Here is a 72,089-nt window from a genome sequence, read left to right as displayed (position 1 = left end):
TATAGCTTTTTAGATGGGTACTCTAGCTATAATCAAATCACAATTGCACTGGAGGACCAAGCTAAAACTACTTTTATAACCAAATTTGGAGTGTTCGTATTTTGTGTTATGGCTTTTGGCTTAACCAATGCCCCTGCTACCTTCCAAAGATTAACACTGCTTTTAGAGAATATTTGAGGGAGTTTTGCGGAGCTTTCTTAGACGACCTTTGTGTTTATTCCTCTTGGAAGGAACACCTATCATGTTTATGAAAAGTGTTTGAGAAGTGCAAATTATATCGCCTCCCCTTAAACCCTTTCAAATGCCAATTTTGGGTTAAACATGGAGTCATTCTAAGGCATGTAGTGTCCAAAAATGGGATTTCCATAGATGGGAGAAAAATTAAGGCCATTTCTAATTTTCCACCACCTACAAACTATAAGGGGCTTCAAAGATTCATGGGCCATGTTGGTTATTACCGGCGGTTTATTTTAAACTTTGCCAAGATAGCTCGTCCATTGTACAAACTTCTTATTGAGTTTCACTAGACCGCAGAGTGTGACCATGCTTATGAGTCATTGAAAAATACCTTGACTAGTGCTCTCATTCTACGAGTGCCCAATTGGAATGTAATTTTCCATGTGCATATTGATGCATCAAACCTCGCTATTGGGTGTGTTCTAGCTCAACCAGGAGAACATAAATTGGACTACCCCCTTAGCTTTGCAAGTCATCAATTGAATGATGCTGAGAGAAACTACACTACTACAGACCGCGAAGGTTTAGCTATGATTTACGCAGTAAAGAAATTTTGCTACTACCTTCTTGCAAACAAGTTTGTTTTCTATGTTGATCATTAAGCATTGTTGTATCTAGTAAATAAACTTTGTTCCACGGGAAGAATTACACGATGGTTTGTTAATTCTACTTGAGTTTGATTTTACCGTTTTGGTGAGACCCGATAAAAGACATGTTATGGTAGATCATTTGTCTTGCATACCCAATGGTGAAGCCCCTACTGGAATTGATAATGAATTGCTCAACACTTTCCTGTTCCTAGAGACCATGCCTGAATGGAGTGAGAAGATTGTGAACTTTTTAGTTAACGATTTTTCACCCAAGGAGCTTCGTAAGGATATAGCTCAAAAATTGTTAAAAGAATGTGAACCTTATTCTCTAATTGCAGGAACTCTCTACAAGCTAGGGAAGGACAACATTCTTAGTTGTTTTGCTTGTGAGGATGAGTATTTATACATACTACAATAAGCCCACATGGGTATAGCCGGAGGACATTTCTCAAGGGAACTAACTGCTAGAAAGGTGTTGCAATCAGGCTATTGGTGGCCTACCTTATTCAAGGATGCATCACTTTAAAGGGTGTGATGAATTCCAATGTTAGAGATCACACAACGAAAGGATAAGATACCCTTACATACTATTTAAGTGACTCAACCAAAGTGGACGGAAGTCAGGGCAACACGCAAGACTGATGCAAGGTCAACCGCCAAGTTTCTTTAGTTGAGAACATTATTACAAGATTTGGTTGTTCCTTTGAAATTGTGAGTGACAATGGAGTGATAAAGGAACTCACTACCAACTTCATGATAGCCCACCATAAGTCTACACCTTATTATGCACAAGCAAATGGCCAATCTGAGAGCACTAACAAGACCTCAATTTCTATCTTGACCAAAACAATGGAATCTCATCGTACAAATTGGGATTTGAAGCTGACATCAGCTCTATGGGCTTATCGTACTTCTTACAAAGTGGCTATTAATTGTACATCATTCAAAATGGTGTATGGCCAAGAAGTAGTTATGCCATGGGAGTTTGTAATTCCTAGTCTACGTGTAGCTTTACAAGAAGGTTGGGACGGTAACCCTTTAGTTGAACATTTATATATCCTTGAGAGGTTAGACGAAAAAAGGCAAATGGCTGTGCAAAATACACTTGTGGAGAAAGATAGGAGAAAGAAATGGTTTGACCGTCATTTAAAGAACAAGGATATCAAGGTTGGGGATAAAGTCCTTATGTATGAAGTGCATAACGAGAAGAAAAAGTTGAAATATGCGGGAAAAGGACCATATAGAGTATGCGAAATCACCCCAGAAGGTACCATTCGTGTGAAAACTCTTGATAAAGTAGAAACCATTGGATTCCTCAATGGGAGAAAATTTAAAGGATACTATGTCTCTGATGCTAAAAAACAGAAGCCTTGTAAGAAACACCCCACTAGCTCCAAAAAGTGGAAGAAATCGCCCAAGACTACTATGAAGAAAATGATCAAATCTAGGTGCCAAAACGTAAATTGTGTTCTTACTTGTTACCTGACCGATGTGAGTCAAATCCTGTAGCGATAAAGCCGATTGAAGATCGTGGGAAGGGAAAGATCATAGAACACTATATACCTGATCCAGAGCTAGTTTGGGTACCCAAGCAAGAAAGGCTTGTTTCACTCAACTCAAAAATAGAAAAAACAAATGAAGCTTCTTACTCTTCATGTAGTTCATATACGAAAATAGAAGCTTCGACACAACCTTCACCTACCATTGTACATATCCAAACAAACAAGAAAGAATTTGCACCTCCCATTGTAAGTTCACCACCTACAACAACGTTGCAAAAAAATCATGGGAGAGTACCTTACCACCCTTGCAACTAGATAAAACGCCTAGGGCGGTCAAAAAATATTGGTCAAAGTCTTCACCCATAACAACTTGGAACAATTGGTTTCAAAAGGTGATGACATCGTTCCAAAAGGTATGATCTACCCAAGGAAGGGGGGAGTGTTTGTTGAATCCATCATTCACTTGCTCCCCTCTTAACTTTCCTCCCTAACCTCTCAATCATCCAATCTTAGGAAATGTATATATATAGCTTTATACTCACAAAAACAAAAATAAGAGCAAGAGCCACCAAATACAAATCTAGAAACCTACAAGTTCTAGTACATGACCCAAAATCATAAAAACACATCGTGCACAAGGACACAACCTTTTAACATGACCCTTATAATATTTGCACTCTAACCGTCATCTATCTGTGTGTACAGATATGGATAATACGCTAGAGTCATCTACTCCTACCTTGGGTGAGAGGTGCCCTCTTTACTTTTCACAAGTGTTTTACATAGTCTACCCGCTGCTTGCCTATGAATGGGATTTGGTAGATACGCTAGCATGTGAGAGGAATTTCAAGGAATTAGAATGGCTGATACGTCTCTTGACCACGACTAATCCATACTTAGTAGAGTACGTCTCTCCGATTGCACAAGCTTATCCTCTTGACCAAGATGCCTATAAACATCTAGTGATGTTCTTAGTGAACATTTGCGCGTCTAATGATGAGGAAGAGTTACATGATTACACAGATGGCACGTATGGTCTCACGGATAATGACTTTGTTTTTCTCGATGATGACAAGGATAGGGATTTAGACCTAGGGCTACCCGCCCATCTATTCAATATCCTATTCCCTTGACTCTCTAGGGGGTGCAAATAATTAGGTTAGGGTTCCTTATGTTGTTTGATTGTGTTCAATAAAGGCTGGTGCCTCTTCTCACTGATGTGCCTCCTAAAGGTATTCCTTGTTTTTTCTAGTGTGTAGAGGAATGCGTTGCCATTGTTAAGAATTTGAACTTCATGGAATCTTTCTCTCGTTCACTCTTTGAATCAAGTGCAATCATCAACACGACCAGGTGTTTCTTGTCCATTAGCATTGTTCCTTGTCTTTTTCTTTTAGCATCCATGTTTTTCTGCTTTAATTGTGATTGGTAGCACAATATTCAGCACATTTGCTTAGATTAAACATTAGATTCTATATAATTTTTTGTCATAGTCTCTTGTCTAGGTTTAAGAATCAAGCAGTCTGACTAAGCTAGTCTAACCAAGTTAGGCGTTAGAGATCTTCTCTTAATACCATGGGGAATGCCTTCCTAACAATCAATGGTTACTTTAAACTAAACCGATTTAGTCAGCATTGTGTGCAATGTACTAGGGCTTTCTAATGGGCTTAGTCCCTATTGACCTTTAGCTTAAGTATTATAAAGGGAGTATATTAGTGTGATGAGCCTGGGGAGGGTAACAATGTTATATGACCCCCAAAGTTACAAAATTGAAATGTTGAAAACGAATAAACAAAAAATCAAAAGTGCCACAATGTAAAATCTTAAGCTGGAAGAGAAATCCCAGCTTGATTTGATACTTCACTCACATGTATTGCCTATGGTACTAGAGCCCGAGAGGTTCCCAATGTGGGCGCTTTTCCTTGAAAAGCAAAAATCCCAAGGCATACAAAATAAGCACACACATCAAAATTGAATCAATGTGAAAAAACTTTGGGGGGTCAAAGAAAAGAGAATAAGTCAGGCGATGATTTCATGAGAAATTCCTTTTAGGGTGAAAGCATGAATAGGTGGAATGATATTTAAGCTATTAGATAGCATATCACAAAAACAATCTTGTGGAAAAAAGAATACAAACTAAATAAAATTTATAAGTGATTGCACTTCTATATTTTATTTTTTAAGAGCTATCCATTGACATATATCATGATAGAAATTTTATGTGAATTCGTGTCTAATTGTAGGCCAAAGTTTTTGATAGTAGGTGTCCATGGACATAGCTATTTGAGCCATCATTCCATGCTTTCACCCTTAAATATTGTAGCTTAAATATAGGTCTTCTAGGTATAGCCTCTAGTCAGCTCTCGAACATGAAATACTTTGTTCTCGCGATTAAACATCTTAATTGACCAGAGAGAATTGAGAAGCTTGCCCATGGTATTAATAGTTGACCTCTAGTGCCTTTCGATTGTTGAATTAGCGACCCCCCAAACTTGTTTAATTTTTTACCTTTACAATTGCTTATGCAATTCATTATATTACAGGTTAATGTTTACTGCTGACAAATTGTTTAATATTCTATTACCAATCAATTTGTGTTCCTACAATTGCATATGCTTTTTAATTTTATGTGATGATGCAATTAGTGTGCCAAGTTTGGTTGATTTTGCAATGATTGAAGAAGGCTAAGGACATTCAATCTTGGATGCTCTTCCACCTCGATAAACAGGCTTCATCTCAATAGCTTCCGAGGATGGAATCTACATCAGGAAGGGGGGCATGTTAACCCTCACGGACACCCTATCACTTTGACAAATGCCTTATTATTTATTTGATTGAGTCATGGACTGGGCTTGTTGGTCCAGTAGGTGTGTAGGTGATCGTCGATGAGAGGCGCACAACTTATCTTATTTTTATAGTAGTTTTGCAACAATCGGCCATTGTGGGCGTCCACGTGTGAATGGTTCAAACTCTTATAAAAGGTCCACTTGACCTAAAAATACTCATTCTTGGAGGTTCAAGCTAAGAAATGCTCTTGCTCCATCTCTATCTCCTTCTCCTTTGTGTACTTGTGTGTGTATGTGTGTGTGTGCATGTGCTTGAGAGAGAGAGAGAGAGAGAGAGAGAGAGAGAGAGAGAGAGAACATTGCAGTGGCATCGATGGTGGCTCCTTCTTCTTTGTAGCACATTATCCTTCACGGTGGAAGCATTGAGTGATGAGTGACACATCATTGTTTCTTTGAGCTTGCTAGGACTATCTAGTTGTGTGCTTGCAGCCTTTCGAGGCTCGCTCACAGTGCACATGCAAGTTCCCAGCCTCCGACACGTGTGGCAAAGCGCACAAACCATCACAGTGGCTCATCATGAAGACTTTCATGGTATGAAAAATACCTATGACATGGGTGCTGATTTTCAAACAATATGGTTTAAGTTTCAACAAGGAGAGCCTCATCCAAATTATTGCATCAAATATGGATATCTTATGATGTATAATTGGCTATGCATCACTCTCCCTCTTCGTCAAAAAGTACTTAGAAAAAGTCATGAACCACCTATGTAGGACAAAGAGGACAAGCAATCACTCTAAGTGCTTTAGAGTGCTTTTTCTATCGGCCAACACTTTGAAAGGATACACACAACTACATTGAAAAATGTTTGGTTTGTCGAAAATCAAAGTTTGAAAGACAAAAGGCTCCAGGATTATTATAACCTTGGCCAGTACCAGATGGTCCTTGGGAGTCTATCACCATGGATTTCATCACATAAATTCCAAGGACACCACAAGGGAGTGACATGATCTAGGTCATCATAGATAGATTCAGTAAGCAAGCACATTTCATTTCTTGCCATAAAACATTGAAGTCTTCACAAGTTGCTCGACTCTTTATACAGCATATCTTTAGGTTGCATGGGGTGCCTTAAAAAAAAATTCTGATAGGGACTCCAAGCTTACCAGTAATTTCTAGTGTGCTTTATTTGAGAATTTGGGAACAACCTTAAAGTTCTCCTCATCATTTCATCCACAAAGGGATGGGAAAACTGAAGTTATGAATCTCACTTTACTTGATATGTTAAAATCTTATGTTATTGAGCAGAAGTCACAATGGGAGAAGTATTTACCTCAATTGGAGTTTGCCTACAACAACACACGACAATCTTCTACAGGGAAGGCTCCAAACAAAATAATGCAAGGAAGAATAATACCTCCACCTATTATCCGTACCAAAGACAAGATTTTTGCCGCTAATGAGTTTTTTTTGGACTTGAAGACAACTATGAATCAAGTCCGATCCACTATCAAAGCTGCCCAAGGACGACAAAAGAAGCAAGCAGATAAGCGACAAAGGCATTTGGTTTTAAAAGAAGGACAATATGTCTTACTAAAGTTTGATAAGAACACGTTAAAGCAAAGTTCAGGGCAAACAAGGTCTTTTTCGAAGCTGTCAAAAAGATACTTTGAACCATTCAAGGTCATCAAGAAAATGAATGGAATATGCTACAAGCTAGAACTCCAAGTCATTGGAAGATACATAATTTGTTTCAAGTAAGCCTATCAAAGCCTTACATGGGACCAATACCAGAAGAGCCTATTAGAGAGGATCCCCATAAGTCGAAGACACAGAGCAACTCATTCAACCCAAACAAATCCTCTTTCATACGGATTGAACTACAAGAAGTGGCCTTCTGACACGAAAATTTCTCTTGAAGCTTAAAGATTTACCCATAGCGGACGCCAAGTGGGTGGATGAAAATTTCATGCGGGCTTACCTAGAGATTCTTAAGCAATATGAGGAAGCTTTTTAGCTGACGACAATTGAATAAGAGCGAATGGGCTGTCACACCTCAATAGAAAAGAATTCACACCTCAATAGAAAATAACTTGTATCCTTTTTCTATTAATCTTAAATTACAATCAACAAGATGCCATGATCATGAAGATTGCTCATTATGCAAATGTGGGCTGAATGCATTGAATTTTTTATCTCCTCATAGAGATGTTAAATCCATGTTTTGAAGAAAAAAACGTATTGTACTTGGAAAAAGCTTTCAATTGATACCCATATTAGTGTGTGCTTTTAGCAGTTCCAAGATGGAAGATTCTAGAAGGGAGATTCTAGAAGAAAGGTTCCAAAAAGAGGACACGTGGTGGGACACTTGTCACAAACTTTCCAAAAGATGAGATACTTGTCAAAAAGCTTTCAAAGGAAGAGACAAGTGTGTGGATACTTGTCAAAAAGATTTCAAAGGAAGAGACAAGTGTGTAGACACTTGGCATGCCAGCTTTATTTTTTACTAAACAGTACTTGTCACAATCCTCTTCAACTTTTTCCTTTTCTCTTCAAGCAACTTCTTTATAAACAAAGCCTCTTTCCCTCTCATTTCCCCATCTCCTTGTTGCTAAATTTTCCTCTACCATCATCCCAAGAAGTCCCCTTCATTACCATCACCATCTCCATTTCTCTCTACACTACTATTCCTTCATCCTCAAGAAGCCATATCTCTCTCTCTAGCTTGCTGTTTTTTCAAGGCAACACACCTATAAATTTGAAAATTTTGTTGTTTCTCTTCAATTATGTGCTCTTCTATTCATCCTACAAGCAACCAAGACATTGGATCTCTTCTCTAGCAGACGCAGCAACTAAATTTTATCTTTGTACATATATTTGAGAAGACTAATTATATTTACTTTTATTCATGTGCACATGGCATCTTGCATGATCTACGAGTGTGAGTCTACTTAAACTCACTCTCGGATTAATTCTAACTGAACTCAATCCTAAGGTACTTGGGTTGAGTAGAAATTTGATTCCTTCGAGGGGGGGGGGGGGGGGGGGGGGGGGGGGGGAGGGGGTTGCTTATCTTCAACCCTCATTCCGCCTCTTGTCTCTTTGAAGTGTTGTGATTAATATTTTGTCAAGTTCTTTAAGCATTAAGCACTCTTAGTTGTACGGGGCTCTTACAACTAGGGATAGACTTGAGCCACTTAGGACTTTATGATCAGTACGAACAATAAAATCTCTACTTTTGGTCTTGAGTTTTGTGGCTCCCACTGTAGCTCTATCAGCTATTGCACCGCATGTTTCCTCTGCAGCTCCATCGTATGGAGACAAGTAGAAGGTTGTCACATAGCCTCTAACGTGCAGAGGAAGTCTTGATGGTGATAGCTTAGGATTAGTGGTTGGTACGTATACAAGGCTCCTTTTACTTTCGTGAGAGAGATGTAGAAAAAGAGAGAGAGAAGAGAGAAATAAGACTAACACAAGATGGGGTCGCAAACCTCCCTCCAAGGGCCCCCCACTCTATTGCTAGAGTTGTAGAGTGGTATTTGCTTTAGATTGCACTTGGATGCTGATACAATGGATCTAGATGCTGAGATGCTGATGGGATCGTGCATTGGATGGTTGGACTCGCGGTACGAAGTGACGAAGGGCTGATATCTGAAAACGCTAGGAAGAATGGTTTGGATCTGCAAACTCTGATGAGGCTATGGGTTGAAAACTGAGAGGTTGATCTATTGATGCAAAAACGCAAGGGATGTTGGCTGACATGAGGCAATCTACTAAGTTAAATTTTTTATCTACATTTCATCAATAGTCAGATTGCCAAAGCGAGATTTACAATCAGTTAGCCTTTGATGTTTTGAAGTTATATGTGTTGGGATGTAGGCCAAGTAGCTGTGGGAAACCACTCTTACTCTTCTTATTCCCTAATCAATATAGGGAGAGAAACTGAGAGAGTTGACTCTCTCTCACTTTCCTCTCCACTAACCCAACTCCCTGTCTATGCTTCATCCCCTTCCCCAATTCTCTTCTCCCCTCTCTTGCATGCATTGCTCACACGCACACTCCCCCATGACAACCCCCCACAATTGGTATCAGAGCATTGGTGGCGGTTGGATCAAAAAATTGGCAGCCATGGAAGCTTGCAAAGCTTAGGAGCTTGTGGATCTTACACTAGAGCCGGTTCGAAGCAGCTCGGGACAATATCAGAGCCACAACATCTCCCTGCTCCTACCCCGTGTGCAGCTCCCCTTGGCCAAAATCTAAAGGGGCATCTGTAGCAGACCAAGCAAGGAAATCGAGCATAATTGACAGAGCTTCAAAAAGCTTAAGAGTGGTGTGTAGCACACATGCTCACAAGGAGGGGAACCTGAGGCAATAGAGCCATAAGAAGCAATCGGGCTTAGAGGGTGCAACCGGGCAACACACACACACACACACATTGTGTGTAAGCAGCGAGTAAAGAGTCGAATAGCACCGAGAGATGCAGGTTAATATTGCAAGGAAATTAGGCTTGGTGGTGTGTTGCACACACACACACACACACACACTCTCACTGTGTAGAGAATTTCCCATCGGATGCAGGTCAAAATCGGGGGCAATTTCAATTGCAGCCAGACACTTGCAGTTCAAGAATTGAGGCCGTAAGTCCGGTAGATGAGCTGACACTAGCATGGTCGTGAGCAGGCGAGAGTAGGCTTAAGGCCAAAATTGAGCTCCTTATTGTGTTGTGTATATCACACACACACACTTTGTGTAAGCAGTGTGCAACAGGGCACTTGGACAGCATTGCAAAGGAAGGGCACAAGAACTCGTAATCGGGGCAGCCAGGCTTGAGGAGGCAGGAGCACCGAGTGGCAGAACCAAGAGCAGGGGCACCGTGAATAGCAGAGCATTTGAACTCGAGCAGAGGCAGCGCTTGGCCGTCAGCTGCAAGTCGTTGAGCAAGCGAGAGTCAATAAACTTAGATTTTGTCAGAGTCGGGCAGAGTTAGACAGTAAAAGTTGTTTTTTTTTTAAATCAACAACCTTTGTGTGCAAGGGACTTTTCCCACCAATCGAGCCTCGACAACTCCCTCGTGCTCTCTCCCTGCACTCCATCTCCAACCCATTTCCCACACTAACCCCAAGTTTGAACTTGTGTGAGAGAGAAAGATCGGCCATTTTCTTTTTCGAGCTTGTGTTCAACAATCTCGACTTCTCGACCCCGCTTACACCCGGGCAACTTGAGTAGAGAAACCGAGTTTGAAAGTAGACAGCTGAGAGAGACAAAAAAAATTCAGCCCTCTTTGGGTGTGAAGAGAGAGAAAGCAAGCGAGATTTGTGAGAAAATTTTTCTCGAGAGAGAGCAAACAATAGCAACACATAAATAGAATCTTCAAAATCATTGAACTTTTAATAGAGAGAGGGAAAGTCGACATGGCCCGCCGTAGTTCCAAGCCCAAAGGTATTGGTCCCAAAGTCTCGTGGCCCTTTCAGTATTTCTTTATCATTAATCGTTGCAAATTACAACTCCTGAAGGACTTTTGCTCTCGGACTCTACGTCCAGATGCTCTGCAGAGTGAGGCCCAAGAGCTCTTTTATTATTACAAGGGATTCCCCAAAAGCAATCAATTCAAAAGCAGTCAATCTCATCAGCCAGCGTAATTTGCAAAAATCCGTACAGCCTGCCAGATGGCACTTGCAGAACGAATCGTGGAAATTCCATATGGCCCTACCACGTCAGCATCCATACGATCTGCAACATTAGCATAGCATGCAAACAAGCCGGAAAATGAGAACCTTTATAGCCTTGCACACACCACACCGTTGGAAAGAAACATTGTTAAGCTGTAAAAAACACCTATGTCGAACACCTGTAGAATCGGACGGGAAAAAGCTCTAACCCAAACCATGATCAAAATTACTGAAAATTGAGACCATAAAGACAAATCTTGCATCGTGTAGACCTCCGTAGAGTATCCATATGCTTGATTCCGATAACAGATGAGAGAGTTACAAGCTTCCAAAGATGGGAGTCTCTCAAAAAGCTCCAAAAAAACAAGTCTCTGTAAGCAAAAAAAGGTGTGCAGAGAATTGCATCTATTAAAAAGGGGGCTTCCTTATCTTTTATCCCCTAGATTTTCCTCTCTCTTCTTAGCCGACAAGGTTCTCTCCTTAGGCACCTTTTAATTGGTCCAATTTCGGCCTTTTTTGGGTGAAAAATGAGATGTTGGTGACCATTTGACCAAGGAATGGGGTGGGGGCAAGTGTCCGGTGACCAAAAGAGTGGCAAGGTGCCTGCCCAGGCAGTGGGAACTCAAAAAATGCACCATCTCCTTCCCCGTGAGTGCACGAGCCCCCACAGTCAAGCCTTGAGAGAGCTCCTCTCTCCTTTGATACACCATAGTGGGCACCCAAAGTGCCCTATATACCCCCCACTTTCCCCTTTCCTCTTCTCATGTGGGATTACTCCCATGCCACATGGAAACTCTCCCCAAGCTTCCCAACTTCCCCAAAAATTCCCAGCTTCTTCCAAAGCTTGAGAGGACTTCTCGGACAATTTTTCCCGAGGCATACCTTGCTGCTCCGATCATTGAATGATGCCCCGTTACACACGGCTCGAAGCCCATCACCTTGGCTATCTCTAGAAATGTAAAACTTCAGCATTTCTAATATTAGACCCCCAAGTTGGCCCAGTTGCCCTTGTCACATGCACTCGCAATCACCTTCTAAGTTAAGACCGCCCGCTTCGGATGCTCATAACTCACGATGTACAAGTCCGATTCACAAGCTACAAAGCACGGCTGAAAATACTTATTAAAAACCATGTTTTGGAGTCTTGGACAACCCTAAACATTAGCATTCAAGCTTGGCAAAATCACACCTTTGTACTACATGGTCACTTCCAAAACTTGCAAGGCTATGAACACATATATACATGAGGCTAGTGGGCAAGCTTTTTGGCATGACTTCGTGACTTTATGCTCATTCAAAAAATGCCTGACAATGTAGATGCAAGAACAACTGTCTGCAAAGTGTCATATACAAATTCGGCATGTGTCTAATTGTTTCTTGATCCTCTTGTTGTTTTTTCATTGATGTGCGGGATTGTCTTGCAAAGGAGATTGGGCTTGTTGATTGGTGCCGATGAACTGGACAATGCTCGATTGAGTGAACATGACAGTATCTTATAGGGCATTTAAACATAGCTATTTTTTGAGTCATATCTGGATAGGCTTCTGATTTGAGGCTGATGGATTATCAAAGCTCCTCAAGTATTGAAGCGGTCTTGCTATGATGTCAGTGAAGATAGCAACACAGTGGAATGTTCTTGTTGTAAGAGTCAATCAAGTAGCAATATATCTTTCTATATTATGAGAAGTATGTCATGACCTGGAACTCGAACTCTTGGCATCATTGCTCACATACGAACACATTAAGCATTTATTCTTACCAAATTCTATCCCAAGTTATTATCTATCTAGGTGAGTGATCGGTCATCTCCATGTTCAATTACTGCCTCTTTCACCGTCAATGCTTTGCAATTATAGAGTAGCTTTCTTGTGGTAGTATTAAATCTGTTTTATTTGGAATCTCTTAATAGCACCTTCCCTTCACAAAGGTTTCCTCCTTACAAAAGACACAAACCAAGTAGTAGACCTCGGCAAAGAATGCCAAGAGAAGATTTTAACTTACTGTCCTATTCCAGCTTTAACTTATTACTCATCACACTATCGACACAATGTTGTCGATTACATGTTCTGTTGTTTTGGATGCAGTTTGAACCTTCCCTCCTCAACATATTTAAAATACGAGGGCTACAACTTTTTGATGTTCCAAATCACTTTGATGATGATGATGATGTGCAAACATTATACACAACACAAATGATTTTTTCAAAAGAATTTTCTAAAAGAATTGCATGAAGACAATTTCGATGTCGACTCCAAATGAAAAAGAAGTTCAATTCAAAACTTGTTTTCAATGTGGTGGAAGAAACCTTTACTTTTTTTTGCAAGCGCCCATGAGGTAGTCCTAAATAGGGTCCATTTCTTTGGGACATTCTCAACTTGAAGATCTTGTAGATTTGTAAAGATAAAGTTGAGGATAGAGAGAGGTTGTCTTCTTCCAACTTGCCATTGAAAATCCTTAATCTAAGTTCAAGATCTTATAATTTTGCAGAGATATCGTTGAGTAGAGAGATGGGGGATACTACATTTGTCAATGTATTGTGATATTTCTCCTCTTGGAGCTCTTCTCAAACTCAAAATGTGTATGGAGTTTAGAACATAGACTTGGACATGCATAGGATTTTGTTGCCTTCCTTTTGGGTTGACAAATGGGCCTGAAGCTTTTGAAAGGAAAGTGGATTGTGTCCTTACTCCGTTCCTTGGGAAGTTTGTCAAAGGGTTCATAGATGATTTTTGTGTATACAGTTCAAGGAAAGAGCATGTTCAAAAGCTTGAAATGACTTTTGCAAGGTATCTTGAATGCGAGGGTCAGCTCAATCCTAAGAAATGTCATTTGGCACAGCCACGGGTGAAGCTTCTTGGGCATGTGATTTCAGAAAATGGACTTGAAGTAGATCCAAAGAAAGTGGAGGCTTTGTTGTTACTGTCATCTCCAAAAGATACCAAAGAGTTGGCCACTTTCATACAGAAGGTTAAATATGTGTCTCATGTCATACCTTTGGAATCAGCTATTATATCCATTGCAACAAACAATTAGGAATGATCCCTTGGAATGGTCTTGTGATTGTGATGATTTTTTTGACAAAGTTAAAGAGGTTTTGAGTACGCTACCCATTATGCAATATACTGACTGGGAAAGGAGTTTTATGTTAACCCATCAGTGGGAGATGATGCCATTGGGGCCATGTTATTGCAAAAGGGGAAGGAATCTCAATATATGAAGCCTGTTCATTATGCTAGCATAGTGAAAACTCCTCATGAAAGAGATTTTTTTGAAATTGAATTGATGATGACCAATATGGTTTATGCTTGCAGAGCAGACGATTCAGACACTACTTGCTGCAAAAGTCATTCACCTTTCTCCCCAGTAATTCATTGCTTCCCTAGCTGTTCAATAATTCCAATATGACAAAAACAGTGATGAAAAGGGTTATTGAGCTTCAAGAGTTTCAGTTCACTTTTTTGGTGGAAGAAAGTACTCGGGCTACCCTAGCAGATCTTCTCACTTATAAAGACACTTCTGTTTTGGTTAAAGAAGAGGTGGTGCAAAAAAAGAAAGTCGAGACTCTTGCCATCTCTAATGCTTTACTGTTATACTTTGATGGTTCTTATCAAAGAAGTCATGATGTTGCTTCAGGAGGCATTGTCATTTATGATGCACAAGGGAAGCTTATGAGAAAGCAAGGGCTGAAACTTGATGCAAAAAGTAACAATGAAGCAGAAGACATGGCTCTTGAAGGTTTACATACTTGCTTACAATTGGGAATTAGACGCTTGCAAATAAAAGGAGATGCTTTGTTGGTTGTGAAGCAAGTATTGGGAGTATGGAAGAATCAGAACCCTAAACTAAAGAATTTATGCTTCAAATTGAAAGCGTTACTCAAAAAGTTTGAAGCGTGGAGTTTGAAGCATATTGAGAGGTCTCAAAATGAAGAAGCTCATGGTGCTGCCCAAGAAATGATCACTTGTGTATTTGTGCTAAAGGAAAATGCTCCTTTATATCATCGAAGTGAAATGTTATCAAAGGAAGTGGAATTTCTATTAACAGGTGTCCTACCTGAAGGTTTACCGTCTTCTAAAAAGTATGCGTTCATAAGGAAAGCCAGGAAATACAAAATGCTTGATGATGTGCTTTACATGAAAGGAGGTGATTTGGTTTTGCGTCGTGTGCCTTGGAAAGAGGAAATTTACAAAATCTTGGAAGAAAATCATGAGGGGTCTTGTGGAGGCCATTTTGCCATGAAAATCATGTTGCAGAAAATTTTGCAAGAAGGCTATATATGGCCAAGCATTCATGATCAACGTATGTTAATCATTGGTGCAAGTCGTGTTTGTCTTGCCAGAAGATGGGAAATAGAATTTTAAAGCGTGAATTGCGACAAATAATTCTAGCTTTTGATGTGTTTGAAAAATGGGGTCTTGATGCTATTGGACCCTTTCCTATGACTAGCAAAAGAAATGCTTACATTTTGACAGCAGTAGATTATTTGTCACGATGGGCAGAAGCCAAGGCTGTCAAACAAATTACCAGTAAGGAGATGGGGAAATTTGTTTATGAGCATATATGTTGAAAATTTGGTGCGCCCCTAAAGCTACTTTCTGATAGAGGACCAGGATTTAGAGGAGAGCTGTTTGATTTTTTATGCGGAAGGCTTAATATACAACACAGATATAGTTCTCCTTATTATCCACAATGCAATGGTCTCAATGAGAGATTCAATGGAGGGTTGGTAAAGATCTTGACAAAGATGACCCAGACACATGGGAAAACTTGGGATTTAGAGTTGCCATGCGCATTATGGACCTACAAAACTGCTATCAAAACGAGCACAGGATTTTCTCCTTATCACTTGGTTTATGGCAAGGAAGCTTTACTGCCAATCGAGGTGGAGATTCTTGAACTCAAGTTATTGTCACTGGGAGATGAAGAGTAACCAAATGCTTGGCAGAAAAGGCTGTTGGATTTACAATGTTTGCAATTGGATAGAGTTTTAGCTTTGAGCTACTATGAGGAAGTAGCAAAGAAGGCTCAACTAAAAGCCAATGAATGCATGGAGGACAAGAAAATTGAAAAGGTGATTTGGTGTTGCGATACAATAGTAAGCTGGACAATACCTTTCAGAAGAAGTTTCAAATTAAATGGGAAGGTCCTTTTACTGTCCTCAAGAAGTTTGATAATGGCACATATCAGTTGCCTGATTTGAGTAGTGCACAACATAAATATCGTGTTAATTGTTATAGACTGAAGAAATACTTGGCACGTTTGATGGCAATTGTGACAGATGAGATGCTATCAATAGCAGAAGACAGTGTGGAAACATTTAGGGATGTAAGTGAGGTATCTGGGGATGAGATGCAGCAATTATTCACCCTAGGAACCTCTTCTTGTCATTAATGATCAAGCAGGCAAGGGGGGGTTGGCAATCTATTTCATGCATTTTTTGAATGAGAATAAAGTCACTAAGTCATGCCAAAAAGCTTGCCCACTAGCCTCATGTATATATGTGTACATAGCCCTACAAGTTTTGGAAGTGACCATGTAAAAATCCTTGTACAAAGGTGTGATTTTTCCAAGCTTGAATGCTGATGTTTAGGGTTGTCCAAGACTCCAAAACATGGTTTTTAATAAGTATTTTCAGCCGTGCTTTGTAGCTTGTGAATCGAACTTGTACATCATGAGTTATGAGCATCCGAAGCGGGCGGTCTTAACGTAGATGGTGATTGCAGGTGCATGCAACAAGGGCAACTGGGCCAACTTGGGGGTCTAATATTAGAAATTCTGAAGTTTTACATTTTTGTAGATAGCTGAGGTGATGGGCTTCGAGCCGTGTGTCACGGCGCGTCATTTGGTGACCGGAGCAGCAAGGTATGCCTCGGGAAAAATTATCCAAGAAGTCCTCTCATGCTTTGGGAGAAGCTGGGAATTTTTGGGGAATTTGGGAAGCTTGGGGAGAGTTGCCATGTGGCATGGGAGTAATCCCACATGAGAAGAGAAAAGGGGAAAGTGGGGGGTATATAGGGCACTTTGGGGTGCCCATTACGGTGTATCAAAGGTGAGAGAATCTCTCTCAAGGCTTGGCTATGGGGGCTCGTGGGCTCATGGGGAAGGAGATGGTGCATTTTTTGAGTTCCCACTGCCTGGACAGGTGCCTGGCCACTCTTTTGGTCCCCGGACACTTGCTCCCACCCCATTCCTTGGTCAAATGGTCACCGACAGCTCATTTTTCACCCAAGAAAGGCCAAAATTGGAACAATTAAAAGGTGCCTAAAGAGAGAACCTTATCGGCTAAGAAGAGAGAGGAAAATCTAGGGGATAAAAGATTAGGAAGCTCCCTTTTTAATAGCTGAAATTCTCTACACACCTTTTTTTGCTTACAGAGACTTGTTTTTTTTGAGCTTTTTGAGAGATTCCCATCTTCGGAAGCTTGTAACTCTCTCATCTTTTATCAAAATCAAGCATATGGATACTCTACGGAGGTCTACATGACACAAGATTCTTCTTTACGGTCTCAATTTTCAGCAATTTTAATCATGGTTTGGGTTACAGTTGTTTCCCGCCCGACTTTACAGGTGTTCGGCATAGGTGTTTTTTGCATCTTAACAGTGTTTCTTTCCAACGGTGTGGTGTGTGCAAGGCTATAGAGGTTCTCATTTTTCATCTTGTTTGCATGCTATCAATGTAAATGAAATATTCCCATTAGTTCAGGACGATTGAGGATAAATTTAAAGCGCTCCTCCTATGTGGCAGGAGGGAGCCCATTGCCACCTCATCACGGTTGCCCGCGTGGTGCTCTGAGCCATCCCATATTGACTTTGGCGAATTGGTACAACCGTACAACCTTGAAAAGCTGCAACCCTATCGCCACTCGTACTACCATAACTACTTTTCTGAGCTATCGTTGCACAGACTGACTGAGGCTTCTTTCGTTCTTCGTATTGACTCTGACTAAGGCTTCGTACCATTTCTTTTTATATGACAATTGGGTGCTTCCTTTCCTTTGTAAAGTCGTTACAAGAAGAAGTAGCTTTTAACCCAATTGAAAGTTAAGCTTCTTTTCTTATTTGAAGTTGTTAAGTGAAAGAGGGGGGGGGGGGGGGGGGGGGGGGGGGGGGGGGTGTCATGAGACAAAGAGTTTGTTCTCAAAAAAATGTAACACTTACACTTAATTACCTTTGAAACAAATGGGGTGTGTGTGTGTGTGTGTGTGTGTGTGTGAGAGAGAGAGAGAGAGAGAGAGAGGATATTACCAAATGTGAATGAAATTGAGGGAGAGGTTTAGCTGATGATCACTCTTCCCCCCCTGCCCCCCCCAAACACACACACATGCACACACACACTCTCTTTTTCTTTCTCTCTCTCTTTACACACTTTCAATTTCTCTCTCTCTCTCTCTCTCTCTCTCACACACACACACACAATATTCTCTTAAGCCCTCTTGCACTAGCTTCTCTTACCGCTTATATTCTTCACTTCTACTTGCTAGGCACGCCGATATGCACACACAATATTCTCTTAATCCCTCTTGCATTAGCTTCTCTTACTGCTTATATTCTTCACCTCTACGTGCTATTGTAGATGCATCAAAGTTTATTTTTATCCATTCCACTTAACCTTTATGCCACTCATGCACAAAGTAATGATTCTCGGGCATGATATTACCTTTACCTTCTCTTGGTGCTAAAGACGATCAATGGAGACCATTAGTTTATACCAACAAGAATCTTCAAGGGGATCAAATCATTATCTTCTTCCAAATTTCCATCCAAATAGACAATTGGCGATTCAAGGTTAGTTTGGGCCTATAGTTGATTCAATTTGAAGTAATTTGATTTGATACAAATATGGATGTTCTATTTCTGGTTTAACCTAGTGTTCTAAAAGAGAACATGCTAATGTCGATTTTGTGTGTGTGTGTGTGTGTGTGTGTGTGTGTGTGTGTGTGTGTATAGCAATGGGAACCCCAATTGAAGTCTAACATCCACCTAGTGGTCCCTTCAATGCAAATGAGCTCAAATGGGTGTGATAAGTCTGTTTATGGATATATTTGTGTTTCCTACTTTCCTTGGAATTGCTTGGGGGATTTTCTCAAGGGGGAAGAGACTCTTACCAACATGGGAACTAATTTTAGGTGCCATTCGGTTAAAAGAAATCAAATGGGTAGCTTGAAGCAACCCACTATTGAGAGCGATTTAGAAGAAGTTTTATTTTGATGTGCTTATGGTCCTAAAGATATGCGTGGAAAGCAAACAATGGTTCCACACACCGAGAAGACACCAAAAACACGGAAAGGAAGCCGCCCACACTACTTAAAAGGAAATATTCGTATGTGTGGTTGCCAATGCCACTTCTTTGCAAAGAGGTTGTATCTTCTTGAAGATATCACTTGCATTCGCTACATTCAAATGCATCATGTTGATGAGAATGACAAGCTTTGCCATAAAGAAGGCATCGTGACAAGCTTAGGTAGGAATTTATGCTTTGCACCTTGGCTTTCTATAGAAATGAAGTCATGGGTTTTTGACATATTGTGCAAAGGATACACTCCAATCCAAGTTCATGAAGCACACATTCAAGTATTTCACGAGAAAAAGTGAACAATTCAAATTACACATTAGCCCGGGATGATTTTCTTTCAGTTAGAGACATCCTCAATATTGCAAGAAAGCATGCCAATACTACATATGAACTACATTCTAGTGATGCCCAAAGTGTTTGAATGTGGACTCAACAACATTCTCACGATGTGTTTTACTACGAGGAGATGGATGCTACACACAAAAAACCCTTTGTACTTGGCATCCAAACACATTGGCAACTTGAGAGGTTTGATCTCTATGGCAACAATGGAATAATCTCTATGGACTCTACTTTTGGGACAAATTTTTACAAGGTAAACTCTACACGACGAAGCCATGTTTTTAGAGAAAATGTGTTTATTATCGTTTTCTAATTTTAAATTTCATTCCATAGTTTCAACTCTACACTATTATAGTCTTTGATTGTCATCAAAATGTAGTTCCAATTGCATGGGTCATCACATCAAGCTCAGAAACAAGCAGTATTGTGCAATGGATTACATGCCTTCTGAATAGGGCCCTTGATTACAATAAGAGATGGGAGCCAAATGCATTTCTTGTTGATGATGCAACTGCCGAGATAAATTCTATAAGGTAACTCATTCTCATGTTATTAAACTTCTCACTTGTTCATTATTTTTGTTTCACAAGTGTAGCTTATTAATGTTTTTCACCATTGTCGTTTGTTTCAAATAGGGTGGTATTTAATATTCCAATTTATTTGTGCTTATGGCATGTCCGGCATAGTTGGCTAAAGAATTTGGTAAAGAAAGTCTAAGATTGGACAGTAAGAGCTCTAATGTTTAGGCGCCTTGGTGCAATTATGAACATGTGTGTTGAAGGTGGAGCTTCAGAGGCTATTGCACTAGATAACATAAAAGATAGTGTTGTAGATTTCTTAAGGGAATTTTCACATGAGAATGCCTTCATCGAATATTTTTGCACTTATTGGGTGGGAAAAGTTGGTAAGTTTGATTTCTAGCTTAAGCTCTTGATATCTACCTAAAAGTACTAATGTTCTATGGTGCTTATGTGAAATCATTTTCTATGCTATTGTAGAGATGTGGGCAAGAAGTGTGAGGATGCTTCCCCATGCTAATCAAGACACAAATGGAACCATAGAATCGTATCATGCCACATTAAAGTCAAGATTTTTATGTGGCAAGAAATATATACGGGGCCGTAGAATTAATTGGCTTTTTCATAAACTAATGACCTCATGTTTACCTTATTTCTGGTACGTAGATGAAGAAAATAAAGGTGGCTTTGTTAGAAACAAAGCGATACAAAAATTGATTGAGCATTCAATTGAAAGGGCTCAAAGTATTCCGAATGGCAATGTGGCCTTTTTTCGAGAGGGTTCTAGTGTTATGGAAAAAATCAAGAGCCAATCGTTTCGTGGTGGTGTGCATTACCTTGTGTACAATGCCGATTGTGATTGGGGATGTTGCAATTGCATATAGGCAATGAAGGGTAATATGTGGAAGCACCAAGTCAAAGTTATGCTACTCAAGGGTTTCTTGAACACTATTGTGGGCAAGTGCCTCAACTTGTATCATGATGGACATGACAATATTATTGCTTCTTCTATGTTAACTGAGTCAATGTCTATTAACAGAAGCCTCTAAAGACTGAAGAGGTATGAATGTACATCGAAGATCAACAGAAAGAAGCAGTAAAGATTGGAGTTACACATTTTCCACATTTTTCCAAAATGGCCAAGTATTGGAAATTTCCAATTTATTTCTGTAATATTTTAATGTATTACGGGCTCAATCAGAGTTCCAAGCTGTAAAGAACAAGTCAGTTAATGTGCCTAGGTTACATATTCAGTAGAGGTGGTGGAGCCCTAAAGGCCTTGGGCACCCGGACATTGCATATTTTTACCCTAGGTATATAAGGCAGTGTGTAAACGAAATATGGGTTCTCAAACTCATTTGTTGAGAGTACTCTTTGGTGAGAGCTCTTGAGGTGTGTGGCTATGGAGTCCTTGAGCTTCTACTTGCTCATGTGACTTGATTAGCATTAATCAATGCTTAATTTTCTTTCACTATGCATCTCTCATGCTTCTTATGATTGCCTATGATACTTTGATTAGCTAGATCTTAACTAATTAGTGGTTAATCCCTCTCTAATATTGTGTGATTGCCTTCTCTTGCTCGATTGGATTGTGATGCTCGATAGATCTATGTGTATGCGCTTGCAATTAGTGTGTTGCATGATAGGATTAGTGTTGTGTGCGTGTTGCAATCGTTAGTGTGTGTAATTGAGTTGATTGGAGGTGAAGGGAAGTGGATGTGGAGATGGACAACCATTGTGGATTAGCTCCTCCATAGGCTAAGAATCTCACCTCGTAGAGTCAACCATTGGTGTTGCCATGATTAGCTCACTAATCGTGTGAGTGTTTCCATGCCCTAGCCGGGTAGCTCATCCCTCAAGATTGATAATTTTGTTGGTCATTGGAGCTATGCAATGATGGAACCCCCAACATTTGGCGTCGTTTCCGGGGACGATGGCCTACGCTAGTGTAATTGTGACATAATCAAACGTGTTTCCTCACTAATTTCACTTGTGTGTTTATGTTTTTGTGGATTTTGGATGTGTGTGCATGAAGCAATGTGTTCATTATTCCCTAATTTATCACCGTATCTTTCCAATTTTGTGTTTACACACTCTAATTTCCCACTAACCCCTTGCTAATTTCACTAGTTTCTGCTAACTTACACACTAATTTGCTACCAAGGGGATTGGAGCTTTCAACCGTTCAATCGATCTTCATTGGAAAGATAATCAAGATGCTATTCTCAACCTCCCTAGAATCTAAAGATGTGTAGAATTGTGTAGAGACTACACAATGATGATGCAATGTCAATGCCATGTTGATGCAATGCAATGTTGATGCTATGATGCTATGAAAATTTTTGAATTGTTTGTTTTCATGCCGTCGTAATGCCGAAATTTTCCATATTTGGTAGCATATGAAATTGACAAGCTTCAATTGCTAATTGGTGAATGTGCCTTGATATTTGTGTGCCTAATTGATCTAATTGCATGCTTGAATGGTCAATTGCAAGTGTGTGTGCACTAAAATCAAGTGTGTGTACATTCTAATTGAGTGTGTGTATGCCTAATATTAGGTGTGTGTACACTATTTTTCCATTGATATTGTGCACCTAAAAATCAATGTGTGCTTGATTGAATTATGTTGTGGTCATGCCCAACTAGAGATTTGTGAAATCACATTGTAATTTCGACAAGATTTACCCTTTTGTGTGCACACCTAAAGATTGGTAAAAATTGTCAATTATTAGTGTGTGTGTGCCTAAAAAGTGCTTAATGTGCATGATTAATTAAATTTTTGATTGCATATTTGATGCGTGTAATGATTAATTGCTGCATTTTTTAGCTCAAAACAAGGATTTACACACTCCAAATGCATCAAATTTTGACCTAATTTTGCCGTAAATTTTACCGGTTTAATTGGCTAGTTTTTATTTTTTTGATCAAATTATTTGGCAATTGAATTGATATGAGCTTTTTTGAATGTGTGTTTACGGCTTGATTTCGAGCGCATTTGGGCTTTTGTTCATCAAATTTTGAGCATTTTGCTATTTCCGAGGACCACGTTGATGATTTTGTGGAATTTGGCTTTTTCGATAAAAACTGCTATTTTTGGTGTTCTTATGCGTGTCAAAAGTGTTTGATTGTGATTGCCGATGATTTTTAAAGATTTCTAGAATTTCCGGGAATTTTTTGGATTTTTCTGGCAATTTTTGGGATTTTCGGATGATTGTTTGTGTTCTCGGGTGATTTTCGGCCTAATTTTGGCATTTTTGGACGTTTGAAAATAATAATTTTAAAAAAAAGCAATTCTCAAGCTTCGACACCTGTCTTTTCCCACTTTGCCTTGCGGCGCATAAACTCTCCTCGACGGATAGATCTTTACGATCTATTGGGATAGTTTCCGTCAACATTAAAATACTCTTCTTCTTCTTCTTCTCGTGACACGTGAACACCACCCAACACTCACACACACTCCCACTCTCACTCTTCCCCCCACAACTAACGCTTATTTTCAATCTCTCTCCTCCCCTAACTCTCTGTCTAACTCCCTCTCCCCCAAACGATTATTAATGTTCTCTTTCTAACCCCCTCTCTCTCTCTTCTTCAACTCCCTCTTTCTCTCGCGATTATTGTCTCTCTCTCTCTCTCTCTCTCTCTCTCTCTCTCTCTCTCTCTCTCTCTCTCTCTCTCTCTCTCCATGACCGCTTGGTGTTTTCTCTTTCACACACACCCTCCTTGTCGTATACCCCCTGCTCAGCTGTCACACCGGTACTCCCTCTCTCTCTCTCTCTGTGGCTTGGTGCTCACGCGACCACACACCCACGTTGTTCAGTGTCAGTGCAGCTCAGGCCCGTGCCACCACACGTCTCTTTCTCCCTCACTTCCCTGTACAGTTTGTATTGCACACCAGGCTCGGGCCCCGACTCCCGCCTTCAACCCCGAGCACGTACCCACTCTCTCCCCCTCTCTTGCGTAGCGCTCTGCAGTAAACCCCTTCTCACCAACCGTACCCTCTCTCTGCAGGCTCTGCCCCGCCACGTCGGCACTGTGTCCCCGAGTCCCCCTGCGTCTCTCTCTCTCTCTCTCTCTCTCTCTCTCTCTCTCTCTCTCTCTCTCTCTCTCTCTCTCTCTCTCTCTCTCTCTCTCTCTCTCTCTCTCTCTCTCTCTGGTACTACGCGCTGACAATAAACCCCTGCAGGCCCGCCATCACCGCCGGAAGTAAACCCGCCCACGTGCTGTCAACTAGCGACCAGTGCTAGGTAATGCGCAGGTAATTAAACTTTTTTGCATTATTTTATTTAATTTCAAAAATAAAATAAAATTAAAAAATCACAAAAAAACAAATAAATAAAACACACAAAAATTAAAAATAAAAATGCATAAAAATATAATAAAACCATAAAAACATTTTTTTTAAAATCCAAAAAAGGTCTAGAAAATTACAAAAAAAAAAGAAAACTCATAAAATTTCATAGATAAATCACAAAAATTATAAAAATTTGATAAAAGCTCATAGAAACTACTTTAAAATCCAAAACTGTCCGAAAAAATCACAATAAATTCCAAAAATCATAAAACCTTCTAAAAATTTAGAAAATTACCAAAAAAATCTTTAAAAATCAAAACTCTTCCCAAAAATTATAAAAATACTAAAATTTTTAGAAAATCCAAAATTTCACCAAAACATTGATAAAAATAAAAAGGAAGTCATCGAAAGAGGCAAAAAAGCAAAAACACACCGCCGAGAGAATCACACACCGCAAACCGAGAAAATCACAGAAAAGCCAGAACAGCAGAAGAAAAGCCAAAAAAAAGTGAGAAAACAATTAACTCAAAGCCGTCTGAGGGACAGACAAATTTCAAAATTTTGCATGCTAGAAATCGACAAGTGCAAGCAATTGCATTGCAAATTAGCTTCCAGTTGGACGAACAGGGACACAACTCACATGTAATTGCAGATTAGGCTAGTACGAGCAGCTAATTGATACCAAAATCTGCTTGGAGATAGTTTTTACAGAACAAGCCAACATGAACTCAAATCAAACCGAGAATTCAAGTACAGCAGAGCAAGCAAGTAACAGTGGCAACACATGCATAACTGCAACAAAGCAGATTTTACAGCTATATGGCTACAATGGAGATAATTTTTTATATACAGATTTAGAAGGCCATAGATATCTTATGAGTAGCAAAAGCAAGACAGGAACCAAGATCCTATTGATCAGAGTGAAGCCAAATTCAAAGAACTCCCAGATGCTCACAGACTTCAGTGGAGCCAGGTATTGCAAGCTCAAGAATGAAGTATAGATAGAAGTTTAGAAAGTCAACCCAAGTGTTTATCCAAAAATATGCACAAGTCCGCAAAGCATCCATTTAGTGCATATGCAATCAGGGTCATTGTACATGGATTACAATGGTTAGATTGATAATTGAGAACAAGAATTGCAAGATCCAACAAATCAACCAATAGAAGCCCATCTAATTGGAGAACCAAGCCAAAGACGGTACAAAGGTCGAGTGGGAGCAATTTACAGCTTGATGCTTAGTGTTTTAAAAGAAGATGCCGACAACTTGGCAAGCACAGAAACAGAAGCTCCTCAGCAAGAGCTTGACATGACAAAACCAAATGAAATACCACCAGTCATGGCGTATTGCTCAGATTGTGGATGAAATGGCGGACATTTTTTTGAAGATTGTCCAAGAAATCCAGACAACAGGGACACATCAACTACCAAGCAAGGTACAGAGAAAATTAGAAATGCGAATCTCGATGTAAGTGCATCTAACTCGTCACTTTTAATGCAATCAGATGATTCTGCATTACCGTTAGAAGCACAGGTAAAAGCATTGCAAGTTCAAAATCAACATAAAGATGCACAGGCACCTGAAAAGCTTAAAATTGATTCTTTGAACAACAAATTCTTGCATGAATTTGTTCAAGGTGTCCAAATATCACCGAATGTTGAAAAGACTGTTAGGTTTGGAAATGATTCTGCATCCACTGCCACAAATGTGCGATCATTCACAAGTCTAAGGGACACATCAAATAGAGTGATGTTACCATTGTATGGTACACATAATTCATATGCACACTATGTAGACAAAAAATGGCAACTGTACAAAAAGGATCAATCAGTGTTTGAACGGCCCACATACCAGCTCATAGAAGTATGTCCAGTGATAGATCAGAAAGGATGGTTCATTTCAGAGGAAAGAATCTATTATAGTCCATCCTCTCTAGAGTTGAAGGATATTACCCGAGTGAACCCACAAATCTGTTCAGAGCCAAAATCTCCTCCATCGAAAATTAAGCTTTGACATTGTAACCAAACAAGCATATACTGTGACCAAAACAGTCGTAGATATAGACGAGAGTATAGCATCTATGATGCCTTGGGTCATGAAACCACAGAAGCTCATACCATAGGAGACCCATGGGATAGACAATATCAGGGCAAAGATAATGCTATCTACAGCTGGACTTGGGGAATAATTTGTCATGTTTCACGGAGATACATAGGAAACTATGCAGAAGGTTTACAAATGCCAAACATCAACAGTGCTACCCAATGTGTATCTTCACAGCCCCAAAAGGTGAGACTAAACCAGAGCCAAACAATTTTGAACTCTCATAAGGAAGCAGGCTATAGTGATCACCCTAGGAAGGGGTGAGTTGTAAATCCATCAAGCTCAGCTTATGTACCAGGAAATGCTACACCAGTTAGAAGCCTTAGAGCCTTTAACCAACAGACCCCTTCTAGGTAAAAACCATTGAAAGATCATATGGTTGTTGGAAGTTTCCAATTGACCTAGATTCCATCAGAGTCTACAAATGAATGCTTCTATGAAGATCATCAGAGACAAAAGTTTCATTTGATCTCCACAAATCAAAGTCAAAAGCCAACAAATCCCATAGTGTTCAAATAGTTACATGTGACCAAGCTCACATATGCATATCAAGATGCACGGGGTAATGAATATCAGCAAGATCAGGACCTTGTACAAACCCATACGGATGGCCCGACTGAAGTCAAAGACTATCTGAAGATGATGCAAAGCCTCAAGTTGCCAGAACAGGTGACAGAAAAGTCAAAGTCAATGGGAGATAAAGTCCTGAAATCTACACAAAGGTCACCACCAAATCTCCTTCGAAGAGACAGATTCTGCCAGAAAGTACAATGGATCTTTGAAGATCAAAGGTTACTTATATGCAGGCAAACAATGCTCAACAATTGCAAGCAAAATGTTCAATATTACAGCCAATGGAGTCAACATCAACAGAAGCAGGTGATCAAAGCAAAGAAAATGTAGATAAAGCTCAACCAAAGGGCACTGCCACAACAAAAGCAGCCAAAACGGTCATGTTGTAAATTTCCAATTTATTTCAAGCCATTGTAATATTTTAATGTGTTACGGGCTCAATGGGAGTTCCAAGCTGCTGTAAATAACAAATCAGTTAGTGTGCCTAGGTTGCAGATTCAGTAAGTGGTGGAGCCCTAAAGGCCTTGGGCGCCCGGACATTGCATACTTTTACCTAGGTATATAAGGCAACGTGTAAAAGAAAATAGGGTTCTCAAGCTTATTTGTTGAGAGCACTCTGTGGGGTGAGAGCTCTTGAGGTGTGTGGCTATGGAGTCCTTCAGCTTCTCCTTGCTCGTGTGACTTGATTAACACTAATCAATGCTTAATTCTCTTTCACTATGCCTCTCTCATGCTTCTTATGATTGCCTATGATGCTTTGATTAGCTAGATCTTAACTAACTAGTGATTAATCCCTCTCTAATCTTGCGTGATTTCCCTCTCTTGCTTGTGTGTGCATGTAGGTTTGATTGGAGTGTGGTGCTCAATAGATCTATGTGTATGTGCTTGCAATTAGTGTGTTGTATGATAGGATTAGTGCTGTGTACGTCTTGCAATCGTTAATGTGTGTGATTGGGTTGATTGGAGGTGAAGGGAAGTGGATGTGGAGATGTCCAACCATTGTGGCTTAGCTCCTCCATAGGCCGAGAAGCTCACCTCGTAGAGTCAACCATTCTTGTTGCCATGATTATCTCACTAATTGTGTGAGTGTTTCCATGACCTAGCCGAGTAGCTCATCCCTCCGGATTGATAATTTTGTTGGTCATTGGAGCTATGCAACGATGGAACCCCGAACATTCTAGCAAGTCACCCATAATGGCTCATAGTGGTGATGAGATAGACTTATGTCAAATTGGTATGAAAGAGCAAATCTTAAAGAAGCCAAATGCGGCCCAATGCTATGCACATGCTCTTGATGGTGAAAGTGAATCCGGGTTTACAAGCACACTTTGATGTTTTGATGCAAAGGGTATTGCTCCATTTGCAAGAAGTGCAAGCAAGGGGATTGGATTGAGTTTTACATCCCGCCAAAGACTTTCAACCAATAAAAGGCAAATTTGGTAACTCTATACAACGAGCAAAGCCATTCATTGAACGTCATGTGAGAAATATGACCTCAACAACAATGAATCATGACATGGCTATGCCATTTCCACGACCAATTGAGCGGTCAATGCAATCTACATTAGACTCCCATGCTTTGGAAGAAGGGGATGTTGATTGTTGATGGCTATAGTGTTGAATATTTGTAGACATTTTGTGTTTGCATAGCTTCTCTTTCATCAATTGTGATCTCTTTTTGTTTTAAATTATCCATATGCCTCCTTTGTGGGTAATTTGTAAAGTGTAGTGAGGAAAGTGGGGGAAAAGGAGAAAGTGTAGAAGAAGTAGGGATGTGCGTGTGTGTGTGTGTGTGTGTGTGTGTGTGTCCAAAAATTAAGGTGGCTAAAGATGGAAAAATTGTGTGCATGTGTGTGTGTGTGTTTGGGGGGGGGGGGGGGGTGACGGCTAAACTCTCTCTCTCAATTTCATTCAAATACAATTGAAATTTGGTAATACTCTCTCTCTCTCTCTCTCTCTCTCTCTCTCTCTCTCTCACACACACACACACACACACACACACACACACACACACAATTTTATTCTTTGGCATTTTAGTTAGAGAGGTGGACATGCACATTTTTCATATCTTTCGTTCTTAGTGTAAATACAGGCAAATGCTTCTGACCTTAAAAGCTTGTGGATGCCCTTTTTTTTGTTAAGAAAAATGTTTTTGGAAAAGGCTTCAAATGTGTATATGGCTGCTGGCAAAGCCTCAAAGGGTTCAAATTTTGACTTGGTGTGAAAAATTTTGAAGGGTCTCTCTCTCTCTCTCTCTCTCTCTCTCTCTCTCTCTCTCACACACACACACACACACACACACACACAGAGTAAATAAGGGTTGCGAGCCTACAGGGAAATAAAGTATGGCATGTGTGAGCGCCGCCATCTGAAAACGATGGCGGACTATACTCGACCCTCGCGACTAAGTGGCAGCGGGCATGGGAGGGTGGGATCTACGGCAGGGGCATTGTGGGCCGTTGATCCCAATGGCGGCGCCAAAAGTAATCTAGGGTGCCCTAGATTACTTTCGGCGCCCACCTCTTTGCATACATGTTTTAAGTAAATTAGAGCCCCCTCATTTTAAACACGCGCATGGCGAAGTGGTTAGGGCATGCGGCTCTTATGGGTGAGGTCATGGGTTCAAACCTCACATCCGCAAAATGGGGTACCCTAGATTACTTTTTACCCTACATTAAAAGTAATCTAGGGTACCCACATTCCAGATCTACGGCTCACAATGCCCCCGCCGTAGATCCCACCCTCCCATGCTTGTGCCACTTAGTCATGAGGGTAGTCGACTCTGTGTGCCCTTCCAACAGAATCTGCAGCGCAACTTTTTGAGCCTCAGAATCCGAGGTTCCGTCGGGGTTGCAGCTTTCCGAGGTTGTACCACAAAGTCAATATGGAATGGCTCAGAGCGGCACGCGGGTAGTCGTGATGAGGTGGCAACGGGCTCCCTCCTACCACGTAGGAGGAGCGCTCAAAATTTATCCTCAACCACGGCGTGCAGTTGGTCTTAATTGTGCAAGCTATTCCAGAGAGAGATCCTCACCATTAGAGTCCAACAAAAATAGCAATAAGATTTCAAACATGTCAAACTTATTGCAGACAAAAACAGAACTACATTATAAAGTCTTGAAGAGGATTAAAGGGAATTTATCGCCTAGGGGAGCCCATGCATGCACCGCTATGGTGAGTCTCTAACGACCCATCAAACTTGAAGTTGCAAAAGCTTGTTACAGGTGGAGCCAAGCCTTCGGTTGACTAGGAATGCGGTGAAATGAGCTTCAGATTGACAAGATCATCCACAACCTCATCTACAACAGATGAGGGCACAAAGATACATATTGAGATCACAGAAATTGGGTTACTAGACAAAGACATTGTGGTTGTTGGGAATGCCTTGGTGGACATGTATGCCAAATGTGGTAAGCTAACAGAGGCCTACAAAGCCATGGAAAAACAGTATGTGCAAAATGTCGTTTCTTGGACTACATTGATGGCAGGATATGTAAACTATGAGCTTAATCATGAAGCTCTGAACTGCTTTTAACAAATGCAACATGATGCTGAGTTGGCACGAAGAAGCTTATGGAATGAGAAAATTGTGATTTGAAATGTGTTTGTGGATATGTATGTCAAGCTTGGATTTCTTGTAAAAGCTATTGAAGTATTTGAAATGCTTCCAGCTCACGATGTTATCTCATGGACAACTGTCATTGCAGGGTTTTCATCACATGGGTGTGGCGAACAAGCATTGGTTGCTTTTGAACAGATGAGCTTTGAAGGGATTCTTCCAAACTATGTTACTTCTATTTGTGCCCTCCAAACTTGTGAAATTCTTGGAGCTATAGACAAAGGGAGAGAAATACATGCTGAAATATGTAGGCAAGGGTTTACGCGAAAAGAAGTAGCTGTCAACACTGCACTTATAAATATGTATGCCAAGTTTGGTTTGTTCAGTCAAGCATGGAGTGTCTTGTACAATTCTCTATTATGCGACGTCGTCTCATGGACAGCCTTGATTGCTGGCTATGTCTATCATCAGTGTAGTCAGGAAGCACTTGTATGCTTTGAACTTATGCAGCTCAAGAGGGTTCCTCCAAATCCAATCACGTTGATATGTGTTCTCAAAGCTTGTGGAAAAGTTGGGGCACTAGACAAAGATGTCAAGATCCATGCGTAGATGTTAAAGCATGGGATGATGGAAAGTGAGTCTGCTGTTGGCAATGTACTGGTGGATATGTATTGCAAGTGTGGCTTTCTTAAAAAAGCTCAGGAAATGTTTGATCATCTTGTGACCAGAGATGTAGTTTCTTGGAATGCTTTGATGTTCGGCTATGTTGACCATAATCATGCCAGGGAAGTGTTAATTTTTTTTGAGCAAATGTAACTTGTTGGGGTCTCTCTAGATGCCGTCTCATTTATTTGCATTTTGAAAGCTTGTGGAATTCTTGGGGCCATACAGAAGGGAACTGAAATTCACAATGAGATTTCCAGGAGAGAACTATTAGAAAGAGATTTTATTATTGGCAACGCACTCGTTGATATGTATGCAAAGTGTGGTCTCCTTGCAAGGGCACAAGAAGTGTTTGGCAGGCTTTTAGTTCGTGACCCTGTCACATGGAGCTCATTGATTATAGCATATTGAACAAATCAGTGTTTTCCACCTTTAACAGCATGGAGAGAGAAGGCGTAAAGCTAGATTTAGTAACATTCATAAGTGTTCTGAAGACATGTAGCCAAACATGTTTGGTGGATAAGGAGCAGGTGTTTTTTGACGCCATCAGCAAAGATTTTGGCCTTGTCCCAACTCTTGAGCATCACACGTGCATGGTGGATCTCTTTGGACAAGCAGGCCACTTGGACAAGGCAGTAGCACTAGTCAAACGGATGCCTTTTGATCTCGATGTTGGAGTGTGGCATACTTTGCTGGATATATGTCAGAATTGGGGCCATGTAGAACTTGGACTCAAAGCCTTTTCAAATGCAGTGCAGCTGGATGACAAGGATGGTGTTGCTTATGTACGCATGAGTATGCAGATGCATGTCTATAGACCAAAAAATTAACAAGGATGGCACAAAAGGGCTAAACGAGTACCTTTATTGGTTTAAAGAGGATTGGTGAGTTATCAAGCAAAATGGGACTCTTGCTTTGCCTTTTTCTAGTCGTATTTTCCAAATTGTTGTTCAATTGTGTTGACTCGTGATGAAAGTCTCTTTGAGAAATTGTATGAGAAAAAGATACTTGCATTGAATCTCTTGTTCATTCGTGGTGAGCAAAGCATTCCTTCTTTGCCACTAATCTCTCATGTTTTGAAAGGGGTAAATGCACGCCGTCCAGTTGCATTTCTCAGTACAAAGTTAAACAGTGCAAAAAAGAGTTACTCAATGTACGATAAGGAGCTTCTCTTTGTTATCCATTCTCTAAAGCATTGGAAGAATTTTTTTTATATGCTAGAGATTTTATTGTTCGTACTCATCATCAAGCCCTCAAGTGGCTCAACCCTAGTGCACATTGGAATGGCCGTCAAGCTTAGTGGTCAGAGTTTTTTGAGCAATTGTGTCACAAATTTCTAATGTGTCAAGCCACTAAAGACTGGAGCTCCTAAACCCTAGAAGCAGTAGAAGAAGCAGGAGTTCTCACCAACTTACAAATCCTTGCCGAGTGGGACCAACAACTTGTGGGATCCAGTCCGATGTGGCCTAAAAATAAAGTACCCATACATACACTTAGAAGATCTTACGTAAAGAGAAATTGATGAGATGGCAGCTGTATTGACGTCTGGATTTTAAGCTGGTTGAGGATTTGGTAGACTGTATAGACTTTCGTGGATTGTGTTGCTACGTGGCAGGTGTGTGTATTTTTGTAATTTATGCTATTAGCTTTTAGTGTCAGCTTTTGGACCAGAAGCTTTTAAGTTTGAAGATTTTCATGTAAACTACTTTTCATGGGCCTAGGGTCTTTAAATATGTGGCAAGGGCTCACTATCTCGCATGCTTCTGCGTGAAGGTGCAGATACGTGGCACCGTCATTGTACTGAGTTCAAGCAATATAAAGAAATATCAAAAGGGACGCAAGGGTTTGGGGCTAGTGCTCTCTAGGGCTTGGAACTCCGCGTCTCGTGTGTTGTGCATCGCTTTTAGTTTAGTTATTTGAAGTGCTTAAAGTTTGTGCAATTTGTTCTTAGTCGTTGGCACATGATGCCCTCTCGTTACAATTTGGTGGTTTGATTGAATATTTCCATGTAAAGCTAACCCAGTCGTAAGTCTCAAAGGACAGGTCTCTACTCTTGAGTCCAAGTCCATAGTCTCCCTGAACAGAGTATCTTTTTTTTTTTATAGCATGAAAAATCAATATACAGATTTCGAGTTTGGGAAGCAATAGTTTAAGTAAGTTTTGCATGTTCATTCCTTGTAAGGACACAATCACAACACAAGATGTAGCACGTTTGTTCAATAAGCATTGGTATCATCTTTGTGGTTTGCCAAAGTTGATTGTTTCAGATAGAGAACGTTCACATTATATTTTTGGCAAGCACTCTTAGAAAATTTTGGCACTAAGTGAAATTTTTCATATGCATTTCATCAACAGTCAGATTGCCAAACTGAGATTTACAATCATTTAGCCTTTGATGTTTTGAAGTAATATGTGCATGATCAACATTGATTGGGAACAATATCTCCTGTTAGCACAAGCAATTTTGAATGACTCTTATTCCAATGCATTGCTAGAACCCCGTATGAGATTCCAATCTTTATCAACTAGATTGGTCAGACAATTGGCTCATACCAACGCTTAGAGCCATTCCTTTGACAAGGTAGTGAGAGTGTGAAGCTTCGATTAAGCAAGCCTCAGGAATCTTATGTAAGGGAGGCTAACAAGCATCATCAAGATGTTACTATCAAGGAAGGGACTTCTGTATCTTAGAATCATGAAGCAAAGGCTTAAGAAAGTAGTAAAGAAGTATCCAAAGTTGTCTTTTAGGATGGATGTCCATTTCTAGCCATCAAAAGATAAATGACATGTCTATGAAATTGTCGTTACCTAATTTGTGGTCAATGCACACTGTTTTCCATGTTTCTTGGCTGAAGTTGTTTCACAGAGATTCCCCCAAAGGAGATTTTGAAAGATGATGAACCCAAGATTGTAGACGAAGTTGAATTCCTGGAGTCGAAGTAGATTTTTCAGCACTGTTGCCTAGGTAGTTTATAGCATGTGAAGCACCTCCTATTAATAATATCAATATTAATAGTAAGTGATTAATCATTATAAGTCACTTGAAAAGGCTATATAGTTCACCCGATATCCATCAGATCATCAATAGTCAACATGGGCAATCAAGATCCCATAGTACTCAACATCTCTAGCATTTATTAGCATCTACACCTCAGCACCCTCAGTCTCTCTCTTGCGTTATTGTGCTGTGACACATACATAGTGGGAATGCATGCTACAAGATCTATCTTGTAACTTTTTAGATACATAATTATCTTTCTTATAATGTACATATGAATATTTAAGTATAATAATAAGCCTTCTATATCATCCTATTATTTTTCTCAAGGGTAACCTATCCTTACTTTACCATCAAAAAATACTATGGGAAAAGCTCAATAGCTCCGTCTCTTTAACTTGGGGCAAAAAGCATTGATTCTTTATTTCTACTATCTCATTATAATCTCACACCCTAGCTAGATCCTATATCTAGGGTAAACTCCAATATATATATATTCTATGTATTTTTTAAACTTTTCTTATATTTCTTTTTAAATAGCTACTAGGAGGGAATCAAATCCTAGTGGGACACTAGGTGGCATGATTTCAAAGATACACTTATTTTAATGCATTATTGCAATCATGATTACAAAACTTTGTCAAGGAGCAATGTCATGCTTTCATATGGCATGAGGTTTCCTTTGGAATTAAATGAAAGTCTAGGCTAAGGGGACCACGAGAAGACTTTTGCTGCCATAAATGGACCCTATTTTGATGAATTTTTTACACAAGGTTCCAATCCGAATTGGAAAATGATTTTAAAATGAAAATCGTAGCTAATGAGCTGAAGTTTCTGCCCATATTTTTACTTTTTTATTTGGAGCCACGGTTAAGGAGATATGATCAAAATACTGGACCCCAGTCTGCCCACATCATGTAGGGAAAGCTCATTTCCAACTTTTCCAATTCCTATTCACACTGGCTTCTCTCTTCTTGTGTAAACCCTTGGGGGTTCCCTTCACCTATAAAAGGGGACCTCTTCTTCCTTGAAAAGGAACTCAAGCATTCAAGCCATTGATGAGAGGAATTCTTGAGGGAGTAAGTAGTAATGCCTAATTGTACTTAGCCATTAACATAAGCCTAAGCCTACACTTTCTCCTAGAGGAAGACTAGCCATCCTTGCATGCTATCCTTGGAAGATCAACTCTAATCAAAGAAGGGCGTGGACTTGGCGTATCAATCAAAGTTGAATTCTCCCCTCTTATTCTCTCTCCATCAATAATGGTGCCGAAGGGTTTGTCAAGTAAGATGTGTTCTACATTGATGTTTTCTTGATTTCTTGTTTTTTTCATTTTCATCTCTAATCCAATATATATATATATATGTATCTAATCTCATCTCCTTAACCAAACCTATCTCTCTCACTCTTAGTAATTCATCCTCTCTACAAATTTTAGGTTCTCCTTGCTACAGGTACATCTCTCCCCGCAGTATCCTTATTGCCTACGGGCAAGAATAGGGCTTGGGAGGGAAACTTCTCATCTCTTCACTTCTCTCATATCTACATTTCTCACATACTATCCTAGATGAATAACCCACATGATGATCATTTCTATCGCTTTCACTCTGTACAATCTATTAGAATTAACGTATGGATTAGCCGTAAAATACACTTTCAACAATGTATAGTGTTTCTCTTTGGCCCTGAAAGGCTCAATGAAATACTTCTATCACCGGATCCCATCATACTATCTCTCATAGACTATAATTTTTCTTTTGATGTAAGCGTAGTTATCTTGCTATGAACCAAGAGGATTTGTACACACAATTAATCCCAATCACTAGACAAAATATATATATTATGTTAAGCACAAAACTACAATTACAAAGAACAATTCGTAGACTATTTGGTCAGCCAAGATTGAATGCCATTAAATCATCTATTAACCCTTTCATATTACCCATGATACGATATGACCATAGCCTTGATGTTTTCATCTTCGTATTGTTTTGACATTCTCTTTTGTGTTCTTTCTTTGTGTGTGTGAGTGCAAGAGAGAAAGAGTGAGTCTTCTTTGATTGCACTTCTTTCCAAACCCTAGTCTTCATGGCATCTATGGTTTAACTCCATCATATAGTTTTTGTTGAGTTCTCTCACAAACTCTCACAGCCATAAGCCCGGTGCTTTCCTGGCAAGATCACAAATTTCTCGACATATTTTTGGTGAACCCGACGCGAAACTGCCAGGGTGAGATTTTGTGGATAACCATGGGTGATCATGTTGAGCAACAGGGTATGCATTTTGACCCAGTAACAATGCAAATGTTTCAAGCATTTGCAATGTTCATGCAACAACAACATGCCATTGAAAGAAGGGATATTTCAGCAACGAAGGCCATACAAGCAGTCGTCAATAGAATGGATCAGTTCAATGGCAAAGATATAACCAAGTACTTACGCGAGTATGTGAAGGAGATGGAGCTGCATCGCGTGTCAGAAGGTGAGATGATTCAAAGCTTTGAGCTAGTTGTTGCTCCAGAAATTAGAGAGCATGTTAGGGTAATTAAAGATGGGCATGGGAGAAATTGGGAAGAACTCAAAGTAGCTTTAAAGGAGGAATATTTCATGGAGGACTCTGAGAGAGTGACCAAAAGGACATTCTTAGAATGGGTAGTCAAGCCAAAGCAAGGACTATCAATAACAGAGCTACTTAGGGAATTTGAGCGGCGCTATGCACAACTTACCAGGACAGAAAGGGCCACACTAGATGCAAAGCAGACAGATCTTTTCTTACAAGCTGCAGGTAAAGAGTTTCAAGAAAATTTGGAGCTTCTTCTTGAAGATAAAGATGCTGAGCAAGGACTAAAGACCAATTGGAATGAGGTTGAAGGTGCTGTTTCACTGCTTGCCAAACAACAAAGAAGAAGGGACAAGATGGTAGTAAACACTACAAGTCCTTCCACCTCAACTTCTGACAAAATAGTAAAGCCTACTTTTATCGCTCCTAAGTTTGATGAGTCCATGCTAGATGAGCTTGTGAAGGGAATGCGTGACTTGAAGGTGAAGTTTGCAAAGCTTGAAGAAAAAGGCCAACCATCAGGGCCACTTCCTAGGCAAAGACAACAGCACAAAGAAGGGTTTGTTAATAGATGTATTTGGTGTGATAGTACAGACCATGTAAGAAGGGATTGTGATGATTTTAGTGATGCTTTGTCAAAAGATGTTGTCTTTTTTAAGGATGGTAAAATTCACTTAAGAGAGACAGGTCTACCTTTGAGAACTAACTTTGGGAAGGGGGGAATGCAAACCTTAGTTGAAGATATGGCAACTAACCGTGCTAGCTCTTCAGTTGAGGCAGCTACTTATGGAGTAAAAATTGAGCATTTTTCTGATGAAGAGGTGATTGACCATCATGGTCAAATTTGGCCAAATGTCATGCAATTAGCTAAAAAGGGAAAGCTTACAAAAGAGATTCTACATGAAGCAGGTGATTGCATACGTCTAGAAACAGGATGGAATGATCCAGTGGACTCATTGTCAGTGCATGCCTACATTACAAAATGCCAACAAAATGAGGCAATTGTAGAAGAGAAGCGCAGACGTGAGAATGTTGATGAAGGACCATCAGAAAGAGCTTCTAGAAGTGGGGGAAGAAGCGACTCAATGCCTTCTCAAACACCCTCAACACAAGGAGCATCTCCACCTGAAGTACTCATGGAGGAGTCTACAACAAGAAAGAAGAAAGAGCCAACGAAAGGTAAGACAAAAGGCCCAACTTATAAACTACAATCTGATATTGAGGTTGCTACAGATTTAAAGAAAGTCTTGGAGGAAAGGATCTTGAATAGCAAGATTGAGTTTACTCTGGGAGAAGTTCTTGGCATTGCAAAGCGTGAATTCCATGAGGAGATCATTGACATCATCAAGAGGAAGAGGCAAACCCTTGCTGAATTTTCTCGTCCACAGGTTGAAGGGGAAACCTCAAAGACACAAGGGATGCAACTGCAAAATAAGGAGAATGATGGAGCTGTGGTAGGATGCTACCAATCTAGTGGGAGAGTGAAGCAAGTGCATTTCTCAAATGATGATGAAGAAGTTGAAGATATTCCTAGGAGTTACTATTCACGAAGTCATTGGGCAAGGGCTACTACAGAAACTTTGGTCAAGGTAGGTGATCTTGAAGAGCCATTTGTTGCCTTGATTGACCATGGTTTAGAAATAAACATAATGTCAAAGAGTCTCTACAACAAGTGCAAATGGCCGATGGACACAGATCATGGCAAGATGGTAAAAGTGGCAAACAATTCATCCGGTGAATTGTATGGAGCATGTCCAGGCGTGAAGGTAACAATAGGTGATGTAAAGATTGACCAAAACTTCTTTGTACAGGATACATCTTCATATCATCTCATCCTTGGACAGCCCTACATTGTGGGAGTTCGAATGGAAACAAAGGTAATGGATGATGGTTCAGCATATGCTAGGATACGTAGCAAAGATGGTAAACGAGCTATCCAATTTCTCACAGTTTGTGTGAACCATGAAAGAAATCATGACAACCTCAGAGAACATCCTCTACCAAAGGTGAGCAAAGAGTTTCATGATCATAGAGAAATGATGGGTTTTGGCCAAGTACCATTGTAAAGCGGGATTGCAGTGGTACAGAAAGAAAAAGGGTCTCGCCTGATCCAAAAATAGGTGAAGCGTTTTCAACGAGCTCCTTGGTAACAAAGAATGGATCAGTATGTTTTACAAAACTTGAAGATTTGAAGAGATGTGAGAGGCAATATGTGCATCATGTACAAATAGGCATGAAAAAGAGTGGATTGCTAGAGCCTACTGAAAATGTTTTGGGTTTGTGTGAACAAGTTTCTTTTGTAGATACTATGGGTGAGCTTGATGCTATAATGGGGTCTAATTTGCATCTTGAAAATGAAGTTGTGGAAGTTTGCTCTATGGAAATGTATCGAGTAATAGAAGCCTTTAAAGAAAGCCAAACAGTTGGCCCAGAAGTCCATGTTGAAACTAAATACAAGAGTGTAGCAAAGAAGGTGAAACCAGTAGCTTCACCCTTACCACCCAACAACAGGGAAAAGATTGAGCAGGCTTCTTTACAACCAAGTTTGAGGAATCCGAAAAAGATTGGGCATACCTTCACAAAGGAGTCTTTCCAAGACTTGCAGATTGGTCGCAAGGAGTTTCTAACACAGGAGGAGACAAAGTGCTTCAAAGAAATGCTTTCAAAGCATGGTAAGGCTTTTGCATTTGAGCCACATGAGATAGGATGTGTTGATCCTTCTATTATAGCTCCTATGGTAATTTTCACAATACCTCATGTGCCTTGGAATCTGCGGCCTATTCCGGTTCCAAAGGCTCATTTGCCAAAGTTAGTAGAGCTACTGAATGAGAAAATCAAAATGGGAATCTTGGAGCCTTCTTGTGCTCCATACTCAAACAGGTGGTTCACAGTTCCGAAGAAGAATGGTTCTCTACGCTTTATCCTTGCAAGATATGCAACCAGTGAACAAGGTGACAATTAGAAATGTAGGTACAGGTCCAATTGTGGATGAGTTTGCAGAGGCATTTGCAGGGAGGGCAATCTACTCAATGGGGGATCTCTACTCAGGGTATGATAAATTTCAGCTTGCAATTGAAAGCAGAGACTTGACAACCATGAGGACACCTTTAGGTTTGTTAAGGATGTGTACCTTGCCACAGGGAGCAACCAACTCGGTTGCACATATGATGAATGGGATGAATAAGGTCTTACGTGACTTTATTTCTCAAATCACAATGCCTTTCATTGATGATTTGCCTATCAAAGGATGTGAAGAAAGTGACAAAGATGAAGCTTTGGATCTCAAGGGATGTCGCAGGTTTGTGGTAAATCACATAAATGATTGTGATAAAATTTTGTCTAGGTTGGAAGAAGTGAATCTTACATTGTCAAGGAAAAATTCTATGTTTGGTGTCAATGAAGTGCTTATTGTGGGGCACATATGCGGGCCATATGGTAGGAAACCTTGTCCAACAAAGGTAGATGCCATCCAAAGATGAAAGAAACGTGCACTAGCATCACTGAGGTTAGAAGGTTTCTGGGAGCATGTGTCTTCTATGTTATTTGGATTCCACATTATGCACATGTAGCTGATCCTCTTTATCAGCTGCTTAGAAAGAATCAGAAGTTTAAATGGACAAAAGAACATGTAAAATCCATGAAAAAGCTAAAGGAGTTGCTCCAGTCAGCAACAACTTTGAGAAAGGTAGACTATGAGTGTCAAAGGCCAGTAATTGTGACAGTAAACACCAGTCCTACAGGGATTGGATGGGCAATAGGGCAAGATGACAAAGAAGGACACATGTATGTGGTAAGATTTGGAGCAAAGGTGCTAAGTGCTCGCCAAAGAAACTATCCACAGATAAAGAGAGAGTTATGGGGTATGGTTACAGCCTTGAAAAGTGGGAAAGAGTACCTAATTGGTGCACGTGTGGTTGTAGAAACAGATTGTCTACCACTTCTTGGGATGATTACAAGCTGCTCAACTCCAGACATTGCTATGTTGCGGTGGATTGCCTACATTAAGTCCTTAAATCATGAGTTTAAGCACATTGCAGGTAAAGACAATATAGTGGCAGACATGCTATCAAGGGCAAGGTATGAAGATGAGTCACAAATGATTGACGAGGGAGATGATGTAGGCACAAAGTTCTATTCTATCTCTCATGTCAAAGGTAACAATGTCTGCATGACTAATCTACTTGAATCATTCTTGAAAGAGCTTTATGAAGGTGATTGGCTTCTTATTGGAAGCTACTTGAGTACTCTAACAAAACAGGATGATTGGTCTGAACAAGAATTCAAGAGGATACGCAGGAAAGCATATGGGTACTTTTTGAGGGATGGTTACTTGTGGAAGCATCCTAAACAAAAGGGTGCTACACCACAAAGGGTTATATGTAAAAAAGAGACTCAAGTAAAGCTCATGCAAGAGTTTCATGAGAGTCTATGGGCTGGACACAGGGGTGTATGGGCAACCTTCTCCAAGTTGAAAGAAAAATACTAGTGGAAGGGTATGTATAAAGATGTATCTCAGTTTGTAGAGACATGTGTAACTTGTCAAGTGTATTCAAATGTTCGACATCGTGATGGATTGCACCCTACATATCCACTAGCCATGCACTATAAATGGGTTGTGGATCTAGTCACAATGCCTCTAGGACTCTTGCAGATGAGATACTTGGTTCTTGCACGAGAGGACCTAACTAACCAGGTTGAAGGAAGAGCATTAAGAGCTAAAACCACAGAAGCTGTGTGCAAATTCCTTCTTGATGAGGTGATTTGCCATTATGGTTGTGTGGAAAAAATCACTGCAGATAAAGGTGAACTGGATGCCGAAGAAGCAAGGGAGTTCTTTTCTAGATTAGGAATCACACTTTCTCTTACTACAGCTTACAACCCTGAAGGCAATGGAAAGAGTGAAAGAGGGCATCCTCCTATTATCAAAGCTTTGGCCAAGGCTTGCGAAGGAAGAGTTGGTGAGTGGCCAAAACTGTTACCATATGCTTTATGGGCTGATCGTACAACACATAGCTCAGTAACTAGCTACATGCCTGCGGAGCTAATGTATGGTCAAAAGCCAGTGATGCCGATTGAAGATACAATTCCCACATGGAATGTACTACCTTGGCAAGAGGGGCTTAGCTGGGAAGATCTCCTTGCACTGCGTATAAGGTAGCTAGAGAGAAGAACTGGAGACATTGAAGCTGCAAAAGAACGACTCAAAAATGCAAGGTTGAAAAACAAGAAATACTTTGATAAGAGACATCGACTCGGGAGCAAATCAATTGACAAAGGTGACTCGGTTTTGGTGTATGATAGTAGCCTTGATAACCAGCACACAGTCATGCGTAAGTTTTCAAAAAGATGGTTTGGACCGTATGTTGTAAAGCATGTGCATGAAAATGCTACTTACAGCTTGTCTGAACTAGATGGTACAGAAGTAAAGATTCCCATTGCAGGAAAAAGGATCAAAATGTTTAAGAGAAGAGGAGACAATGATCGAGAAGATCTTGATGAGGAAGAAGAGCAAACCACAGGTAAAGATCAAAGTGAAGATGAAGATTTGGAATCATCCAGTGAAGAAGAAAGCAAGGAAGATGTACAAGAGGGCTGATCTTACAAAGAAATAATGTGGCACATACCGTAGGATGTGCAGGTTTAGAGGGGGTGGATGTCGTACTGTGACACGTATATAGTGGAAACACATGCTACAAGATCTATCTTGTAACTTTTTAGATACATAATTATCTTTCCTATAATGTACATATGAATATTTAAGTATAATAATAAGCCTTCTATATCATCCTATTATTTTTCTCAAGGGTAACCTATCCTTACTTTACCATCAGAAAATACTATGGGGAAAGCTCAATAGCTCCGCCTCTTTAACTTGGGGCAAAAAGCATTGATTCTTTATTTCTACTATCTCATTATAATCTCACACCCTAGCTAGATCCTATATCTAGGGTAAACTCCAATATATATATATTCTATGTATTTTTTATACTTTTCTTATATTTCTTTTTAAATAGCTACTAGGAGAGAATCAAATCCTAGTGGGACACTAGGTGACATGATTTCAAAGATACACTTATTTTAATGCATTATTGCAATCATGATTACAAAAAATTTTCAAGGAGCAATGTCATGCTTTCATATGGCATGAGGTGTCCTTTGGAATTAAATGAAAGTCTAGGCTAAGGGGACCACGGGAAGACTTTTGCTGCCAAAAATGGACCCTATTTTGATGATTTTTTTACACAAGGTTCCAATCTGAATTGGAAAATGATTTTAAAATGAAAATCGTAGCTAATGAGCTGAAGTTTTTGTTCATATTTTTACTTTTTTTTTTGGAGCCACGGTTGAGGAGATATGATCAAAATACTGGACCCCAGTCTGCCCACATCATGCAGGGACAGCTCATTTCCAATTTTTCCAATTCCTATTCACACTGGCTCCTCTCTTCTTGTGTAAACCCTTGGGGGTTCCCGTCACCTATAAAAGGGGACCTCTTCTTCCTTGAAAAGGAACTCAAGCATTCAAGCCATTGATGAGAGGAATTCTTGAGGGAGTGAGTAGTAATGCCTAATTGTACTTAGCCATTAACATAAGCCTAGCCCTACACTTTTTCCTAGAGGAAGACTAGCCATCCTTGCATGCTATCCTTGGAAGATCAACTCTAATCAAAGAAGTGCGTGGACTTGGCGTATCAATCAAAGTTGAATTCTCCCCTCTTCTTCTCTCTCCATCAATAATGGTGCCGAAGGGTTTGTCAAGTAAGATGTGTTCTACATTGATGTTTTCTTGATTTCTTGTTGTTTTCATTTTCATCTCTAATCCAAAAAATATATATATATATATATGTATCTAATCTCATCTCCTTAACCAAACCTATCTCTCTCACTCTTAGTAATTTATCCTCGCTACAAATTTTAGGTTCTCCTTGCTACAGATACATCTCTCCTCGCAGTATCCTTATTGCCTACGGGCAAGAATAGGGCTTGGGAGGGAAACTTCTCATCTCTTCACTTCTCTCATATCTACATTTTTCTCATATCTGCATTTGTCACATACTATCTTAGATGAATAACCCACATGATGATCATTTCTATCGCTTTCACTCTGTACAATCTATTAGAATTAACGTATGGATTAGCCATAAAATACACTTTCAACAACGTATAGTGTTTCTCTTTGGCCCTGAAAGGCTCAATGAAATACTTCTATCACCGGATCCCATCATACTACCTCTCATAGACTATAATTTTTCTTTTGATGTAAGCGTAGTTATCTTGCTATGAACCAAGAGGATTTGTACACATAATTAATCCCAATCACTAGACAAAATATATATATTATGTTAAGCACAAAACTACAATTCCAAAGAACAATTCGTAGCCTATTTGGTCAGCCAAGATTGAATGCCATTAACTCATCTATTAACCCTTTCATATTACCCATGATACGATATGACCATAGCCTTGATGTTTTCATCTTCGTAGTGTTTTGACATTCTCTTTTGTGTTCTTTCTTTGTGTGTGTGAGTGCAAGAGAGAAAGAGTGAGTCTTCTTTGATTGCACTTCTTTCCAAACCCTAGTCTCCATGGCATCTATGGTTTAACTCCTTCATATAGTTTTTGTTGAGTTCTCTCACAAACTCTCACAGCCATAAGTCCAGTGCTTTCCTGGCAAGACCGCAAATTTCTCGACAGTGTTTCCTCCCATTGGGGGTAAAGGGATTGACGACCAAGACGTCATGGGCGAAATCTCGAGGTACACTAAACTTGGCCATCGTAAACATTGAGGCGGTATGGGAACTCCAGCACCCTCTCATGACCAGGTGCACAATTAAACGAAGGCCGTTGAAGTGCTGCCTTTTGAGTTTTTCCTCTTCATACCTGTAGTCGTCAATCATGCCCTGGAGGTGAGTGTAGGAGAAGGTGAGTCACTTTTTCAATTTGAGAAGTTCTTTCACCCATTGAAACTTGAGTTAATAGACTAAAGTTTTCATTTGTAAGATGATTATTTTTGTTAGTTCAAACTTTAAGGAAAAGTCTATCCTTTAGAGCTCTAATCTATAGAGATTTTTTATTTTTATTTTTAGAAATTTTAAAGCTAAGTTTAGAACTTAAGGATGTTGAACTTTTAAAGTAAGGTCTCCGATGAGGACCTATAGTTTTCTTTTTAAAGAAGGTAAAAATCTGAATTAAAGAAAGTGAAAAGGTTACATAAACCCATAAGTAGGGGAGGATCACCACCCGGTGCTAGAATTTTAAGGCATACAACTTTAGAGCTTTTAAAGTGGGATTAAAGCTTAGAAATTTAGAGTTTTAAATTTGTAAAGGGAGCTCTAAAGCTTAAGGATGTAGGATTTTTAAAGTGGGATGGGCATAAGGCTTTAAAGCTAGGGATGTAGAGCTTAGGGGTGCTTTTCTAATTCAATTCTCTATGCTTACTTTATAAAAAAAAAGAAAAAAAAAAGCTTAAAGATGTAGAACTTTTAAAGTAGGATCTAGATTTAAATCAAGGCCTAAAATTGACACCTATTTTTTTTATATCAAAAGCCTAGTGCTTTAAAAAAACTTTATGTCATTTGACATGTTAGAAACTCGAAATTGCCTTTCAATTTTTGTGTTTATACCTTTGAGTTAACGTTATATATGGAAAATTATGATCGCATTACACAAAGCATATGAAAGGGGGCTTGGAAAATTGCATGTCAAAAAGAAATTTTTATTGTTGCCTTGGCAGGCCAGGTGATTTGTTCACTTGTCGATCACTTCTTCCTTACCTACCATACCTTTTGAGCCTTGGACCCTCAGTAAAGGATTTTATCACTTGTTGATCACTTCTTCCTTACCTGCCATACCTTTTGAGCCTTGGACTTAGTAGAGGATTTTATCACTTGTTGATCGCTTCTTCCTTACCTGCCATACCTTTTAAGCCTTGGACCCTTACTAGAAGATTAGTAGAGGATTTTGCACAGGGATGGGGTATTGTCATTCCAAGATTTACTACTAATGACTCCGACACTGTGTGTGTCCAAGTCTATGTTCTAAACTCCAGACACATTTGAGTTTGAGCAGGATGGCCACAGCAGACGCCCTCTCCCCCTTAGGGCGCAGCTGATTGCTGGCAGCCATACCTTTAGACGGACCTCTCTGGTCTCCTCTCCAGTAGGATGGCTGCTCAACCTACGTAGAGTTCCAAGAGGAGATCTTCAAGTTGAGAATGTCCCAAAAAAATGGCAGATTGAGAGGAATACATGTATGGATTATGGCTGGCATTGCCTCATGGGTGCCTGCATAAAATGCTTCATGCATCCCAAGCAGGGGACAAGCAGATGCTCTGATTGCAGCATATGTACGAAGTCAGCAAATTTTTGGCCTCACATTTTTGGATTATACGATGATCACAGGATATGTCCAAAATAATCAACGATTGGTTGTTGAGTTCTTGAAAGGAATGCTATGTATGCAAAGAGTGGTGAACAGCAGAGATCATCAGCATTACTTGACTTTCATTAACGCAGCAGTATTATTCAATAAAATGCATCATCAGAATATAATGAATTGAAGGTATGGACACTATCTGGCACTGCCTTGTGGGTGCTTGCAGAAAATGCTTCATGGATGTCTAGCAATTTCTTTGATATGCCCAAAATGGGCGAGGTTAGGAAGCTACAATGGTTGGAGTATATTTGTTCTCTCACCTTAACACCATGCGCAATTGTCTTGGAGAGCCTCTTCCATGCAATGCCCTCTGCTGATTGCAAGGTCATCAACAGATGCAGCAGGATGGTATTCTTCCACTTACAATGCAGTTTGTTTGCTGTTGGTCATCTAGGTCTGGTTAAAAGGGCCAAGAACCGCCCCATCCAGCATTGTTTGCTGGGTGCTTGGAAGAGATGCTTTGTATGCAATGTGTGGCTGGCTGCAGAAAAGCATAAGAATCATTTGACTGCTTTAGAGCAGCAATATGATCCTCTGGACTGCATTGAGATAACTCATTGATAGAATGGACCCTATTTAGGACTTCCTCATGGGTGCTTGCAAAAAAAAGTAAAGGTTTCTTCCACCACATTGGAAACAAGTTTTGAACTGAACTTCCCTTTTTCATTTGGAGCCGACATCAAAATTGTCTTCATGCAATTCTCTCGGAAAATTCTTTTGAAAAAATCATTTGTGCTGTGTATAATGTTTGCACATCATCATCATCATCACAGAGTGATTTGGAACATCAGAAAGCTGTAGCCCTAGTCTTTTAAATATGTTGAGCAGGGAAGGTTCAGTCTGCATCCAAAACAACAGAACTTGTAGTTGACAACATTGTGTCGATAGTGATGAGTGATAAGTTAAAGCTGGAATAGGACAGTAAGTTAAAATCTTCACTTGGCATTCTTTCTGAGGTCTACTACCTGGTCTGTGTCTTCTATAAGGAGGAAACCTTTGTGAAGGGAAGGTGCACTATTAAGAGACTCCAAACAAAACATATTTAATACTACCACAAGACAGCTACTCTATAATTGCAAAAACTGCTTGCATCATGCTTCAAAGGGGGCATAACAAACCTTACAGTGATGGACACCTTGTTGTAGCTTTGCTCAAGGAGTGCACCAGGTTAAAGGATCTCGAAAAGGGTAGTAATTTACACACTGAGATTGCCAAAACCTGTCTTATAGAAATTGACCCTTTTGTTGGTAATACCCTCATTGATATGTATGCAAAGTGTGGATCCATTGTTAAAGCACAGGAAGTGTTTGACACGATGGAGATTAGAGATGTGGTATCATGGAATGCACTTATTGGAGGTTACGTCAACTATGATTGTGGGGAGTTAGTACTACATTGCTTTGAACGGATGAAACTTGAAGGGGCCTTACCAGATGCTGTTACATGCGTTTGTGTCCTGAAAGCTTGTGCTAGTTTGATTGCCACAAGCAAAGGGAAAGAATCCCATGCTATGGTTCAAGAGAGGGGTTTGTTAAATAATAACATTTATGTTGGCAATGCTTTAATGGATATGTATGCCAAACATGGTCTGGTTTCAGAAGCACAGAAAATTTTTGATGAGCTTCCGGTTTGGGATATAGTCTCTTGGAACACATTGATTGCGGCATATGTGAAACACGATGCTAGCGGTAAAGCATTAACTTGTTTTAGCAAGATAAAGTGCAGTGGAGCGCGTCCAACCGTTGTCACATACTGTTGTGTATTAAGAGCATGTGCAACAAGTCGAGCAATAGACCAAGGTTTTGAGATTTATTCTGAGATTATTCAAGAGCAGGTGCTAGAAACCACTTCAGCTATATGTGACTCACTCATCAATATGTTCATTGAATGTGGACTCTTTGCAGATGCGCATGATGTTTTTTCTAAACTTTCTAGTCGGAATGGCGCTTCCTGGACTACTTTGATTGCAGGATGTGTTGAGTTTGACATTGCAGAGCAAGCACTGGAATTTGCTGAACAGATGCGAGTAGAGGGGTTTCCGGGAAACTCTGCCACCTTTGTTTACAAATTGAAAGCTTGTGGCATAATTGCAATGACAGATGAGGGCACAAAGATACATATTGAGATCACAGAAATTGGGTTACTAGACAAAGACATTGTGGTTGTTGGGAATGCCTTGGTGGACATGTATGCCAAATGTGGTAAGCTAACAGAGGCCTACAAAGCCATGGAAAAACATTCTGTGCAAAATGTCGTTTCTTGGACTACATTGATGGCAGGATATGTAAACTATGAGCTTAATCATGAAGCTCTGAACTGCTTTGAACAAATGCAACATGATGGCATCTGCCCAAACGAGGTCTCTTTTCTATTGAGCCTGAAAGCTTGTGGCTCTGTTGGGGCCACAGAGAAGGGACTTGAAATACATGCTGAGTTGGCACGAAGAAGCTTGTGGAATGAGAAACTTGTGATTGGAAATGCACTTGTGGATATGTATGTCAAGCTTGGATTTCTTGTAAAAGCTATTGAAGTATTTGAAATGCTTCCAGCTCACGATGTTATCTCATGGACAACTGTCATTGCAGGGTTTTCATCACATGGGTGTGGCGAACAAGCATTGGCTGCTTTTGAACAGATGAGCTTTGAAGGGATTCTTCCAAACTATGTTACTTCTGTTTGTGCCCTCCAAGCTTGTGAAATTCTTGGAGCCATATACAAAGGGAGAGAAATACATGCTAAATTATGTAGGCAAGGGTTTACAGGAAAAGAAGTAGCTGTCAGCAATGCACTTATAAATATGTATGCCAAGTTTGGTTTGTTCAGTCAAGCATGGAGTGTCTTGTACAATTCTCTATTACGCGACGTCGTCTCATGGACAGCCTTGATTGCAGGCTATGTCTATCATCAGTGTAGTCAGGAAGCACTTGTATGCTTTGAACTTATGCAGCTTGAGAGGGTCCCTCCAAATCCAGTCACGTTGATATGTGTTCTCAAAGCTTGTGGAAATGTTGGGGCACTGGACAAAGTTGTCAAGATCCATGCGCAGATGTTAAAGCATGGGATGACGGGAAGTGAGTCTGCTGTTGGCAATGTACTGGTGGATATGTATTGCAAGTGTGGCTTTCTTAAAAAAGCTCAGGAACTGTTTGATCATCTTGTGACCAGAGATGTAGTTTCTTGGAATGCTTTGATGTTCGGCTATGCTGACCATAATCATGCCAGCAAAGTGTTAAGTTTTTTCGAGCAAATGCAACTTGTTGGGGTCTCTCCAGATGCTGTCTCATTTGTTTGCATTTTGAAAGCTTGTGGAACCCTTGGGGCCATACAGAAGGGAACTGAAATTCACAACGAGATTTCCAGGAGAGGACTGTTAGAAAGAGATTGTATTATAGGCAATGCACTCGTTGATATGTATGCAAAGTGTGGTCTCCTTGCAAGGGCACAAGAAGTGTTTGGCAGGCTTTTAGTTCGTGACCCTGTCACATGGAGCTCATTGATTACAGCATACTGCCAGCTAGGACTAAACAAATCAGTGTTTGCCACCTTTAACAGCATGGAGAGAGAAGGCGTAAAGCCAGATTTAGTAACATTCATAAGTGTTCTGAAGACATGTAGCCAAACATGTTTGGTGGATAAGGGGCAGGTGTTTTTTGACGCCATCAGCAAAGATTTTGGCCTTGTCCCAACTCTTGAGCATCACACGTGCATGGTGGATCTCTTTGGACAAGCAGGCCACTTGGACAAGGCAGTAGCACTAGTCAAACGGATGCCTTTTGATCTCGATGTTGGAGTGTGGCATACTTTGCTGGATATATGTCAGAATTGGGGCCATGTAGAACTTGGACTCAAAGCCTTTTCAAATGCAGTGCAGCTGGATGACAAGGATGGTGTTGCTTATGTACGCATGAGTAGCATCTATGCAGATGCATGTCTATAGACCAAAAGGTTAACAAGGATGGTGCAAACGGACTAAACGTTTTGGCTAATAAGCTGATGTTCTGAATGTTGTATGCAGAAATCTTGGGGCCATGTGAGGAGGGAGAGTCAAGAGGCACAACCCTTGACAGGTCTAAAAGAACAGGCCATGTGACTTAGTAGGAGCATTTTGTACAGTTGGGGTTCTGCTCGGGAATAGTGGTAATCACCTGCTTACTGTGCAACTACTTAAGTAAACTAACTGATTCGTTATGACCCTCGACTATTAAAGAGGCAATTTTCGACAAGGGCTTTGACTTATTTATTTTGAATTTCTCTATCAAGACTATCTTGCCGTAAATCCACTACTTTGTTTTCTTTTGTGGATGGACCTGAGGGTTGGCACTCTCTTTGGAAGTCACAATGCTATGTTTGGAGCACAAGATAAATATTTTGAAGCCTCAAGGGTGTCAAATTCGATCAGAAGGTATGTGTTATGGAAGTCAATGACTCAGTTGTTGTGGGGAATTTCTCAATGGGCAAGCATTGAGGATGTCTGAGCAGAACTTGGAAGCCGAAGCAATTGAGGCCAAGCCTAAATAATCGGTGGTTGGTTTTTGAACTGATGTGAGGGTTGTGTGCTGAGGGTGAAAGTGGGCCAGCTACATGGCCTTTTGAAGATCCCACACTTGCTGTAGTTGATGGGGAATAAGTACTGCAGAGGAGATGGGAGCTCTCATGGGCCATAGCTATGGTGACCTTGTGTTGCAACCTGTTTATCACATGCCCGTGCAGGCTTATGTGCTGCAGTTCCATGCTGTCACCCCTTCAGAGTTGCTTTGATTACTTTCAAACTGGTGTTGAAGGGGAGTAACCCAATTTTCACAGGAAATGAAGACTAGATGGCTCATTATGAGCTATCGATCATGACTCTGCAGATGGTAGTGAATGAGGCCAAGCTGCATGGGATTCCTTCTGGTAGGAGTAGTTGGACCCTAAGGGAGCTAGAAGTTGGAACCGGTTCCAGCAAGTGTTTTAACAACTAAGTATCAGCTCCTGTGGAAACAAATGTTAAAACTTCAGAGCCTCAGCAAGCCTAACGGTGCTGTTAGGAGGAACTGATTGCAGCAAGTGTTCTTGGATGGGATTCATAAGCAAGTATCTCTTGTGGAAGCAGCTGTTAAGGACAAGAGCCTCAAAAAAGAAAAGGGAGATTTCAAGGTGCTCGAAGGTAAATGTTAAGCGTACTGGCAGACAACTAATGAGAGCTATTGAAATCACTCACTGTTACTTCGAACTCTACAGTGCTTGGCACCCAAAGTTGGTGGTGAAAGTGCGACTTGGAAGAGCTGGAGACCCTATAAGGAAGCTCTGCAGGCTGCTCAAGTCAAAAGCAAGAAATCAAAGAAGTGACGCAAAAGGGTCTAGCTCAATCAGATACTGGAGTCGAATTACAAAGCAACAGGCAGTGACAGTTGTCCAAGACATTAATATGGTGCTTACCTTGCACTGAGCAAATGCAAAATATAAGGCTTGGATTGTTTGACTAGGGTGGTCATGCTCTACAGGAGAGATTCTACAATTATGAGAAGGGGAACATTGTACACCGGAATCCCTTGAGTCCCAACACCACAAGACGAAGATAGTGAGCATGTCTATGATCCTCCTCCTCCACCTCCTCTGCGACAACATAACCTTTAGGTACCAATTCACCTTGAACAAAAGTCTGTTAATTCCATATGCTTATACGAAGATCAAAGAAACAAAGCGGAAGCCAGGATGACAAAGAGAAGGCAAAGAGAGGGCAGTTGATGAGTGACAGTTCAGTACAAGGAGAAGAAGGCAGCAGATCAAACAACATGAATTTGGGCTAGGTTGCATGCAGTCTATCTTCTTGCCTGATTCAGAATTGACAACTGGATCTGCAGGTAATATTGCAATCATTAGTTTTCATTGATACACCGGGTTGACAAGGTTTTGATGTCCTGCTTTGAAACAACACGATTTTGGGGTAGGTCACATCCAGCCTACCGTCTTGCCTGATTCAAAATTGACAACCACATCCGGAGGTGAAATTATAATCATTAGTTTTCATTAATACACTGAATTGACAAAGATTTGAAGCAGGAGAATTGCATGTAAATTGGGAATCTTTTGGAGAGAGCGCAAGGACAAAGGTTTCTATGCTGAAAAAGTGCAAAGACGAACAAAAGAAGCTAGTCATTTCATGTTGATTTAGATAGGTAGAGATAGAAACTTTGCGGGAAGGTGATCGGGCAGAGCGTAGGAGAGCGAGCCAATGAGACCCTAGCCCTTTATCTTGGGCAAAGATATGACCTCTTCATGGACATCTAGGGTCAAAACATAAAATATTTCCTTTGGGCTTTGAATCCAAAATGGAGGCTGTCGGCCAAACTTGTGGGAGCTAGACTTGGTTTGAGGCCTAGGAAGCAAGAGGTGGAGACGTACATCCAATGGAGTTAGGCAACCTGCTAATATGGTGCAACCGGCTAATAGCTTTCCCAAATGCTACTCCCAATGGCTCGCAGCTCCATGTCACTTCTCTATATAGAGACCTCTTTGGCTGATGTGGGAAAGGATGGAGGGCTTGAGACTCAGGCAGGGCTCTAGATTCAATGTCTTGAAAATGATCTTCGGAGGACTGATATGATAGGTTTAATACATTAAATTACGTCGCATTGGCTTGCTCTCCTGCACACGGCCGGTGACCTTCCACTGGAACTTCTTTCTCTATTTGTCTAGCTTCTCTTGTCAGTTTCCACACTTTTTAGCATAGGAACCCTTGTTCTATCTCTCAAGGGCTTCCTGTTTTACAAGCAGTTCTGCGGCCGTCATTGACTAACTAATGATTACGATTCATTTGCTGCTTTGAAACAGGTAAGATGGCAGGCTGCATGCAACCTAACCCTCGGTGTAATTTCAGGCCTCTGTTCCAACTTGGCTGATTTGCAACAGATTTGATAGCTTAATTTCTAGTTGCGAGAAGGCAATTGTTGTAGACCTCTTCCTCGGTACTTGAAACTACATCTCCTTGGATGCCAATTATGCGGAAAGAACACCTGGCTTTTAAAGAGTTTTGGGGCAGACTCAGTCATTGATGAACTTGCCTTTTTTGCGGCTGGTTCAGAACTGACTATCAGCCAGCAAAACACAAGATGATAAAAGCCGGATGCAAACCATCATGGCAAATTCTGATGGGTATGAGACTAGATAGTACAGATGCGCAGGCTACTCGGTCCAAGCTACATCTGATGCCTGCTGAAATCTTTGAAACCTCACTACAACGTATTATTAACTATTCAAAGAGAGTTAGACATAGAGGTCCTAACTGAACCAATAGATTTTTCTAGGCATGCAAGTCTGGTGAATTCTATCCCTAGGTTCTGTAATGTCTTTACAACAAGACACTTCAAGCCCGAAGTTTTTTATTGCTGAGAAGTGGTGTCTTACTTTCCCAGTGGTGTAACCAGTGCTACCTCCTAATCGCCCCCACAGTTCGAGAGCTTCAACACATAATCCAGGAAATTTGGTAACTATTCCACTGGGCGGAACTATTCCATTGGGCGGTGTTTGTCGACAGGTCGTCCACTTGCAGGACCTATACCCCCATTGCCGCCTCCACCACCATATCCATTTATGGATTATGTGGCTCCTTCTCCTCCTCAACTGAATACTTTCAAGGATGATGATCAAGTTCTTTACTTTCTCCCATGTTAAAGATAGAAAGAAACCCCTTCCACTTTTGGTAGCAGTTTGAAATCATCTACTTTGGGCAATTACACCATAGGAATCCAAGATTTCTTGAGTGGTAGCATTCCTCAAGGACAATGCTATGCAATGGTGTTGTCCTCTGTCTACCAAACCTCATGCAAGGCAATGTTTTCTCACAGTTACCTGTTTTTGAAGTACAACTTCTTGCAGAATGGGCTAATTTAGAAATAACCTCGAATGACAGCTTAGAGAAGTATAATTAGAGATTTTGGGATGCGTATCTGTGAGTTTCTTTCTTCAAAAATTTAACATTGGAGGATCAGTGTGAGTGAGAGAGACACTATTGAGTTGCCTTTACCACTAAGGAGTATTGTTGTTTGTAAATACTAGTTGTAGTTGTTTGAACTTGTTTGATATTGATTGAACTTGTTTGGAGCTATTTGAAATTATGTATGAACTTGTTGAACAGTGTTCCAACTTGTTTAGACTTGGTTTTCTTGTACAGCGTGACAAGAGTCCTCGTACTCGCTATGATGGTTGATTAGACCCAGCTTAATGGTTACATCCATCGGGATGATTTTCATTGAGCGGTTGGACAAAGTCCCCAGATCCACTTTACACAACACAATTTACACTTCAGATTCTATTGGATCTGCAAGATTGATGCATAACATAGGGCACTGAGCATTTTGCCTATGGGATGCTAACGGTTTCTACTAAAAATTGGTGTGTGTTAGTGTATGCAGGCAGGCTTAATCGAGGACGATCACTCCTACTTCTAGGGTTTAGGACAGCCTAGGAAGTGTTATGGCAACCTTGTGAGCTTGTTTGCAAGACATGCATGTCTAGGCACTTTAGTTAGTTGCATACCCTCTGATTGCACTGGATCACTGCCAGTGTCTACTAGGTATATGCATTGTGGAGTGTTCCCATTATAAGACTTTAGCAATTAGAACTTGCCTAGGTAGTTTATGGCATGTGAAGCACCTCTTATTAAGAATATCAATACTATTGGTAAGTGACAATGTCATTGTAAGTCGAGGGGGTTCCTATTAGGCTATCGACCTCACTTGAAAAGGCTATATAAGCAAGCCTAGGATTCATCGTTTATCCATCAGATCATCAGTACCCAACATGCCCAATGAAGAGCCCATAGTACTCAGCATCCCTAGCGTTTTTCCAGCATCTACACCTTAGCACCCTTACCCTCTCTCTAGCGTTTCCTTCCATCAGCATAGCACCCTCATTGTAGCAGATGAACCTCTTCATCGCCAGAACTTCCAGTCACCCTAGCGTTAGTAGATTTCAGCCGATTGTCTCAAATCAGCCAACATCCCTTGCGTTTTTGCATCAGCAGATCAGTCTCTTGATTTTCAGCCCATAGTCTCGTCAGAGTTTGGAGATCCAAGCCAGTCTTCCTAGCATTTTCAGATTTCAGCCCTTAGCCTTTCCGTACCGCAAGTCCAAGCATCGAGTGCATGATCCCTTCAACATCTCAGCATTTAGATCCATTGTATCAACATTTGTGCAATCTAAAGTAAATACCACTCTAGCAATAGAGTGGAAGGGCCTTGGAGAGGGGTTTGGGACCCCATATGGTGTTATTCTTCTTTCTCTCTAACTCACAGAACCTTCACTCATAGTTTCATTCTCTCTTCTCTCTCTCTATGACTATTGCATATCTTTCTCATAAAAGTAAAAGGAACCTTGTATACAACTCATCCTATAACCATCAACACTTCCGTTGCACACAACATTGGTATCAGAGCTCTTTGGCAATGCTTCGGTATCACCATTCAAGAGAAGAACCTAAAGAACCACATAATTTTTTTGATGTTTCAGATTTGGCGTGTAACCCAAGAAAAACTTGGGCGTGCAAACCTCTCTAATCTGTGCTTTTGAAGAGTGACAAGTAACCCAAAGAAGAAGGGCTTGTCCAACCACCCTATAGATCCGCACTTCCACTCCTTGCGAGTGGACCTTGCACATTGTGACATGCCATTTGAAATGAGTTGGGAAAAACAACCTTGGTGTAAGCGCAAGGCTGCCAAGAGCCTTGCACCTGTAGGAGGGAGTTGAGCTTGGGTAAAAGAGTAAATGCCTTCTTTAGCGCAGATTCCAAGCAATACCAAGGATCCCCAATATTTGAGTACTCATTGCATGGTAATCACCCGAAGCAGAATGGATACTTCATGTGAAGGTGATGTGTTTAAAGTTGGAGAAGAAGTCTTTACACCAAGAGGGTAGTTCATGGCTACTCCTCGATCCCCATCCTCGCCACTGATTGCAAAAACCTCTATGGAGGCTTTGATGAAGTAAATGGTGGAGATGATGGTACAACAAGAAGCTCGTTCAACAAGCTTGGACACTCCAAGTAGCAACACACGAATAGAAACTTCAAAATTACTAAACTTTTAATAGAGAGAGAAAGTTGACACGCCCCGCGTAGTTCCATGCCCAGAGGTATTGGCCCCAAAGTCTGGCGCCCCTTTTGGTATTTATTTATCATTAATCATTGCAAAGTACAACTCCCGAGGGACCTCTACTCTTAGACTCTACGCCCAGATGCTCTGCAGAGTGAGACCCCAAGGGCTCTTTTACTCTTACAAGGGATGCCCCAAAAGCAATTAGTTTAGAAAGTCAATCCCAAAAGCTCTGGTCCCTAAAAGCTAGCGTTGGAGATTCCCTAAAGCAGCAACATAATGTGCAAAATTTGTACAACTTGCCATGTGGCACCTATGTAGCACGAATCGCGGAAATTTTGTACTGCCCTGCCACGTCAGCATTTGTACGATCTGTCACGTCAGCATGTCAACGCATTTTACGAAAATCCCTTTCAAGGTTCAAGCTTCTGTCTTTTAGGGTTTTGGGCCCCACGATCGATGCTCATAAGTTCTTCAAGATAGCTCGTTCAGTTTCTCTTGTCCACTTGGCCATTTCTCTGCCAAATGACTTGTTGATTGGTAGAAAGGCTTCACTCCTTATTCTAAATATGCTTTCTTAGGAGTATTATGATTTGCTGTCTAAATGGTTTTGTATGAAGCTACGCTAGTTTTAAAAGGGAAAATGTACCAAAAAATCCGCTAGTAGGCATTTAGGCACCGTCGCGATGATGGTCATGCCACATCATCACTTTGTGACAAACCCCCCTCTTGAAAGAATTGTAATCACCCTCGATTACGCCTACAAAATCACACATAAGCCATAAATCAGTTCAGTAGACATTGACTCTAAGTACCGACGCACTAGACGACACAAATCCAGCACTTGCACAAAGACGACCGTCACTGAACATCAAATCACATTCATATCAATTCACATAGAATCATTGAGATTTAGGACCATGATTCCTGGAAACGTGTTTAGCAATCTCATCTAGATCCACACCGGACCTCCGGATTAACTAATTCTTATTGCGATCATGTCCATAGAATCTCAAGACCGAAATGCTACAATCATTTCGTCAATCATTCCATCTTTCAATCCTGCACTCAAACTCGATCACATGTGTGAGTAATAATTTTCGAGAATTCCAATTCATCAATCAGACACTAAGTTTATACTGAACAGAATGTTTCAATCATTCTATTTGCATCTTATTGTTTTGTGGCCATCTCATCGCTTGGGAACTCTTGATGGGCTCACCACAATCTCATTCAATCATTCATCAATAGTCATTATCTCATTCAAAATTCATGATCATGATCAGGTTCATTCTGGAGCAGTCATTGCTTCGAATTCGTCATTATCTCATCCCTGATTTCACCTGTTATCTGTTCACAAATAGCAAGTTCTTCCAAAAATATTAATTTCATACATAAATCAAAATCATCTTCAAAAATTCCTACTTCAAAGTTCTTCATTCATACACTTAGTTCATACTGAACACAGTGTTCAATCATTTAGTTTACACTACAAGAGGTTGTGTGCTCTTGTGACGTTGTTAGCGATGGAAATACATTGGGTTTTTATAACCCCCGGCGTCGTTAAGACCGTCGCTAACAGTGTCGATACGTGAACGTCGCTCTAACAATTGCTATATGCGTCGCTATAAAGGTCGCTATATAGCGATGCCTATAGCGACGATTATAACAACGTTTTTTGCAGGCCATCTATAGCGACGTTTATAGCGACGCTGCAGAGCCTTATATAGCGATAGTCATAGCGACGCCCGAGAGGAAAAAATTTTGGTGGTAGGGCATCGAATGCCCTGCCACCCATCAACCATATTGATTCACCTTTGAAAAAAAGTGCAAAGGTAGATATAGACCCAAAATAGTCACCCACAAGACAATATAACCATTAACTCCGTCATCCATAGTACGTATAGTTTGCAAAATAAAGATACAAAACTGACAAGCGTGAATTGATGAAAGTAATCAATGACAATTGTACACATCATAGGCAAAATCACTTGATTGTTAAACTTTACAAATGTAATAGTTACAACACCATTGTCATTATTGAAAAAATATACATGGTTTTCAAAAAGACGTATAAAAGTCGTCTACATAAACTAATGCTATCTAGCTACGGCTAGACTGACGTCGTCTAATCAGACGTCTCATCGCGTCCAAGCGGCGTATCTGTCGGATTCTGAAAAAAAAAAAAACAATAAGACAGTTTTTTGTAAGTATAAACTAATAACGACATTTATAAAACAATACAACAAATAGAAAAGAGTAAACCGTAATACTAACCATGCCGCCGCGAGAACTCAGAATGTCCATCAGGGCATTTAAGCCCTTCCTACCTACGTACTCGCGCTCGTACGGTGTGGGATCACGTCTTGTCTCATCGACTATTGTCAAAACATACAAAGAATCCATTATGTTAGAATTTAAAAACCCATAAACCCTAAACTATCAAACATAAAGAGCAATGCGAAAACACTTACAAAATCGGCCTCAAATGATCCGCTCCCCAAGTGGTGCGAGCTCCCTGCCTTTACTCGCACTCTGGCTGCCTCCTTTTGTTGCTTCCACTTGTCGGGATTCTCGTGCGCTGCTTTCTTCGCATTCTTCCAATCTTCTTTGGCCAGCCAATCTGATCTGTTCCACCCATGCTTGATTGCTTTTTGCACTTCGGAACGCATGTGCTTGCAGTATTCGCGCATTTGAACCTTCATCAGGTATTCATTGAAGCGCTCATCCCGTGTTGGAATGGGAAACTCGTCATGAAGCATGCTGATGACTCTGTCTTTTAAATCACTCGGTACTTCACTCCAGGTGTTTAGTATGTAGTGTCTAAACACCTGAGAGCAAAGACCGCGCATGCGCGAAATCACCTTCTTGCCTTCATCATCTAAGATGATGCTGTCGCTGAAGTCGACTGAGTAAGGCAAGCCCTCTCGTCGCTGATGCGTGAACCTGAGTGTCCTGACAGGGGTCTCTAGCGGCGTGTCGACGGGGGTACGGACGTCAGGTGTCTCCATTGGAGTCTGAGCCTGAAGCGAAGAGTGTCCACTGGAGTGACTCGTGGAGGAGTAGCTAGTGGTGTGTAGCCACTAGGAACGGCCGTCAGCCGCACAAAACCTGGTGTCGATGGCGATGCCGTGGTTGGTGTTGGGGCGGGCAAAGAAGGGGAGGGTAAAGAGCCTCCTCGAACACGAGGCGGTATTGAAGCATCGGCGGCGGCATCTCCACAACAACCGCCACCGCCACCACTAGAGCGCCGGTGCCTAAACGAGTGTGAAGATTGTCTCGTCAACACCAAAGCTTCGGAGCGCGTTGAATTCTCCGAAACAGAGGGAGATGCGGCTGGAGTAGGAACACGCGATGGTGCACCAGAGCGATGACGCTCCACGTACCACTGTCTCTGCTGGGGTGACAAAAAAGAAAGAAACTCCTCATCATCCATACCTGCATTAAACACACGAACATTTAAACTTAATATTGAATGAATGGAGTAGAAAACATGGACAAGTAGATAGAGAGAGAGAGAGAGAGAGAAAATGAAATGAAAATGAAATGTTATATTAACGTCTTCAAAAGGCCAAAGTGACCTATGAGACCGGAAAGTTACGATGTGGTGGATCTGATACAAAGTCAGATTCAGAGTAACAAGATGACAACAATGACAAAAATGAAATGATAAATGTCACAATAAAAATACTATGGAATCCTAAACTACTAGGTGTGAACAGCAGCTAGCTGGGATAGCTAGATCACAAGAGATCCAGCATTGGTCGCTGGCGGATCTCATCAATCTCCTCCATGGTCAGTAGTCTGACCGGGCGTCGTGCATGTCGAGCCAAAGTGATCCGAATCCTCTGATGCAACCTCCGCCGATGCTGTGTAGTCCTCCGCAATCGTAGGCGTCTGGATCTTCCTAGCTCAGTCGCTCGGTCGATCAGCGTGCCTCTGGTGTGAGACAACGAGCTCTGCTGTGGTAGTAACTCCTCCGGGTGTCCAGTGGCAGCTCTAAAGAAATCTGTGATCTGTCTCTGAGACTGGCTAGCCTCTCCTCTCATCAGGCTCTCTCTGTGTCTGCGTAGCTCGAGCAAAAACAAGCCCAAGAATCTCTGATCCTCGTACTGCATGACTCTGGAGAATGGTCCAAAGCCCTCTCTGAACAAGCAATGGAAGCGGCCTCGTATCTCGTAGTAGACGGGGCAGTGTCATGTGTAGTGCAACTCTGTCTCAGGCTCGATGTCACACAGGGGGCATGTCCTCGCCTCTGCTGGTACTCCGCTGTATCTCCCAGTCTCGATCCGCAGGCTGGTGTGAAGATGTACGTATCTGGCCGATAGCACATCGTATCCCATGAGACAAGTGGGTGTCCATGTATATGGGCCTCGTCACAAAACCATCAACCGTAAGCTGGAGGAGATGCTCTCTGTAGAAAGCCATCTTCGTGCCCAGCTCCTGTGCCGGCTCTTTCCATGTCCTCCTGGTGTCTAGCTGAGTCAAGTCCAAGCGGATGAGCATGGTGATCTCGGATTGTGTAAGAGTCAGAGAGGGTGCATCCAGTGAGTACTGGAAGGGAGGCAATCTGTCTATGATGAACCCATGCGCCTGAAACCATGATGTCATCTCCCCGTACCAGCATGTTGTATCTCCCTGCATGGCTAACTGTCAAGAGGACTCAAGTGCAAGGCGAGCATATCTATCTCTGGGAAGTTCCCACATGCGGTGTATGAAGGAGACCGATCTGGTGAGCGCCTCAACCACTAGTGGTGGGGTAGCTAGCTCTGCTCGCACAATAGCACGTGGTACTAAGGCCTTGGTATGGTTGTACGCATCTATTCTTGAGCAGCAGGCTGAGTAGATGGGCAGAAAGGGAGGGGATACGCGCAGCCGGGCAAGCAGGGTTCAGGAGGGGTTTTTGTACTCTTGACCATATCTTGACACTCAGAGCCATCATTGAGGAGGGTAGATCGCATGGGGGAGGGGGGGGGGGGGGGGGGAGAGAGAGAGAGAGAGAGAGAGAGAGAGAGAGAGAGAGAGAGAGGAGGGATTCCTGTGTAGAGAGTTTTCATTGAATGAGAGTGAATTTGTAAAAGCACTGCGCTCCGAGTGCGATGGAGACTGAAGCTGCAATCGCGAAGGAAGTTCGTATCTGCTCATAGATGTTGCTTGCCCCACCACTAAATCTAGTTGATCGGATGAAAGAGACGCTAAAAAGCAGTAGTAGTGCTTCTTAGCGTCTCTTTCACCACTAAATCTAGTTGATCAGGTGAAAGAGACGCTAAGTAAGCAATAGTAGTGATTCTTAGCGTCTCTTTCACCCGATCAATTAGATCTAGCGGTGAGACGAGCTGCATTTATGAGCAGAGACAGATCACTCCCTTCGCGATTGCATCTTCAGTCTCCATCGCACCCGGAGCGCAGTGCTCATCGTCCCTGCTTGTGAGAACATACCTAGAGCATACGTACCTGGAGTGGATGCAAAGACCATTAAATACAATGATGCAATGACGCATATAAATAGAAATGGACAAAAAGCCACGTTAACACAATATATATTATAAAACGGAGTAAAATTGTTCAAAACGAAGAATTCTACAAGAATCCCAACTATCTCTTTCTTTTTTGGCGTAGAACTTGAAGGTGCTTGTAGCTTTGTAATGTTCAAAGGCTAGCAGCAACAAAACGCGTTCTTCTTCTATTCAACTTGAGTGATGGAAGAGGCAAGTCGATAACTCAGAATTTTTAATCGAAAGAGAGAGAGAGAGAGAGAGCGCACACACAATCAAATCTTGCAGTCGAAAAACCAGGTGGTGGAGCTGCATGTGGCCATGGATTGCCCAGGATGTGAGCGCAAAATCAAAAGAGCGTTATACTACTTAGAGAGCTAGAGTTTTTACAAAACGGAGCAAAATTGTTCAATACAATATTTTGGCTTTAAGAGGTCTCTCTCTCATCCTCGCATAGCTCAACATAACTTCCTATCTCTATATAGAGCTCTCCGTTTAAACGGATGTCCTCCGTTTCATTTTGTAGATCCTCTGCATGCACCCCATACAGAGTAGCAGCTTGATGCTCGTATGGCACCACTCAGCGGCTTCTGACTGAGCATCTTCTCTGATCTCCTCCATTGATGCCTCTGTGATTGGCACATGGTAGCCTTCATACGTCTGTGCACTACGAGGGGCTACCTCTATGACATACCACCAGTTTGATGCAGACTTTGTAGGATGAAATATCACTTGCCAGAGCCACATAACTTACATAAGAGCTTCCAAGCACATAAATTCTAAAATGGGATGTTAACTATTTACATACTTACTTGTTCACAATGCTCGGGTAGTACGAAAGTGTCTCTTAGGTCAGTCCATTTCTTAGTTGAATCCACCTCAAGAAAACTAAACTCTCCTCAATTTACATACTTACTTGTTCACAATGCTCGGGTAGTACGAAAGTGTCTCTTAGGTCAGTCCATTTCTTAGTTGAATCCACCTCAAGAAAACTAAACTCTCCTCTACACACAGTAGCGTTGCGACCCTCCACGATTATCTTGAACCATTGCACATCAAACAAGTCGACAGAAAATCCTCTGTTATCGATCCTAAAAATCTCTTGTAGCATGATGAAGTAAGTGAGTTCCGCCACCACAGGATCGCATCAGAGGACCGTCGTCAACTAGACTGTTCAAATTTTGCCATGATTCCACAATCTTGAGTAAAACGCTTTTTGTCGATCCGTTCCACCCTAAAATGTCGACCTTTACACCATGCTGCTGTGTATGACTTGTACTACAACGAACAAAGATTATGAGTGGCCGTTCAAACATCTGAAAGTCACTAGTCGTCCATTGCAAACTTACCTTGGTCGCGCAACCCCGAGAGTACTCCCACCCTTCCTCAGTCACTTCTTCACCGCACTGTTGTGCGCTTTTCAATTGGTTGTGCAACCATCTTAAGCTCATGAATACTGGTAGGCTCTCCAGACCTGTCAGATAGTGCATCAGTGGTCGTCTTCCCCGTCTCCACTCGATTCGTGCCCTTTGTCGCTCTTGCTTTGCATCCTCATATTGTGAAATCCACTTTTGCATCACTGGATTGTGAAGCATGCAAAATTGGTTGATTTTAGCCTCTAGATCTTCCGTCATCTTCTTCTCAACACCGAGATTGCACATGACAATCCCAGATATGCGCTCATCATCTATGGTTCGCTATAGCGTGTCCCGGGCTTTATCAAATCCGTCTAGCCACTCTCCAATGTACACTATGGAATCTGATACTAGCCAACCTTCTGCCATGCTACCCTCTGGACGTGCCTTCTGACGCACATATCCCTTGAGCGTTTTCATGAAACGTTCTAAAAAGAACATCCATCTGGAATATATTGTGCCAGCTATTTCCACCTCATCAACTATGTGAACAAGAAGATGCACCTGAATGATTAGCATGATAGTAGGAAAATGTTTCTCAAACATGCACACAACCTCCGCAGCGTTTAGTTTGGCGAATGGTATGGAGTCTATGTTGATCTCCTTTTGTGAGATCCATTGTACCAACTTCGCAAGTTTGTAGATTGTGTTACGGACGTCAATAGACAAACATCTCTCAATGGAAACCAGTAAAATAAACTGCAAAACATGTGCAACAATGATATTAAAGTCCACATGATTTTGCTACACAATTCCTACTATGATATATTCCACTATGAACATACCTGACACATTTTATGCCAGTCGTGTGACTTCAAACCGATAAGCTTTCCTTCTTTAGTAAACAGGTTCGGAGCGAGTGCATTATGCCAGTGGGGATCCGCAAAGATCGAATGGTCTCTTTTACTTTGCGTTCTTGGGCTCCTGTGAAAATCCATGGTGCTTTAGGGAGTTTTATCGATCCATCGGACGCTATTTGCAGCCAATATTGCTCCATACGATCCACATTTCTAAGGTCAACCCTGGCTCCCAAAGTATCTTTCTTGCTGGTCAGATGGTCCCATAGTAGATTACCCACATTCTTGAATATGTGCATTGAATCGAGCAAGTGATTGATCATGAGTCGGGTCCAGTATGGTAACTCGTACCATAGAGATAGTCTCTTCATCGCTGGGGGCAATCCATCATCACACATCTCCTTTTGCTCTAACCATACTTGTGCAGACATCCTCGGTGGCTCTCTTCCCAAAAAGCCGTCGCGTAACACATGATTCTCTGGAAGATACGCTTGATGACCTTTGTAGATTTGCTTCTTCAATGAGGGCGCCCTACGTAACGTGCATTCAGTCTAGGTCCACATGTGACACATGCTCTGTATCCGCTTGTTTGAAGCCCTGCATGTATACACATGATAATAGATCAGCTTGAGAAAAACCAAGATTTACAGTGTTTGAGTGAGGAGTGTAAATCACCTGAGCATTTTGTTAGTCCGAGATAGTCATACATGGTCCACAGTAGAATGCCTCTGATCAAAGCATTCCGTCGACCTGTGTGTCGGCTCACATCCACCACTTCTATGCCAATCCACAATTTTTGTGGCTCTTCCAATAGTGGACGAAGATACACATCCATATTCTTCACTTTATATCGCCCCGGCACAATCAAGCTTAGCCATAGGTGCCCCTTCTTCGTAGTCAACCACGGGGGAATGTTGTACTTGATGATGACAACGGGCCATACACTGTAAGATGTTGATCTTTGACCAAATGGATATACGCCATCCATAGCCAGTCCTCAGCGCAAATTTCGAGCTTCCCTGGCAAAATCCGACCATGCTCATCTATATGTTTCCAGGCTGCACAATCTGCAGGAATCCGTAGCACACCATCAGAAGATTTATTCTCCTCATGCCATGATGCTAGGGTGGCCATGGACTTACATTCGAAGAAATGCTTGATGCGAGAAAGCAGAGGAAAATGTCGCAACACCTTTTGCGGAATTTTTGTTCTGTGGAGATCTGCTCGATATCTCTCGGAATCACAGTTCGTACATTTCTCCATGTCTATGTATTCCCCTCTGAAAAGAATCGAGTCATTAGGACAAGCGTGGATCGAATTGTAATCCATCCCCAAGTTTTGCAAAATCTTTCTGCTTCCTCTCGGGAATCTGGCATCACATTATCAGCTGGTAGTATGTGCTCTTTGAGAAATCTACACAACATAAAAAATGGTACAATTGTCTAAAAATCTATGAGATCATTACACATTTAGAGTTTTATTAAAGTAAACTAATTGTAATAGATCACTTGAAAAGCGCTGTGACGCTAGTGTCACTCCATTCAAACTTTGCCTGCATGTTGAGAAGAACCAGGAGCGCTTTCAATTAGACACACGTGCTCCATTATACTATGGCGTATTGGCTTCACTTTTCATACCATCATAGATAAGCCTTTCTGAATCCATGATCGTCTCGATCATTTCATCAATCTCGGGCTCAAACATTGCCTCGTTGGGAATGTGGTCTGCATGATCATCCCCCGAGTTGTCAGAGGCTACATCTTGTGGCCTCACATATGCTGCTTGACCAAAGCGCCTGCGAACACGTCTATTGGGTTGCAAGATTGCTGCATGTTGGCCAGCGTCAGAGTTTGACGAGTTATAACTGGCAACAACTCGATCTATAATAGATGGGTCGAACTCACCAAATTTGTGAACGTGATGCAAAGAAACACGTCTTGTCCGTCGCACAACATGCTTGCATTGATTACGAGGACATAAGATCCTTGTTGAGAGATAGGTGTTTCGGTTGGACGGTCGCACATCCTCGTCACTACTCGTAATGAGGGTAAAAATCTTATAACTTGGACAACAAATTTAATCTTCTATTGGCATTCTTCGTCTTTTATCTCTCTCTCTCTCTCTCTCTCTCTCTCTCTCTCTCTCTCTCTCTCTCTTTGTTCACACTATAAACTACCTCACATTCTCTAGTCATGTCCAATCCCCGCACACCTCGCTCTAGAGGTGCACGGAGATCAGAACCACCGGGTTATAATCTCGTCTTTATTGGTCAATGCCTATATTTGTGGGTACAAGAAATCTACATACCCACTTCTACATGATAGTGCATGTAGTGGACAAAACCCCTTCGCCTGTCCACTAGCTGTAGCATTTCACAACATCTTAACATCTTTTAAAAGTAGATCTTTGTCTGTAGCATGGAGGTACGCCATTCTTGCAATGTAGCTAAGCTGATGCCTGCTCGAAGCTTCTTACTCTAGATTTGACGGGTTGTGGTGTGTGTGTGTGAGAGAGAGAGAGACCCTTGGAATCGTCATCTTGCATCACTAATTTCTGTGTGGGCTCAATTTTCTCTTCCATTGGCTGATCATGACGGCTTATTGTATGGTAGCAGCAGTCGAACATGCAAGTGGAATTGCTAGTCCGCATGGACTGTAGAGGCTATGAGCGCAATAAATTTTCTCATGTAGAAAAACTGAGTCTTTTTCAGTGATTTTCATATGAGCAAGTGTTTTTCATACAATGCTTACCATCATGAGCGCACCTTCATTGACATGTACTAAAATCTAACCTAAATCTAAAAAAAGCTAGTCCACCGAACATAAATCTAGATCAGTTAATTTTAAACTCAAAATAAACATAAATCTAATCTAATATAACGTAAATCTAAATTTAACGTAAATAAATCTAAATCTAATCAAACGTAAATCTAACTAAAAATAAACCTAAATCTAATCTAATTTAACTTAAATAAGCCTAAATCTAATCTAACATAAGTCTACATCTAACCTAATCTTTAACGTCTTTTGGGATAGTTTCCTACGACATTAAAACTCTCTTCTTCTCGTGTGTGTGTGCCAATAAAAAGAGAAAAATGGTATAACCTTTCTATCACCCAAGTGTGATAGATTGGTTATGCCATTTCCCTCTTAAATAATAGGTCTTGAGTTCAACTCCTTGTTGGCTAGATCTTTAAGGTCTCTTGAATTAGTTTCCTATGACGTAAAATTAAACTCTCTTCTTCTCGGGTGTGTGGGTGTGTATGCACGCCAATAAAAGGAGAAAAATGGTATAACTTTTTTATCACCCAAGTGTGATAGATTGGTTATGCCATTTCCCTCATGAATAACAGGTCTTGAGTTCAACTCCTCGTCGACTAGATCTTTAAGGTCTCTTGGGATAGTTTCCTACGACGTTAAGACTCTCTTCTTCTTCTCCTTCTTCTCTCTCTCTCTCTCTCTCTCTCTCTTTGTTTTATATCTTCTCTCTCTCTCTCTCTCTCTCTCTCTCTCTCTCTCTCTCTCTCTCTCTTCCTCTCTCAATGTGTGTGTGAATTCTTTGTTTATGCATGTGTGTGTGCGTCTTTTGTTTATGCATGTGCTCTCTCTCTCTCTCTCTCTCTCACACACACACACACACACACACACACACACACACACACACACACACACACACACACACACACACACACACATTTGTTTGTGTGTGAGAGAGAGAGAGAGGGAGAGAGAAAGAGGGGAAGGGAACATGAGAGTGAGGAGAGGGAAGGAGCATACCTGGCTCTCCTTCCTCTCCTTGTGTGTGTGTGTGTGGAGAAGAAAGAGAGAGAGAGAGAGAGAGAGAGAGAGAGAGGGAGAGCGCGCATTACCTTTTCTTGCTTGAGTGCGTGCCAAAAACTCAGATCTGAGATCTGAGTTTTCAGAAGCTCTCGGTTATTTTTTTACCCCTGACGGCGTCGCTATAGGCGTCTATGAGCGTCGCTAAGTTACTTATAACTTAGCGATGCCCACTATAGTGTCGCTATGAGCGTCGCTAAGTTATAAATTTGACATTTGAGCGTCTCTTGGGTTTTAACATTTGAGCGTTGCACTGCGAGCGTTGCTAATATTAAGTACCTCTTGTAGTGTTAGTCATGTTATCTGTCCAGAAGTCTTAATGCACATAGATCCCTGTGTAGCAAAATTCATGATTCTTATCTTGAATCATGATTGGGTTCATTCTTGAGCTGTCATTGCTCCCAATTGCTTTCATATGCAAATTCCTCACCATCTCATCCTCGATTTCACCTACAAAACATGCAAAATTTCAAGGAGATGGCTGACCTCATTGCAAAAGAGTGCATGTACAGCTGCATGCTTCCCAATGCTTATAGATGTGAGTTCCTCACTCCTATTACCTATTATCTGTACACAAATAAAAAGATCTTCCTAAAACATTTATTTCACATATGCTCAAATTTTTCGTAGAAACCCTAATTTTCCATAGTTGTTGGATATAATATCCGTTCACGTCAATGTGTAGAGCTTGTCAACTTTGCCTTCTGTCGCATATCCAAATTGTCAACCGTCAAAGAGGTTTTCAAAGGTCTCTGTAACACAAAAAAAACGTTAAAACAAAAACGAACTCCTTTTTCTCTTGCAAGTGCTCTTGAATTCCTTACATCTTATGCCCTGTAAGATAGAGCGATGAAGACGAGAGCGCACCCAATGTGCAATGAAGTAAGAGTGGGAGTGCCTAATAAGTCCAGGGTCGGCCCACAAAGATTCTCTCACAAAAACCTGCGTGTGTTGCAAAAAGGATTGGATCCTCAATAGAAGAAGAATCTTTTTGAGCTCTGATACCATCGTAACAAGCTTGGATACTTCAAGTGAGAAATCAATAGCAACACTCAAATAGAAACTTCAAAACTTTTAATAGAGAGAGAGAAAGTCAACATGGCCCGGTGTAGTTCCAAGCCCAAAGGTATTGGTCCCAAAGTCTCGTGGCCCTTTCAATATTTCTTTATCATTAATCGTTGCAAATTACAACTCCTGAGGGACTTCTGCTCTTGGACTCTACGTCCAGATGCTCTGCAGAGTGAGGCCCCAAGAGCTCTTTTATTCTTACCAGGGATGCCCCAAAAGCAATCAGTTCAAAAGCAGTCAATCCCATCAGCGAGTGTAATTTGCAAAAATCCGTACAACCTGCCACGTGGCACCTGCAGAGCGAATTGAAAAAATTCCATATGGCCCTACCACGTCAGCATACGTACGATTTGCCACGTTAGCATATCAATGCATTTTATGAAAATCCCTTTCAGGGTTCAAGCTTTTGTATTTTAGGGTTTCAAGCCCCATGGCTAATGCTTCATAAGTTCTTCAAGTTAGTCCGTTTAGTTTCTCTTGTCCACTTGGCCATTTCTCTGTCAAATTTTCATGTCACGCTCAGCGTGCCGCAGTTGAAAGAGAAAGATTGTCTCTAGAGAGAGAACGCAAAGCTCAATGCACAATTGCTGAAGAAAAGAGGGTGGCTATGGAGCTAGAGCATGAGGCTCTAAGAGACCTACGCATGCAAGAGTTACCAATTGCTCTCCTCAAAGAGCGATCCACCTAAAGTAGCCACAACGTCATCACCTAGACCAGGTAGAGACAATGAATTTAACAATTTAGTCACTTGACCTTCAGTAAGTATGATGGTAAGATGGATGCCGCTATGATTTATTCTTGGTTGCATCAATTTAACGCTTACTTTGCTACTAACAAGAAAAGCAATAACAATAAAGTTAGACAGATGCCATGTATTTGTTGATTGATTCCGTTAATTGGTATCAAGCCTAGCAAGAGACAAAGATGGCTGTGCATCGTGAGCGCATTGTCTTACAAGTGGGTTAACTTCTAGGCTAAGCTCAAGGAGCATTTTATGCCACCGGAGTATCTTGATTGGTTTAAAGAGGATTGGCAAGTTCTCAAGAAAAATGGGACTCTTGTCATGCCTTTTTCTAATCATATTTTGCAGATTGTTGCTCAATTATGTTGACTATTGATGAAAGTCTGCTAAAGAAATTGTATGAGGATAGTTAAGTCTTGAAGAAAGAATTTCTTATGGAAAAGGAGGATGTTTTAAGTGTCACACTGAAGGTCACATTAAAAGAGATTTTCCTAAAGATCACATAAGAAAGAACCCACATCTGTTGTTAGTGTCATGCATGAGCAAAGTAGTGCACCCCAAGTTTCTAATGATCCTGATGAATCTCTCCTGAAGTGTTATGGTCATGTGAATGGTCAGTGCATTATGATCTTGTTTGATTCTAGCATTGTGCATGAAGTGATTAGTGATTCTCTTGTGAAGAGGGCACGCTTAGAAGCCATTCCAACGACTCCCATTGTGGTCTCCATTCGGCATGGACTCTTCAATCACGCATGAATGTCCTAATGTGCAAGTCTTTGTTCAACAAGTATCTTTTCATTGCAAGTTTGTTGTGTCTCCTCTCGCTAGATGTGATTTAATTCATTAAGTAGTTTTGTGAGCTTGATCCACAAGTTAATTGGAGAGATGATACCCTCTCTCTTGGTCATTTGCGGCGAGCAGAGAATTCCTTCTTTGCCACTAATCTCTCATGTTTTGAAAGGAGTTAAGGCACGCCGTCCAGTTGCATTTCCAATACAAAGTTAAACAGTGCAAAAAAGAGTTACTCAATGTATGATAAGGAACTTCTCTTTGTTATCCATTCTCTAAAGCATTGGAAGAATTTCTTTATATAGTAGAGATTTTATTGTTCGTACTGATCATCAAGACCTCAAGTGACTCAAATCTATCCCTAGTGTATCTTGAGATTTTATTGTTCATACTGATCATCAAGCCCTCAAGTCACCTCAATTGGAGTGACCGTCAAGCTTAGTGGTCACAGTTTCTTGAGAAATTTTGTCACAAATTGCTGATGTGTTAAGCCACTAAAGACCATAGCCGACTTGCAGATCCCGGCCAAGAGTCCTAAACCTTAGAAGCTGTAGAAGAAGGAAGAGTTCTCACCAACTTACATATCCTTGCAGAGTGGGACCAACAACTTATGGGACCCCGTCCGATGTGGCCTAAAAAGAAAGTACCCATACATACACTCAGAAGACCTAATGTAAAGAAAAATTGATGATGTGGAAATTGTACAGACATCTCAATTTTATGTTGGTTGATGATGTGGTAGATTGTATGGACTTTTGCGAATTGTGCTGCAAGCGTGCAAGTGTACACATTTTTGTAATTTGCGCTAGCACCTTTTCAGTGTCAGCTTTTGGACCAGAAGCTTTTAAGTTTGAAGCTTTTCATGTAAACTACTTTTCATGGGCCTAGAGCCTGTAAATATGTTGCAAGGGCTCACTAGCTTACATGCTTCTATGTGAAGGTATAAGTACATGCCGCCGCCGTTGTACTGAGTTCAAGAAATATAAAGAAACATTGAAAAAGACGCAAGGGTTTTGGGTTGGTGCTCTTTGGGGGTGGAACTCCGCCACTCCGCATCTCATGTGGTGTGCATCTCTTTTAGTTCAGTTATTTGAAGTGCTTGAAGTTTGTGCAGTTTGTTCTTTCTCGTTGGCACGTGATGCCCTCCCGTTACAATTTGGTGGTTTGATTGAATATTTCGAGGTAAAGCTAACCTAGTTGTAAGTCGCAAAGGACAGGTCTTCACTCTTGAGTTTCTGACAAAGAGCTATTAAAAAAATGTTTTGATGAAGACACTCACGTATTTATCAAACCCGCAACCAACCAAGGTAAATCACAATTTTCATGCTCAAACCCTCTAATTTCTATAGATTTAGATGCTCACAGTTACTATTTTATATCTAAACAACAATACAAGCCAACAAAAAAAACATTAGGGTGATGATTCAAGACAACCAACCAGAAGATCAGCAAGATAAGAAACTGTGTGTCAAGAAATGCAACCAATTAAGCGGCAACAGCAGATTAAGAACCTCCATAGTTTACTCAACCACATGCAAACAAAGAAATATGATATACATAGGATATACGAATAGTTTTGAATCACGTAGGCAATCACACATTCGAAACCCAAAAATGCAAGCAATAGGATATACGAATAGTTTTGAATCACGTAGGCAATCACAGATCCGAAACCCAAAAATGCAAGCTCACACATTCAAACCATTTATAGAAAACTTTAAATTCCATATCCTTCACCAAACCACTAGCAAGCAACATGTGATTA

At 41.0% G+C, this 72,089-nt stretch overlaps 1 protein-coding gene and 1 pseudogene across 2 annotated transcripts; both read left to right on the top strand.

Moving 5' to 3' along the window:
* Window positions 1-30,818: 30,818 nt before the first annotated feature.
* LOC147420261 (putative pentatricopeptide repeat-containing protein At1g68930) lies at window positions 30,819-31,938 on the top strand (annotated as a pseudogene).
* A 13,581-nt stretch (window positions 31,939-45,519) lies between these two features.
* LOC147420260 (putative pentatricopeptide repeat-containing protein At3g01580) lies at window positions 45,520-54,116 on the top strand. 2 transcript variants are annotated; one of them, XM_086503849.1, is made up of 2 exons: window positions 45,520-51,955; window positions 52,926-54,116. In XM_086503849.1, exon 1 carries the CDS (start codon window positions 47,206-47,208, stop codon window positions 50,047-50,049), a length of 2,844 nt encoding a protein of 947 aa, XP_086359975.1. In that variant the 5' UTR covers window positions 45,520-47,205; the 3' UTR covers window positions 50,050-51,955; window positions 52,926-54,116. The 2 variants fall into 2 exon arrangements, with proteins under 2 accessions (XP_086359975.1, XP_086359974.1); XM_086503848.1 differs by having other exon boundaries at window positions 45,520-52,096.
* Window positions 54,117-72,089: the final 17,973 nt, after the last annotated feature.

This window comes from Adiantum capillus-veneris, chromosome 28, assembly GCF_014529385.1.
Source record: "Adiantum capillus-veneris isolate H3 chromosome 28, ASM1452938v2, whole genome shotgun sequence".
Taxonomy (NCBI): domain Eukaryota; kingdom Viridiplantae; phylum Streptophyta; class Polypodiopsida; order Polypodiales; family Pteridaceae; genus Adiantum; species Adiantum capillus-veneris.
The sequence above is the reverse complement of the archived record's forward strand: the minus strand, read 5'-3'. Positions and strand labels throughout refer to the sequence as shown.

What these genes read in the sequence shown, in the direction of transcription:
- LOC147420260 (XM_086503849.1), top strand. Translation starts at nt 47,206, where the DNA reads ATGCTTCAAAGGGGGCATAACAAACCTTACAGTGATGGACACCTTGTT.